General features: G+C 46.2%; 2 protein-coding genes and 2 long non-coding RNA genes across 27 annotated transcripts; 1 reads left to right on the top strand and 3 right to left on the bottom strand.

Moving 5' to 3' along the window:
- Positions 1-22,889: 22,889 nt before the first annotated feature.
- On the bottom strand, positions 22,890-30,582 carry LOC125526521 (uncharacterized). 24 transcript variants are annotated; one of them, XR_015599842.1, is made up of 10 exons: positions 30,051-30,576; positions 29,573-29,639; positions 29,431-29,478; positions 28,863-28,944; positions 28,599-28,748; positions 28,311-28,514; positions 28,083-28,186; positions 24,955-25,014; positions 24,371-24,486; positions 22,890-23,854 (listed from the first exon to the last, which is right to left on the bottom strand). It is a non-coding gene; the product is annotated as an uncharacterized LOC125526521 (long non-coding RNA). The 24 variants fall into 24 exon arrangements; XR_015599841.1 differs by lacking the exons at positions 28,863-28,944; positions 29,431-29,478 and having other exon boundaries at positions 22,890-23,243; positions 23,369-23,444; positions 23,805-23,854; positions 29,531-29,639; positions 30,051-30,574; XR_015599835.1 differs by having other exon boundaries at positions 28,863-29,478; positions 30,051-30,581.
- On the top strand, positions 25,728-27,586 carry LOC147990542 (uncharacterized). The gene has a single exon (XM_087516971.1). The coding sequence runs from the start codon at positions 25,735-25,737 to the stop codon at positions 27,556-27,558; it is 1,824 nt and encodes a 607-aa protein (XP_087373097.1). The 5' UTR covers positions 25,728-25,734; the 3' UTR covers positions 27,559-27,586.
- Positions 30,583-37,609: 7,027 nt separating the features above from the next.
- On the bottom strand, positions 37,610-38,591 carry LOC147990541 (uncharacterized). Its single transcript, XR_015609216.1, has 3 exons — positions 38,340-38,591; positions 38,101-38,167; positions 37,610-37,957 (listed from the first exon to the last, which is right to left on the bottom strand). It is a non-coding gene; the product is annotated as an uncharacterized LOC147990541 (long non-coding RNA).
- Positions 38,592-48,397: 9,806 nt separating this feature from the next.
- Positions 48,398-62,980, bottom strand: LOC125535164 (serine/threonine-protein phosphatase 7 long form homolog). Its single transcript, XM_087529570.1, has 9 exons — positions 62,685-62,980; positions 51,080-51,149; positions 50,369-50,989; positions 50,031-50,282; positions 49,731-49,951; positions 49,336-49,651; positions 49,155-49,256; positions 48,915-49,079; positions 48,398-48,831 (listed from the first exon to the last, which is right to left on the bottom strand). The coding sequence occupies exons 2-9, from the start codon at positions 51,146-51,148 to the stop codon at positions 48,550-48,552; spliced, it is 2,028 nt and encodes a 675-aa protein (XP_087385696.1). The 5' UTR covers position 51,149; positions 62,685-62,980; the 3' UTR covers positions 48,398-48,549.
- Between the last annotated feature and the right edge of the window lie 9,109 nt (positions 62,981-72,089).

The following is a 72,089-nucleotide window of genomic DNA, read 5'->3' as shown; positions in this document are numbered from 1 at the left end:
AACAAGGAACAAAGGTCGAGAGGGACACATGGATGGCATGGACGCATGAGGAGGGAGAGAGGGTGTGTTTGTGATAGAGAGATCCCGTCGAGATCGTGAGGGGACTATATGGGTGGGAGATCGAGGGAGTGCGTGCGCGATAGAAAGATGCCCCGAGAGAAACCGAGATAGACCATGCACATGTTTGTGATGGAGACTAAGATTAGCTAGACATATACATATAGGGGGGACTGGGTGTGCCTACAATTGAGTGAGAGACCATCATACTTGGCTAGCTGGGCATGAGATTGTGTGTGCGCACGTGTGAGATGGAGAGATAACGAGGGGGAGAGATAGAGTTTTAGATGGGCCTATCAAGTGCGAGTGAGATATGCATGTGTATGTGTGACCCAGGTGGATGGAGAGTTTGAGAGAGGGGGGAAGAGCTCCGAGACGACATAGTGGTGCGTGAGAGAGTTACAGGCAAAGAGCCAAGGAATATGTGTCCGTACGATGAGTGCACCCAAGATATCTAGCTTGGACTAGCTAGAGTATCATACATAGTGTGTGAGAGAGACCTATAGATGGTGTATATATGCATGCGAACTAGAAAGACCCCCCCACACACATAGAGAGAGAGAGAGATGGAGAGAAAGGGAGAGGGACGAACAAGGTTTTTGTGTCGGATGTGTGCGACAGAATTGAAGATTGTCGGCGAGAGAGAGAGAGAGAGAGAGAGAACAGGAGTCCGGGAGAGGGGGAGGTCGCGTTTTATGCACCAAAGACTAATATAAACCATGTTTCGATATAAACTTGCATTGAAATATTTAAATTGGAGAACATGTTGTCTACAATCCACACATGAACGGATATATGCGTATATCAAACAAGTTCATTAATTTGACTTTCAACATGTTCATGGAGTACTATAATACTGTACAACATGCTACTCGATTGAGGTGTTCAATTTTGGATTTAGTTCACTATTTTGACCTACTGAACGAGCTATTTCATTGAATCGAGATATTTCATTTTGGGTTTGATTCGCGTTTTTGAGTGGGTCAACTATTTTTCATATAATAAATCGCTAGCAACGAGCATGTAAAAACACATTACTCCTGAGCATCATCTCTCCATCTAAAAAAGAAGTGGCAAGCTAATATTTCAAAATTTGATCCGAATCGACTTGGTAAGGTAGACGTGGATGCTCGTTCTCCCAAAATTTGAACAAACCGTTAAACATCCTCTCTGCTCGGTGGAATTTGCCCGAGCAAATAAATGGGAGACGCAAAAATACCGTCCTATGTGGGACACGCATCAATTGGCCCGTTGTACATCGAGGGTAGGTTCATAACTTCATCCAAGCGCGCCTTCTCCTTGGCCGAAATGACATGTGCCGAATAATTCATAAACCATGGTCGACAAAACACGCTCTCCTCGCCCGAAATAGCTCGCGCCCACTATTTCAAAACACGCTCTCCTCGCCCGAAATCGCTCGCGCCCACTATAGTTCAAAACACGCCCTCCTCGCCCGAAATCGCTCCCGCCTAGAGAAGCAAAGTTACTCTACTATCCCCGACCCTCAGTACACAGACCCAAGCCGAGAAGCCTATAGGCAAGGGTAGAACTGTAACTCCCCCTCACATTTCAGACAAATGCGTCTGTAAGACATGGTTCCACTCCCCTCCCAATTTCCCCCGCCCGCCCCCATTCATACCTCGTGGGCGCCAAATCACCTTCTCCCCAGGAAGCTCCCTTCGCCTGAGCCGCGAAACCTCAGCCCCATCTCCATGGCGCCCCCCACCGCACCAATTTCACAGCCGCCCTCTTCCCTAATGTTGGAGACGCTGTCCATTTGCCGTCGTGCACTGGGTCGTGCGCCTCTTACTCCGTGCTGCTGGTGCTGCCTTGACGACGGCCGCGTGAACCGTACGGGATCCGATTCACCCCCGCCATTGTTCACGGCGCCGGAGCGGCTCCAACTTTGGATCCGTCTAGAGTCCTGGCGCTGCTTCGGCGTAGCCGTCGACCGTCGCGACATTGCTCTTTCCCTGCCGCCGGTCGCCACCGCAACCGCGCCAGCCTCACCGACTCGGCAGCTGGACCTGCCTACTTCACCATGCCGCCAGATAGGTCGCACCCTCATCTCGAATCACTTTATTTAGGCGTCAGTTGTCTGAATTTCTATTCTGGGCCAATCGATTTGTAATGGGAAGCAGCACCCCTCGAGGCGGCGGAGCTCCTAGGCTGTCGGTTGGCTGGTGTCTAACGTAAGGGTGCGGGACCGCAAAGTTCGCCGCGGAAGCAGCGCTTAGATGGCTATCTTTTAGAGTTGCGTGGGTTGAAGGTACTGCTGCCGCCGGATCTGGATGACGGGGAGTCTTTGTGGATTGGCCCGGGGGCGGCGCAACCACGGCAGTGCGGTGGGGCGGGGAGCGGGGTTTTGGCCGGGGCCACAGACGGCGGAGGCAGGCTGCTCTGCCGTTGGTCGCTGGCTCTTCGGGGAAGATTCCGAACAGTGTCAGTCGGGAGGCACAAGACGGCCAGCCATCCGGCGTAGATCGGACAGTACCAAAATAAAATAAAATCGTGTGACCCCAATTTAGTCTTCAATCAACAGACGGGTGACCACTCGCGTACCTTGCTGTTGATCTCTTAGTGTATTTCTTCAGATCAAAGAGATATGTCGTTCTTAACATTATGTGTTATCTGCATCTTCAGACACACCGTCTTCCGACTCACCGCAGCTGCTCCAACAAGGGAAGCATACACCAGAAGGGAGCTATAGTCCTCACTCAACAGTTCCCTGCGTCGAATGCGCGTGCCCGACATGCACAGCCACAACAACTGCAGGGCCATCCACAAGTCGGCACATGATGCTCACTCCTATGGATGGCAGCCAGATAGGTTGTACCCTCATCTTACTTGTGTGCAACATTTATGGCTTTGTTATTCATCTAAGCATGGAAAATAGATCATCAAATTTCACTGTATATTCATGCTGATCTCTTATGGGTCTTGTTCAGGAGTTAACGTTGTTCCATAGTTCAGCTAAGATACTTGTTCTTTAGGTAACATTGTTCCATAGTTATCATCCATCAGCCAATTCTATCCCACAGGCTGGTGATTATAGTATTATACCACTTCTAGTATTTCCTATGTTGTTCTTTAATACTTTTGTGTGCCATCTAGTTAATCTGGAGTACAAACGATACATATTATGTAGCTTTCATCTGTGTTCTCCCTTTAGTTTATGAGACCTATTGCTGCTAGTTAACCCCAGTCCTAATATTTATGTCGTCTCCTACAGGCACTCATTACATAAATCTAACTACTAGTTGTCTTCCATGCATGTCAGATATAATTGCACACACTGATATATCCACAAGAACCTCATGAAGCAATGTAAAGGCCAATAAACTTGATGTCAATGATACCCAATATGATGGAACATGTAAAGACAGTTCTTCAGAAGACTTGCAGAAAGATGATGAATCCTCTTCACCCCACAAGGTCCTTGCTCTAACTTGGCCTGTGATATGGGTACAACATGCATATAATGTCCTGGAGTGTATCTACTCTGTTCAAATGCCATGTGCTTAGCATGCTGATCATGCATGTAAATATGTCATGCCTTCCTGTTTTTCAGTACCTATTCCATTCATGATAACATGTTTTCAAATTTAAGTACTGTCATTCTACTCTATCGCAATGCCATCTGCTTAATTTGGACATCATGCTTCTGAATATCTTATGCATTGTTATTCATCAGTATGTACTTCATCTGTCTACCATACCATGTTTTTTTACATTGAAGTGTTGTTCTAGTGCTCTGTTGCAATGCCATCTTATTTTCCCAATCATACACGTGTATGTTGCCTTAGTTATTTTTGTATGTATTCTGCTAGCATACAGTTTTACATTCAACTAGTGTTTTTTTTGCTGTGTTGTCCTGTCGTATCCCTAGCTCTTACACCATACTCCCTCCGTCCGAATTACATGTTGCCGAAATGGATAAAAAGGATGTATGTAGAACTGAAATACGCCTGGAACCATCCATTTTTTCGGATGGAGGGAATACATGTCAATATGTCATGCCTTTCTATTCTTCAGTACCTATTCCATCTCTCTACTGCCGCATGTTTTATAATTAAAGCACCATTCTTCTATACAAGGCATGCAAGGGGAAGATGACTATGTTAGAATCTGAAGGGTACAAACAAGGCCTTTGCAAAAGATCTCAATCGCCAGGAGATAATAAACCAACTCCAGTTTTTAAAGATACTGCTCCAGCACAGAGAAACCCAACTCCTACTGATAATAAGTAGATTCCAGTGGCCAAAGAACTAGTCCGCTCAAGTCCAGCAAAAATATGTTAACTCAACTCTAAGAAGCGTGTGTGTATCCTTGCATCATGAAATTTTATAGCATGCTGATCATATTTTCTACATGTTTCTTGCCCATCTCTCTTTTAGAAAATAAGCTTAACAGATAGAAGAATTTCTGCACTGGTATCATCTGTGAGGAAAGATTCTTGCAGGAATTCTCTGTACTCCAATGCAGATGTAAGTACCTGTTGTATATCACTATATTTTTACATCAGCATGTATTTTGTTAATTGGCGTGAATCCAACCTTTATCTAATCTAAATTTAGTTGTAGCAAAATGTATGATTAAAGGCCACAGTGTTGATTTTTGTAAGGAAAACTGCCTGGTAGTTTTGCATCCTGAGCGGCATGAGTGTACTATCTCATATCAGTGGGTTTGATTACTTTGGTTCTGCAGTTGGTTTTCAGTGTTTTTTTACTGTGTTGTCCTATCGTATCCGTAGCTCTTACGTCATACTCCCTCCGCCCGGATTACATGTCGCAGAAATGGATAAAACTGGATGTATCTAGAACTGAAATACGCCTAGACCCATCCATTTATTTCCGGATGGAGGGAACACATGTCAATATGTCATGCCTTTCTATTCTTCAGTACCTATTCCATCTCTGCTATAGCATGTTTTATAATTGAAGCACCATTCTTCTATATAAGGCATGCAAGGGGAAGACGGCTATGTTAGAATCTGAAGGGTTACAAACCAGGTCTTTGCAAAAGATCCAAACGCCAGGAGATAATAAACCAACTCCATTTTTCATAGATATTGCTCCAGCACAGAGAAACCCAACTCCCACTGATAATAAGCAGATTCCAGTGGCCAAAGAACTAGTCCGCTCCAGTCCAGCAAAAGAATGTCAACTCCATTCTAAGAAGCGTGTGCGTATCCTCGCATCATGAAATTTTATAGCATTCTGATCATATTTTCTACATGTTTCTTACCCGTCTCTCTTTTATAAAATAAGGTTAAACAATATAAGAATTCCTCCATTGGGATCATATTCGAGGAAAATATCTTGCGAGAATTCTCTATGCTCCAGTGCTGATGTAAATACCTGTTGTATGTCACTATATTTTTACATCAGCATGTACTTTGTTAATCGGCCTGAATCTAACCTTTATCTGATCTAAAATTAGTTGTAGAAAAATGTTAAAGGCGCCAATGTTGATTTTTGTAAGGAAAACTGTCTGGTGGTTTTGCGTACTGAGCTGCATGAATGTGCTATCTCATATCACGCACATTACTGAATTGTAGTGCTTCTCTGGTTGCCCATTCATTCATGGTGTCAATGTTGCTTTCATATTACCTTACCTGGCTGATGATAGCTGTGCCATATTGTGTTAATTTGGTATAGTCTAGTTGCCCAAATGTTCGTTGTGTTAATGTTGCTTTCCTATTATCTGACTTGGACAATGATAGCAATGCTAGTGTGTTAATTTTGTGCAGGCTGTTGAAGATAAGAAGACAAACTCTGAAAATAGCAAGGCAACCCCATTGTTTCTTTCCAGTAAATCTAGGCCAGGTAATATGGCAATAACTCATGATTAATCTGTTTGGTTCCCATCCTAATTTATGTTATGATGCAGTGCTCAAGACACTCTCCACTATCAATAATACAAGCCTGCCAAAATCGCCATATGAATCTGTTCAGTATCCTCTGTCTCGAATGCGACGGAATAAATGTATGTTTGTGAACCAATTAATGGCTGAAGCAATGATGGAAATGGTGGATGAATCAGAGGTGCAGAGTCGTGCGACACAACAACTGATCAATGTTTTCAGAGACAGTGTGGCAAAGCAGCAAGAACTTGCCCACATGCTTATGGGCGTCATCTGTGCTAAGGTTGCAGATTGTGACGTTGTAGATGGTTAGGTTCTGCTCATTTATTTGCACTGGCATCAATCTTTGATTGCCCAGTGGATGTAATTTCCTGTAATATATTCTGGATGTGCAACGTTATTCCCTGTATGCCATACCTTTGCTCGTCGTAATGGGCTCAAATTATCTAATTTGGCCTAAAGACATGAACGAACTTTAGTGGGCCCATTAAGTTAATGGGTCGTTAATAGGCCGAAAGTTAATGGTCGGCCCTCTTACCTCCCGGGTCGTTAACAGGCCGACATCGAAGCGGGCAATAGGTGGCCCCAATTTATTTCACGGGCCGTTAATAGGTCGTTACTAAGTTTGGGCTACATATGGCCCAACTATACTGTAGGCCTTTAGCAGGCCGAAAGAGACAGCGGGCTTGTATTAGACCATGAAGAGCATGGGCCGCTAAGAGGCCGAAAGTCAGGTCGTATTGTAAACGGCCCAACTGTGTTGTGGGCCTTTAGCAGGCCGAAAGAGAAACAGGGCTGGTATTGGACCATGAAGGGCATGGGCCATTAAGAGGCCAAAACTAAGGTCCGACTACAAATGGCCCAACTCATTTATGGTCCGTTAACAGGCCAAAAGGCACACAGGGCCGGGAATTGGCCCAACACTTAAATGGGTCGCTAAAAGGCCAAAACTCAGGTCCGACTACAATTGGCCCAACTGATTTATGGGCCGTCAACAGGCTGAAAGTGACACCGGGCCAGAAATTGGCCCAACACTTAAATGGGCCGCTAAAAGGTCAAAACTCAGGTCCGACTACAAATGGCCCATCAGATTTATGGGCCGTCAATAGGCTGAAAGACACACCGGGCTGGAAATTAGCCCAACATTTAAATGGGTCACTAAAAGGCAGAAAGATGTACATCCTGAAAATTGGCCCATCCATTAAATGGGCCGTTAACAGGCCAAAATCTCATCGGGCCGATATTGAGCCCAAATATATAGCGGGCTGTTAACGGGCTCGAACTGACGATGGGCTGCAATGGTGTCAAATCTTTAACGGGCCGAATTGGCACATCTCGTATGGGCCATGGGCTTAAATGGACCTGACACAAGTAGGCCTTATATTGGCCGGCCTGCTAATTTTTACTGGGCCGGCCTTTTTCACCGGAATGGGCCACTGTTGGGTCGTGGCACGTGTCGACCTATCATAGGCGCCTCATGTCCAATGAGTGGATGACATCTGTCCCAACGATGAGCCGACACGTGTTTCCTCTAGCCAATGATGATTTTACACGTGGAAAATCCCCATTGGTCGGGGCTGTTAACGGGTTATCGAATCCAAAACCCGACCCGATAGCTTAACGGCGTTCCGTTACGGTGGATGCCACGTGTCGGTCACCCTTGACGAAAGCACTTCTGTGACATGTGATTTATCGTCATGGAAGTGGACACTTCCGTGATGATAATTTTGGTAATGTCATGGAACACTTCTACGACAGCACAGGTATGACTATCTTGATTCTGTCATAAATTTGTCATGGATGTACGTGCATGAGAAAAAGCGACCTACTGTGACAAACACGTATCATCATGGAAGTGTATTTTTTTTGTAGTGAATACTAGTGCATTATAGGGGGCGGCACATGTGCATTACACGTACAATGCAAAAATGCTGAAAACACACATCGGAGGGCAAAAAACTTCAACACAAGGGGATGCATCCCACACATCCAGGGGACATCTGAGCTGAAATTTATACTGGTGGTGCCAGAACGAACTAAAATTTTACATAGGCACTTCTCAATTACAAAGTATAAACTACCATCGACAGTGCAATGAACGTATCCAGCATGACATGCAAACTGCACAACACAAAAAAACACCATTTTTTCTACTGAAAATAGCAGTAGAAAAGAAAAGGCCCTATGTCCTCTACCGCCACCACCAAAGGACAAAACAAGCAAAAAAGCGAGCTGCTCGCCCGTGCTGCTGCAACCGGTAGCGGCTCACCGGCGAACTGCATGTGCACACCCCAGCCATACAAAATAGCCCTTTTTGTAATACAATAGCCCTCAAAATGAAAAGCATAAAAGCAATCGGGTCCATGGACTTCTGCACAGCAGACAGAACAGAGCCGGAGCCATCATCGGGGGCTGCACATCAACCGAATTTTTTGCACTGCACATAGAGAAGAAGAGAGCTGCACAAATGCCAGGACAGAGCTACAGGAAGTATTCGGGGCCACCAAAGGATTTCTAAGTGAGCTCCATCCTGGATCCTAGCAAAAAAACATGCCTCGAACTAAACTGCATGATTTGCAATCGGGCCCCTAACAGAGCTGCATCGCAAGAGAGTTCACCACAGGGAGGGGGTCAGGGGGTCGTCGGAGGGCGCGAGAGAGCACCACCATCGACGAAGTCGCTGACCTCGGCGGCGCCGCTCGCTGGCCAAATCGGCGGTGGAAGAGGGAGAGAGTCGTCAGCGAGGGAGGGAAGCCGTGGCCGCGGATGTTGTACCACAGATGGTGGCCATAGGTGGTGGGGATGGGATCCGATCGTGCGGGGGCATGAGGTTGCATCTGCCGCCGGCAGCAACCACTCGAGGCGCCGCACCCATCGGCTGTGTCCTGCGAGCGCTAGACAAAGGTGGAGGAGGGTGCGGGACAAGGAGCCGTCGGAGCCCCTCGTGGGAGAAGAGGCGAGCTCCAGGCCCTGGCCGCACTAGCCTCGGCGTCCCCACGGATGGACACAGCAATAGTGGTGGCGCTGCTCCACTGCGGCGGTGGAGGTTGCGTGACTAGCGGTGGGGAGGCGCGGCAAACTGCACGACGGAAGCCAGCGAACCTCCCTTGCTGCTTAACCGCACGGCTAAGTCAGGAGATCGATCCCGGTGGACGCCGGTGTGAGTCGGAGCACGATGAAAGTGGCTACGGAACCGTGAGAAGCAGGACAGCAGCAGTGGTTCGACGCCGTGGACGTTGCTGGCGTGGCCATTGTGGCAGTAGCGCGAGCGGCCTGGGCTGGATTTAGGCAGTAGCCATCGACTAGAGAGAGGCACAGATCTGGGCCTTGGCGTTTGGAGGCGGCCATCTGAAGGAAATATGCCCTAGAGGCAATAATAAAGTTATTATTTATTTCCTTATATCATGATAAATGTTTATTATTCATGCTAGAATTGTATTAACCGGAAACATAATACATGTGTGAATACATAGACAAACAGAGTGTCACTAGTATGCCTCTACTTGACTAGCTCGTTGATCAAAGATGGTTATGTTTCCTAATCATAGACATGAGTTGTCATTTGATTAACAGGATCACATCATTAGGAGAATGATGTGATTGACTTGACCCATTCCGTTAGCATAGCACTTGATCGTTTAGTTTGTTGCTATTGCTTTCTTCATGACTTATACATGTTCCTATGACTATGAGATTATGCAACTCCCATTTACCGGAGGAACACTTTGTGTGCCACCAAACATCACAATGTAACTGGGTGATTATAAAGGTGCTCTACATGTGTCTCCGAAGGTACTGTTGGGTTGGCGTATTTCAAGATTAGGATTTGTCACTCCGATTGTCGGAGAGGTATCTCTGGGACCTCTCGGTGATGCATATCACTTAAGCCTTGCAAGCATTGTAACTAATGAGTTAGTTGTAGGATGATGTATTACGGAACGAGAAAAGAGACTTGCCGGTAACGAGATTGAACTAGGTATTGAGATACCGACGATCGAATCTCGGGCAAGTAACATACCGATGACAAAGGGAACAACGTATGTTGTTATGCGGTCTGACCGATAAAGATCTTCGTAGAATATGTGGGAGCCAATATGAGCATCCAGGTTCCGCTATTGGTTATTGACCGGAGACGTGTCTCGGTCATGTCTAAATTGTTCTCGAACCCATAGGGTCCGCACGCTTAAGGTTTCGATGACAGTTATATTATGAGTTTATGAGTTTTGATGTACCGAAGGAGTTCGGAGTCCCGGATGAGATCGGGGACATGACGAGGAGTCTCGAAATGGTCGAGACGTAAAGATCGATATATTGGACGACTATATTCGGACATCGGAAAGGTTTTGAGTGATTCGGGTATTTTTTGGAGTACCGGAGAGTTACGGGAATACGTATTGGGCCTTATTGGGCCATACGGGAAAGAAGGAAAAGGGCCTCAAGGGTGGCCGCACCCCTCCCCTTGGTCTGGTCCGAATTGTACTAGGGAAGGGGGGCACCCCCTTCCTTCCTTCTCCTTTTCCCTTCCTCTTTCCCTATTCCATATGGGAGGTGGAATCCTACTAGGACTAGGGAGTCCTAGTAGGACTCCACACTTGGCGCGCCCCCTCCTAGGGCCGGCCTCCTCCTCCCTTGCTCCTTTATATACGGGTGCAGGGGGCACCCCAAAGACACAACAATTGATCATTGATCTCTTAGCCGTGTGCGGTGCCCCCTTCCACCATAATCCTCGATAATATTGTAGTGGTGCTTAGGCGAAGCCCTGCGACGGTAGAACATCAAGATCGTCACCACGCCGTCGTGCTGACGGAACTCTTCCCCGACATTCTGCTGGATTGGAGTCCGGGGATCGTCATCGAGTTGAACGTGTGCTAGAACTCGGAGGTGCCGTAGTTTCGGTGCTTGATCGGTCGGGCCATGAAGACGTACGACTACATCAACCGCGTTGTGCTAATGCTTCCGCTTTCAGTCTATGAGGGTATGTAGACAACACTCTCCCCTCTCGTTGCTATGCATCACCATGATTTTGCATGTGCGTAGGAAATTTTTGAAATTACTACGTTCCCCAACACCATCTCCGTTGGCGTCGGCGGGATCCGGTGCTAATCGGCCTGCCGGATGAGGAGGAAGGCGAGCGGGGCTAGGAGGGAGGTGGGGGCTTGTGTGGAGGAGGCGAGGCCGGATCCAGGTGGTCGTGGCTCCGGGGCTTGGCCACTAGAGGTAGTTATTCGGGCGTCGGGCCATGGCCTTGTGCGGTGCTGGTAGCTGGTGGTGCGCGGGGGAGGTGGGGGATGGGGCGTCGCGGTGGCCGCCGGTTGCAGGAGTGCTGGTGGGCGGGGGTAGGTGGGACACTGAGGCGGAAGGGGAGGGAGGTTGTGGACCTCGGGGGGAGTGGGGGTGGTGGGGGTAGGCAGGTGGTCGTCGTAGTAGGTGTGTTAGCAGAATAAGGCTCCGGTGTTAGCAGAATAAGATTCTTAAGGGTGTTATCATAATAGACCCACCCTATATATATAGGTACATAGTCAGTCTATTCTGCTAATATTAGCATAATAGTTATTCTTCTAACACTTACGAACTGCACGCTCAATGTGAGGGCACTGCACTTTCTGTAGCAAAGGTACTGCAATACAGAGACTAGTGAACCTCATGTCGTAAAAAACTGCACGCGGTGTTTTTTGGTACATATTTTGCTCTAGTTTTTAACTGTCTATCGGAACAAGGCGTGTAATATATGGTTGGAAAGCTATGTATTAGACACAACTTTGCCATGTTGAACATTTTTCGAGATTCATCATGGTTTAAGAGCAGTTTCAAAAATGGTACGACCCACGACTAGTGGCGGCGAGCGTATATTCGCGTTTTTAATATACACCGCTTGTCGGAATGAAGCAAATGATACGTTGTTGGAAAGATATCGTCGAGGCACAACTTTTTCATATGTATTATTTTCTCTAACTTGTTGTGGTTTAAGAGCAGTTTTAAATTTAGTAAATCGCGAAATTGTGTTTTTCAAAAAAAAATGAAATTTTCGGTATTGTTTTCCCTTTAGTTTTTTAACCGTTTGTCAAAATGAGGCGTGTGATATGCCCTTGGAAAGCTATGGACGAGGTGCAACTTTCATACGTAGAAATGTTTTTGAGATTTCTTACGGTTTTAAATTAATTTTTAAAATCATGCGATGGACGTCGAGTGACAGCGGCCGTCTTTCGTGAATTTTCAGAAACCGCTGGTGGAATGATTCAAATGATATGTCATTGGAAGGATTCGATGAGACGCAACTTTTTCATGTAGAACACTCTCTCTAATTCCTTACGGTTTAAGAGCAGTTTTGAAATTATCAAAATGCGGACACTCTGTTTTTCGCGACACCAAAATCGTCGTGTGACTGCATCAAATAGAAAACTGCACTGCTTCAGACTAAAAACCGCACTACATCGGACGGTCAAGCGAGCTGCATAATTTTCTTTGTCGGGCGTAAATTTTCTCACACAAGTTTTTACGAGTTCTTATCGTTTTTTCTACTTTTTTATGAAGGAGAGCGGACCGCAGAGATGAGTCACTTGACCCGTGACGTAAATCAAAGTGAGGCGCATTATTATTCTTTTGTTTCGGTAACATTCTTTTCACACTTTCATGTTGGGCGCAAGTGAACAGTATCACTCTCGAAACTGAACCACGTCCGAGGACCAAGCGCACTTCATGTGTTTGACCAAGCACACTTCATGTGTTTGACGGAATCGACTGAGTTTTGAGACACACAAGCACATCGTGCACTTCACAAAATCGACTGGGTTTTGAAACACACGAGCACATTGTGCACTTCACACATGAGCCCGTGCAAACCACAAGCAGTGCCCAGACGGACTACATCTACTTTACAAAAAATAAATACATTTGACTGAAGTGGACCACAGTACTCCTCGAAGTGGTCTGCATCAACCATTTTCTTCATGAAAAATAAACCTCTCCAACATATACCAAGCGGACTACACGTCGCGGCAAGCCGAGCCGCACGCCACCCTCTTCATCATCATCGCGCGTAGGTACAGCCAGCGGGCTGCACCAACGAGAGTGTTGTGATGCACACCGCTCGGGGTCGGACTACGTGTGCCAACGAGCCGCACGTCCATGGTCACCAGACCGCACAGGGCCCGGCGACGAACTGCAAGGTTTCAGAGAAGAGGAGCTTCATGTGGGTGTCGACGAACTGAAAGCATCCGCGAGCTGAATCGCCGGTCTACAGAGCCCTTCTTGCCAAACTGCTTCTACGCAGGGGGAAAGGAAGATTCTTGACAGTGAACTGCAATGCCCACCTAGTTTCTGTTCAACACACAAACAAAAATAAAATCAAGGTGCGGCCACAAGTGAACATACAACAACGCAATAGTTAACCTCTCCAAAACGCACGCGGCACTATGCCTTGGGGGTCACTGCACTGCACAGGGGCACACCTCGCTACTCCTGTGTGGATGGGAGGTGGAGAGGGAGGGGAGGGGCAGACGTCCAACTCACCGGTGGGAACTGTAAGGGCATATTTATCCCTAAGGTGTTTTGGTGATTGATGACAATACTTTTGCGGACTAATCGTGTGTCTTGAGTTTCCCAGACATTTCATCGCTAGGCACAAGACGGTTTGGTGTCCCTCGAAGACTATTGAAGACGGTGTTTTTCTACGTTTCTTTTTGGTGGATTTGAGTCGCAGGAAAGCCGTACTATTAAGAGAGGGTCCGCGTCGGAAAGGTTCGGGTGGAATCATCACATACACGTTTTCTTCCTTGTCCCCTCCTTTCCCCTGCACTTTGGAGCATCGTCCGTTTATCCTCTTTGCCTTGTCCTGGCTGCTGTTGATGGGCTTGCGGTAGTACTGCTCCCTGGAGAGCGGTAGTACCGCAGGCACCCAGTACCATACTACGGTGCGGTAGTACCACAGGTGCCCACGGTAGTACTGCTCCTCTGGAGTCATAGTACCGTGGCCCCCAAGCCAAGTACCGCTCCATCGCGGTAGTAGGGGCGGATGTAATTTTTTACATCCGCGCCACCGCGGTAGTACCGCATCCCTTGTGTGGTAGTACCGTGCGCGGCCTGGCTCAGCTGCCAGGTGGTAGTACCGCTCCTCTGCGGTACTACTGTGTCGGATTTTTGCTTCATCCATTTTCCAGCGGAAGTAGGCACGGATGTATTTTATCCAGACTCTTCCCAGGCTAGGGGTTTCCTGCCTTGCGGTAGTACCGCAAGGGGGAGCGGTAGTACCGCGCCTGCGGCAGTACCGTCCTCAGCCCTTGTGCTACAGGTCTTCCCTAGCTACTGCTGTTGTTGCGGTAGTACCGCGGTTCCTCACGGTAGTACCGCATGGCCTTGCGGTAGTACCGCTTGTCAGGAGCGGAAGTACCGCATGGCCTTGCGGTAGTACCGCTGGTCGGGGACGGTAGTACCGCTGGTCGCGGGCTGGTAGGTGGATAACGGTTGGGTTTTTGTCCTCAGCTATAAAAGGGGTGTCTTCTTCCTCTAGTTGACCACCTCTTCCAACCCTAAGCTCCATTGTTGCTCCAAGCTCCATTTTCACCCGATCTCACTCCCTAGCCAATCAAACTTGTTGATTTGCTCGGGAGTGGTTGAGAAGGCCCCGATCTACACTTCCACCAAGAGAAATTTGATTCCCCCCACTAATCCCTTGTGGATCTTGTTACTCTTGGGTGTTTGAGCACCCTAGACGATTGAGGTCACCGCGGAGCCATAGTCCATTGTGGTGAAGCTTCGTGGTGTCGCTGGGAGCCTCCAATTGAGTTGTGGAGTTTTCCCCAACCTTGTTTGTAAAGGTTTGGTCGCCGCCTCCAAGGGTACCAATAGTGGAATCATGGCATCTCGCATTGGGTGAGGGCGTGAGGAGAATACGGTGGCCCTAGTGGCTTCTTGGGGAGCATTGTGCCTCCACACCGCTCCAACGGAGACGTACTTCCCTTCAAAGGGAAGGAACTTCGGTAACGCATCCTCGTGTCCACCGGCTCCACTTTTGGTTATCTCATGCCTTTACTTGTGCAAGCTTATTTGTGATATATCTCTTGTTTGCTTGTGTACTTATCTTTGTTGCATCATATAGGTTGCTCACTTAGTTGCATATCTAGACAACCTACTTTGATGCAAAGTCTAAATTGTTAAAGAAAAGCTAAAAATTGTTAGTTGCCTATCCCCCGCCCCCTCTAGTCAACTTTATCGATCCTTTCAGGAACCCACGCAGGGCCGGCCCTGGAGTTTTGAGGGCCCCAGGCGGACGCCATGAGTGGGCCCAGGGGCTGTGATGGAGGAAAAAAATAAATTCTATAGTTTGATATTTTTTTTGAGGGAGTTCTATAGTTTGATATGCAAAATTCTTGTAAAGCCATAAACTATGATATATTTTTCTTTGTAAATAGTACTCTGTCCAAATTACTTGTCTTGGATTATGGATGTATCTAGACATGTTGACTAAGTACATTTGTATCTACACAACATGTCTAGGTACATCTGTATCCAGACAAATCTAAAACAAGTAATTTGGAATAGAGGTTCTGTCTGATAATAATAGGTTGTGGTGCTTCAATAATATTGACATCTAATTGCTTTAGATTGCCAATCCAAAAAATAAATTTATTCATAACCTCCTTCGAAAATTTAGTTAACTGATGTGCTCATTTTCTCATTTTTGTTTTCTCGGAACTAGATAAATGTTTTTAGGAAACATGTTTATGAAAACAAAAAAGAGCACTCGTCAACTTTGGAGTAAATTAGCAGCAATAATGTGTGCTCCAACGTTTGTGTATTCTGAAGCTATCCAAGTCCAAAACATTGAGACCAAGCGACCAAAACCAGCTATCTCCTCCAAGGCTGCAAGTGTTATAAAAACAATAATACAATTTAATTATCATCGACCAGATTAAAATTGTCGGCTAAAAGAATTCATAATTTTTTTACCTTTGTCGTTAGGCTGTTCCTGGCCCTAGCGCAGCCGGCAGCCTTTGCAACGCTCCGGCATGCGGCAGAGTTGCATGGCATTCACCCGCTCCGTCCTTCGTGTGTGACGGGAAAACGAAGCCATGGGCCTCGAGCTCGAGAGAGTAAAGATTTGCTAGATTGGGTTTGGAGAATTGAAGAAGAAATCAAAGTAACTGCCATGGAAAGGTCATTCCCTCAAACAAAAACAAAAAAACCAACAGCCACGGCTCCACACAAACAGGTACACACACGTACAGCAGATCCGTATTCTGGAACGAATTCAACTTTTTTATGACTTTTTTAGACTAGAACGAATTCAGCTATGTATGCGTTCTTTCGGCTTCTAATCTAGATATCACGGATGGGCCTCTCAGGCCTTTTGTGCTGTACCCAAGCCTTCCATACGTGTATATGGCCAGGGTCGGGGCCCGTAGTTTGGCTGGGCCACAGGCCGTCGCCCCTGCTGCCCTGGCCCAGGCCGGCCTTGAACCCACGGCTGGACGCCCGAGACACCCCAACTCCCACCCAACTACCTGGATCGGCCGGGACGACACCGACAAGCAAAAGATCAAGGGGGAGGAGTGGACGCTTGAGGCCGGCGGCTGCGGCGCCATGACCAACGATGAGGGAGGGCGCCAAACCGCGTTGCGTTCCGCCCTGACGCTGAACTTCCCGACGGCGGCTCGATCCAGATTGCGGACGAGGGCGGACCCGAGCGTGGGGGATGGGCAACGCCTGGCAGGGGCGGCACGAGCCCAGGCTGGCGACGGGGTCGGTCGACGGCCAGAAGGGAGGTACCGTGGGAGGTGGGAGGCGGCGCAAGCACGGCCCGGTGCCGGGTTGGCGTGGCGCACCGGTCGTAGGATGGTGAATTGAGAGGTGGGAGGCGGCACGAGCCTGGGTCGGCGACGTTTTGCTGGATCTAGCCCGGGGTGGTGGAGGCGAGCTCGCTGGATCCGGCCATTGGGCGGCCTTGGATGTGGGTGTTGAAGGCGGAGATCGACGCATCCCTCTGGATCCGGCATGTGGCGGCTTCAGTGCATGGTTGTGGGATGGGGCTCTGGCCCGGGGTAGAGAGGAGGCCGGTCGGCCGAGGGTGGGGTGGTTGTGGGGCGCCGGGGGTGGGGTGGTGGTGGGGCACCGGGGGTAGGGTGGAGGTGGGGCGCCGAGGTGGGAGGTGTGGGGAGAAGGAGAAGGTGGGGGTCGGGCGTAGTGGGCTGCCCGGGTCGGGTTGGTGGGTGCGCTTTTTTAGCGAAGGAGAGGTGTTAGCAGAATAAGGGAGAAGTGTCAGCAGAATAAGACTCTTAAGAGTGTCATTAGAATAAACCCACCCTATATATATACATAAACACTATTCTGATCACGGGATGAAAATAATATTCTAATCACAACCTGACCTGCCCGCAAGTAGTATGTTGAACTTCCCTCTGAACTAGGTTGAACTTCCGCCAACATTGCCCAAACGGGTCTTGCGATATACCGTTGGAAATCTATTGACACCAGTGTCATGACCCAACTTAAATTTTTATCAAAATGTAAGCGGTTTAAGAGCAGTTTTGAAAACCGTTTTTTCTTCACACAAAAAACGTGAATCGTATTTTCGATCGCATTTCTAAACCGTTTATCGGAATGAGGCAAATAATATGGCGTTGGAAAGCTGCTGCAAAACCTCTCCTTCCACATGTTGAAAGTTTGCTCTAATTCCCTGTGGTTAAAGAGTAATTTAAAAAAACATAAAATTTCGCAAACCGAACAACCGAGTTCATATTTTTATGTCATTTCTAAACGGCTAATCCAAATGAGACAAATGATATGGCGTTGGAAAGCTTATGAAAATGCGCTACTTTTTCATGTTGAAAGTTTTTTCTAATTTTGAATGGTTTAAGAGTCATTTAGAGAACGGTACAAGTCCTACCGAGTTCGTATTTTCGAGATCATTTTTTAACCGTGCGTCCGAATGCAACAAATGATATGGCGTTAGAAAGCTTGAACAAATGCAAAACTTTTTGGTATGTATTGTTTCTCCAAATTCTTTACGGTTTTAAATCAATTTCAAAAATGGTGAAAAAATTATTTTCTTCGTAATTTCTAACAACTTTATCGGAATGGGGCAAATAATATACCGTTGAAAAGCTACGGAAAATGCAAAACTTTTTCATGTTGACGATTTTCTCTAATTCCTAGACGTTTTCAAGTAATTTCGAAAATGCCGAGATCATTCGTTCTGCCTTTATCACAAAACAGATAACAGATTCGTCGAAAATGCATCGCGTGAAGAACTTGAACTTCTCGGCGTGTGTACTTGAACTTCACTCTGTTTTTCATGTGCTTTTTTTTGCTCGCAGCTTTCCATCCACTCACTAGAATTGAGCAAGTGATATACCGATGGAAAGCTGCTGTAAACACGCAACTTTCCGGTGTTGATCATTTTTCATATTCGCGACGGTTTTAAAAGTTTTTCATCTGAAATTCATTCAGTGTAGTATTTGAACTTCCTGCTGTTTTCACGTTGAACTTCTGTGACGTATTTTCGTTTGTAATTTTCTCATCTATTCATTAGTGTTACGCAAATAATATTCCTTTTGTACAAATCTCTCTCACAATAATTTTTTAAACTTTCACGGACCGAGGACTTGAACTTATAACAACATAAAATTTGGACCTTGCCTTTTAATTCATTTTTCTCATATTAAACACACACCATGTAGTACATGAACTTTTCTGTTTTTATAATTTGAATTTTTTATTTTCTTTTTGAAATCAAATTGCTCCCAAATAATAACTTAACTTCTTTGTGGATTGAGAGAATTATTTTAAAACGCAAAAAACAATTTTTTTGTGTTTTTGAACATGGAAATATAAGGTGAATCTCTCTCGCAAGAATTTTTGAACAGCCACGCACAGAGCACTTGAACTTCTAGCAGCAAAACTTGTATCCTTTTCTTTTTCGTTCTTTTTTCATACAAATGCACACCGCGTAGTACGTAAACTTTTGGGAGTTATCAATCTGAACTTCTCTCAGTTACGTGAAAATATCTGAGTTTATTTATATACATTGAACCACTCTACATTTTTTATTTGAACTTCATTGTGTATTTTTATAAATGTGAAAAATAGGAGGGTTTTTTAGAAACATCGAACTTCTTCATTATTTGAAATTGAACTTATTGATTTTATTCTTTAGTAACTAGAAAAATATGATTTTTCAAATAGATATCAAACTGCTCCGCTTTTTCAAATTGAACTTCCGGGCGTTATTCTCGATTGATGAGAGAACCTGAGTTTATTATATACATTGAACTACTCCATTTTTTAATTGAACTTCTTGATTTTAATCTTTACTATTGGGGAAAATCTGAGTTTTTATAAACATCAAACAACTTCATTTTTCTTATTATGAATTCTTGGTTTTATTCATTAGTAGCATGAACAGTCCTAGTTATGTAATAAATATCAAACCGTTTAATTACTTAAATTTGAACTTCCGGGTCTCTTTTGAAAAGAGGGAAAATCTGTTTTTATAAACTTTTTGAGTTGCTCAGTTTTTTAATTTGACCTTGTTGGTATTGTAAAAAAACATTGAACTTCTCCGTTATTTAAATTTGAACCTCTAGCCTTTTTGTAGAAACGAGGGAAATATATTTTCTCTATAAATTTTGAGCTGCTCTATTTATTTTAATTTGAACTTCTTCGTTTTATAATTAGAGTAACAGGAAAAATATCTGAACTTCTCATTTTCTTGTTTTTGAACTTTATTTCTTTAAAAACATGGAATATACGGGAAAGAAATGCCTTCACCAACCTCTCTGGACTTCGCATAGGAATAAACAATCTCTATAGAAATCCTTTTGTCCCCAACCTCTCTACACTTTCTATATTTTTTTCCCATAACTTTCTTTGGGGTATTGAATTGTTGTACTACTGAAAACACACAATTTTTGAGAGTGAAGAAAATAGTGGTACATCTTGTGAGGACGTGAACTTGCGGGGCAATAATATTTGAACTTCTTTGTATAGATTGTCTCTGTCAACATGCACACACTTTTTTGGTTTTTATTATTGTCGACTTTGAGTTGCATTTTTTTTATATTTGAACTTCTGCATTCTTTTTTTATAAACCAAAAAGGTAGAGAAATTCCAGACTACATATTTTACCCGTTCTTTTTTCATGTACTTTTCTAGTTTTTGCTAGCGAACGTCCAAAATTCGGATTTGATGGACTCGTTTCTTTCTCGTGAATCCCCACATGTGTTTTATGTCTTACGTTTTCTTAACTGCAAAACTTGAGGGTGGGTGTACCAAGTTTGGTTTTGGATATGCGTGTAGTGCTGAAAATACCCTTGCACACACACTCTTTAAGAGAGAGAAAATAGGCATGCATCATTTTACGAAGTATATAAAACATGAACCGGCTGGGCAATAATTCTTGAACTTCTTCGTACAGATTTGTCTTTCGCCAAAATGTATACTTTTTTCAATAATTTTTTTATTGAATTCCTTTTTTGTGCAATAAGAACATTAAAAACATGATTTTTGAAACTTTTATATATTTTGTCTCCTTATTTGGCATGTAGTACCATCTAAAACAGAAAAATGGCTTATCACAACCAGTACAACAAGCACATAGAGAGCGCCCATTTTTCAACCAGAAAACATAAAATTTATAGTTTTTCTGGCACAAACTATGAAGTACTATGAAGTACATCAGCAGGATATATCCTCGTTTAACTACTGTTTGCACCACGAACACATGATAGGAATATATAACTTTGCCCACATATATGTGAATTTTTAAGTATCCAAGTGCATTGCGAAGAACCCAAAAGGACAGAATCCAACAACTCATTCAACTAAAAATTCTGCGGTGCTGAACATCTCATTGAACTGAAAATGGCTCATACTGTCTTACAAACTCTCCCTTGACCTGAAATCTGTGCTAAACTTGAACTATACACTGATTAGAAAGGTTTCTACAAAGCATAACACCAAACATTTTTATACGTTCCACACACACCAACAGCAGCTAGCAAGGAGCCGCGGCGTCAAGCAACTGCAGTGTGCAGTAGCAGCCAACAACATGGAGGAAGGAGATGCACCAGTATATAGCTTCAGAATTTTTTTCGTGGAACATCATAAATGGACGCCCCACTAAAAGAAACAAGGAGAAGTAGAGAACCAAGGAAATACGTTGCAAATAAAACACTCCAAGAATTTCTCGGAAGAATAAAAAACAGAGGACCACACGTACTTGTTGAAACTGACGGAAGTAGTATTCTTGTTCGTGGTGGCATTTTAGCAAACACAGGATATGCGCCCCATATAGATATATGCAGAGAGTCAACACTTAGCTCTTCACAGCCATTTGTCGAGCACTACACTGCTCCTCAAGAACGACATCAGGAGTTCAGGACTGGCGGGTGATGGCCGTGAGTTATGGTCCTCTATCCTCCCGCTGCTTCCTCTCTGACGGGTGTACCACCTAGCTCCAGGCCGAGGCCTCCTCTACTGCAGGCCAAGGAATCCTCTAGCTGCAGGTGGTTGCGAGGTAGCCATGGTGGACGGGAACGGGGTGCGCCGGTGAGCTGCAGGTCGAGGCCTCCTGTAGCTGCAGGCCGAGGCCTCCTCTAGCTGCAGGTGGTGGCGAAGTAGGCATGGGGGACAGGGAAGGTGTGCGCCGGTGGGAAGCACGGGGCAGGCGGCAGGGTGAGCCGGTGGGGAACGCGAGGCGGACTGCGAATCATGCCGGAGTGGAGTGCGGGGTCTCCGTCGATGGGTGGCTGTGGCTCGGGCGAATGTCTATGGCGGTGGTGCTTAGATCGCAGGGCGGCGAGGTTGCCAGCAGTGGCATGGGTGTCGGGCGGCAAACCAATCCAGCGACGGGAGCCGGTGGTGCTTGAGGGAGGTGGTGGTGGACCAGCGCAATGGAAGGTTGGGGTGGAGCGGCGCAATGGCAGAAACCAGGGGCGACGGCGGCCCGACAGCCGGATTCGGGTACGAGGGCGGCGACGTGGATGGATCCGGGGCCGAGGGCGGCGCAGTGGACGGATCCGGGGACGAGGGCAGTGCGGCGGCTGGGTCTGGGGGCAGGGTGGCGCGCGGTGAGCTTGTGGCGGCGGGGAAATCGGGGTAGAGGAAGAAGATGCGGGAGACTGGGCAGTTCGGGAACTCGGGAACATCTAATCGGCGCTATATAGTGCGCACCATGATCCAAATAACTATTTTGATTCTGAAATCAGGATAGTGTCATTCTATATATAGAGAGTAACATTATTGTAGAATAGTTTATTCTACAGCCCTTGTAAAGATATATACAAAATTTAGTAAAACAATGTTTAAATTGTAGTAATTCTGGAAAAAAAATTACTATCCAACTTTGTAATTTACTACATTTTTTGAAAAATTACTATATTTTATATATCGCGTTACTATATTTTGTATTACTGGGGTGTAGAATAAATTATTCTACACTCATGCTTACACCCCTAGTAATGCTCTATAGAAAACATGGTAACGCAACATACAAATATAGTAATTTTTCTGACAATGTAGGAAATTAAAAACTTGGATAGTAAAAAAATATTTCCAAATTACTATATTTTAGTGTTTTACTATACTAGTTGACCTGTTGCGCCAAATGGCGCAGAAACCCGCTAAAGCCATATTATCGATGAAAATAATTTCATTTTGCAAGGACCTTTACGATATCAATAGTTGAAAGCTCATTTTTTAAACCATGGTATATTTATTTTTGTACGTGGAGAAGAGTTGGGTAAATGTAGGCGAGTATAGGTTGATACTTCTAGCCTTTTTTAGTTGTTTTCGTCATCTTCAGTGGAGGAAATATCAATTACTCTTTGGGAGCTTTGCCTTTTCCATGCTCTAATGCACCTGCATCTTGGTTGGTTGTCTGAAAGTTCAGAATTTATGCTTGAGCTCACTTGACGGATGGATGGTAAATTAATCTAGCTTTTGTGTTGCGGAAGAAAGACAGGGCGCAAGCTGTTTTAAGTTAGGTGAACATTGCACACCACCACAAGTTTGGTCACTTATGGTAACAAGTATTTAGGTTCACATTTAAAACGTCTTAGCAGGAACAGATGTCACTGAAGCAACTTGAAAATTATTCGATACAGCCAAAAGTTTTGCAAAATCAGACACTTTCCAAACAAAGAAGCGCCTTTTCAGCACAGGTTCTGAAGACTACATGTAACAGGAAGTGTTCCATCCTGCATTAGCAAGTAGGAGAAAATGTCAAGGGCTGAAAAAAGAAGAATGGGATATTTAACTGTGAATCTGAATCGGAGAAGAAGCGAGTCGACTGCCATACAAAACTTCCTTCTCTAAGACTTGATATCTACAATGCAAGCGGAAAATCAGTTCAATCCAGGAAAACTATAGTGAATACAATAGTAAAAAGTGTATGAAGAAGTCCTAAGAAAAAAATCAAAATCTTTCATGCTTTTTTTTGCAGGATAAAACCTTTCATATTACAATGTGCTGAAGATTTTCCCAACAATTAGATCAGCCATATACGCAAGAGTCAATTGCCCATTCACTGGTCACCAAAGAACAACAATTTAAGGAGCATAAGTCGACTAATTACAACTGCATATAAGTTGACTACAAACCTTCCTGGCTATTACTATAGTAAGCAATCGGCAACTCTAAGTACGGTAACAAAGCAAGTCTCCTGATTCTAATAACAACAGCACTAAGTTGTAAAGTCTTGTGTTACATCAATTTATCCCATTGTGCGCATGAAAAAATGAACTACTAGATATATGTTTCCAATCGACTATCGTATGAATTCTTCAACTTTTATCTTAACCAGTCAGCTTCTATAGGGAATGCAAATACTCATGGAATAAAAAAAATAGAGCACATCTTTGCAGAAATAAGGTACAGGTTTCCTTACCTGTAGGCAAAATGCAACATACTATTTTATTTCTTGCAGCCCTTAGCATCCTGTCAAAATTAATAAGAAGTCATGTCAGATGGTCTGTGAAAGCGGATACATGAATGGTACTAACATGATATATTTTCTGCTTGCTAGCAAGTTATTAAGCAAGATCATCAAATATTTCTTTATAGACCACATGTGAGTTTTGCCAGCGTTTTCAGGAGAGTTATTTTCAAATTTGTAATCTGAGGACTGACCAAGAGATACTCACATCAGTCAAAATAGGAATCCTAGGCGCTAAATTTGAGATGTCCATAATTACTCCAATGTAGTAACCAACCCATACTCTGTAAACTGAGCTTTTTAAATACTTCAAAAAGAAGTATACAGGCAAGAATGTGTCTTCCATAGGTATGTTTACTTTTTCTAAAAGTGTATTCAAATGGGAGTAGTATGTAAAAAAGGTGAAGACTAATAATGTGGTATGCATATATCATAATTATTATGAATACACTGGTAGGTGTAAAAAAGGCTGAATTGAAATGGCCGCAAATTTCCTCCAGCCATGAATGTAGCCATACCCATGGTGTCCAAAGAGCACCTTCTGGTTCTTGGTGAATACCTTGCGCATGGTGGGGCACAATCACTCTAGAAGAGAGTGGCAGCTAGGCGAGGCAGGGTAAGACCTGAGCGAGGGCTGCAAAGTGAAAGCCAGAGCAGAGTGGTGATTGTAGACTGATGATTATGAATAAAAACATACAAATCTAATAGATTTGAGATTTGTTATACTTATCCAATTTGTACATTTTGTAATATAATTCAGCACTAATGCCATTACACCATCTAGCATCATCTAGGATTTTAGCATCTCTAGCTCTAGTAGTCTAACAAAGCATAGAACTGAAAATAAACACTCAATTCAGGAAGTTTTTATGAACTGTACGCCACATAAGCAATGCCCTATGTGCTTGAAATCCGACAGCCAAGTGATTTTCCATTCTTCCAACCGCCGGCACATCATTTTCACATAAAACTTGCACGCCCAGGCATTTTTTTTGTACAACTACGAAATGAGCAGTAAATTAGGAATGTGTCGCCAATCAAAATGAAGTCCACTTCCCATAATGTTTGTAAAGAAATCAACATCATAAAGCTCTTGGACTACCTTCCATTCAAGCTGACCATGAAGTTTTGCTGCTGGAATCCTCTTTGGAGATGTAACAACCTGTAGAAAATAAATAACTTATATGACTGGCACAGCAAAAACATATTATCATGCAAAATATAGTTATGTACATTCAACAAGATATAGATGACAACATTCTATGAGAAGAAATCACACTGTCCTATAGAGCACAATCAAACTATTCCCAGTTCAGTTTAGTATAAAAGTACTAAATTACTAAAGGAGAGCTAGTTCTCACATAGGAATAAAATAAGATCAATCACACAGGGTCTGACATTCATATAGATACAAAAATATCTATGTAACATCACGACACTTGCAAGGTACTCCCTCCGTCCCAAAATAAGTGACTCAATTTTGTACTGAAGCTAGTACAAAGTTGAGTTGTTATGGCCGGCCGGCTTAGGCCCGCAAGTTATCTTAGTTTTTATTTTCAGATTAGGCAAGTTATCTTAGGCAAGTTATCTTAGGTTGATTCTTCTACAAGTTATCTAGGATATAAATATAGGTTGTAAGACTCTTTTTGAAGGCAAGCAATAAGAAGAATATTATCTCCTATTGCCCGGCTCCCTGAGGAGCCGGAACCCTAGCCGCCAACAGCCCTAGCCGCCGCCCTTCTCCTAGCCGCGACGGCGCCCTGCCGCCGGCGCGCCCGATCCTCGCCACGTCTCCCTCCATCCTTCCCTTACCACCTACGCCCTAGACCTGGTAGAGTACTTGATCCTACCAATTTGGTATCAGAGTAACCGGGTTTCGACCATGTCTCCGCCAATTCCACCGCCACCACCACCGCTGCCCGCCAACTCCTCCACCACCGCCGCCTCTGCGCCGGGCGTCACGGCCTCGCTCTCGGCGGGCACCACTGCGTCGCTCTCAGCGCCAGTCCTAACGGCACCCGGCACCACGCCGGGCCAAGGGCAGCCACAGGCCCCCGTCCAACACTCGCCGCCGCCATCACCTCCCCCGCAGCCGCAACAGTTCACGCCGGAGGCCATGGCGGACGTCCTCAACGACCTCGTCACCGCGGTTCAAGGGATCCGCCTCTACCTGGCAGGTCCGTACGGGCCGCCCCCACCACTCCATCCAGCCATGGCCGCGGGTCAGCAGGCGCTTCCATGGTACTCGGCACCGGGGGCCATCACCGGACTCCATCCAGCCATGGCCGCGGGTCAGCAGGTGCTTCCGTGGTACTCGGCACCGGGGGCCGTCACCGGAGGCTACCCGGCGCTCCCCGCCCCAACGGCCGCACCGCCGCCTTGGGCGCAGTGGCCGCCGCAGATCGCGCCAGCAGCCCCGCCACTTCTCGCCACCACGGGGCCGCAGTGGCCCACCTGGACCGCGCCGGCCGTGCCATCCTCCGTCGCGCCCTACCTTCCAGCGGCCTCGGAGCAGGGTCCTCCACCGGCCCCGCCCAGCCCTAACCTGGGCACCGGCGCCTCGGAGCAGGGCCAGACCCAGCAGCTTCTTCCGGCGTCACCGCCAGCCCCCACGCCGCAGGCGCCGGTGCAGCTCCACCAGGCGCCGCCGCCATCGACAGTACCACCACCCGCGCCTAGGGCTACGGGTCGGCCCCTGCACCAGGTGCAGTTTCCACCGTCACCATCGCCGATCCCCGCTTGGGCGACCGGCTCGTCTTCGGGGCCGGTCTACTCCACGGCGCCGGAACACCCGACGCCCTCCCTGCGGTTTGATCACCCCTCCAGCTCGGCGAACTACGCCCCGGCGCTTCCCGACCCAGCATACGCGCCGGCGGCAACTACGGCCGCCCTCGGGCACGGCGGGCCGACACCCCCTCGCTTCGCCAAACTGGACTTCGCCACCTACGAGGACACGGAGGACCCCCTCAACTGGCTCAACCAGTGCGAGCAGTTCTTTCGAGGGCAGCGGACGCTCGCTTCGGATCGCACCTGGCTCGCGTCCTATCATCTTCGAGGCGCAGCGCAGACCTGGTACTACGCCCTCGAGCAGGACGAGGGCGGCATGCCACCATGGGAGCGCTTCCGGGAGCTCTGTCTCCTCCGGTTCGGGCCTCCTATCCGCGGGAGCCGACTGGCGGCCCTCGGCCGCTTACCTTTCACATCCACGGTGCAGGACTACGCCGACCGCTTCCAGGCCCTGGCGTGCCACGCGCCGGGCGTCACCGCCACTCAGCGCGCCGAGTTATTTGTGGGCGGTCTACCGGACCATATCCGCATGGACGTGGAGCTTTGGGGACCCCAGGATCTCCAGTCGGCCATGTATTACGCCCGCACGTTCGAGTGCCGCGCGGTGGCCATCCAGCAGGAATCACCGTCCCAGACTACTGGGTCGCTACCCGGACCGGATTCCGCGCAGGGTCGGCCTGTGCAGGCTTCTGCGGCACCCCTCGCCGCGACCGCGGGGCGCCCGTTCCGCCGGCTCACCCCAGCTGAGATACTCGAGCGTCGCCGCCAAGGGTTGTGCTTCAACTGCGACGAACCCTACAAGCCCGGCCACGCCTGCCCGCGACTCTTCTACCTGGAGGTGGCAGACTACATTCCGGAGGACGTCGTCGCCGCTGACCTGGCCGCCCCAGATGTCGAGAAGGTGTTTGACGCTGGTTGATTACCTCGAAGAGTTCAAGCAAGCGCTTCCCCACCTTGCAGCTCGAGGACGAGCTGTTTGTGCAGGCGGGGAGAAGTGTTATGGCCGGCCGGCTTAGGCCCGCAAGTTATCTTAGTTTTTATTTTCAGATTAGGCAAGTTATCTTAGGCAAGTTATCTTAGGTTGATTCTTCTACAAGTTATCTAGGATATAAATATAGGTTGTAAGACTCTTTTTGAAGGCAAGCAATAAGAAGAATATTATCTCCTATTGCCCGGCTCCCTGAGGAGCCGGAACCCTAGCCGCCAACAGCCCTAGCCGCCGCCCTTCTCCTAGCCGCGACGGCGCCCTGCCGCCGGCGCGCCCGATCCTCGCCACGTCTCCCTCCATCCTTCCCTTACCACCTACGCCCTAGACCTGGTAGAGTACTTGATCCTACCATGAGTCACTTATTTTGGGACGGAGGGAGTAACTGTAAAGCATGCACATTCCACCCAAATCTGAGAACTTGTTGTAAATATGTTACAACATTCAACGAAGATTGCCTGTTTTGTTGGGCGCCTGTTCACGTAGGCCTCAAGTTTTGTGGGGCGCCTGTTCACGTTCTTGCTTGTTACTCCTTCTGAACCTGGAGCACCAATGCCTGCAGCTGTTTTTCCTCACACTAAATTAGGAACCACATAAAAACTATTTGCCAATTGTAGCACTCACTGATAGAAATGGTTAAGTAGAAAAATTCAAAACAAAAAACGGAACAACAAAAGGAAGCTCACCAAGCTAACTCCTAGTTGAGCTTCATGTTGTCGCACTGATGGATCACGTCCATTGTCCGGGGGGCAATGGGAGATCTACATGTGGGGCAAGTATGTTGGCGCTCTCGCCATGACCTCAGACAATGCACATGGAACAAGTGCCCACAAAGCAGCTTCTTTGCTGTTGTCGTCTCTTCACGACAGATAATACATGTAACATCACTCCTGAATCCATAAATATATCTAAATCATAAACAAGAACCATAGTTGAATAAACTGAAACAGTGCCAGTGAAATTAAATAACTCACACATTAAGCTCATCTGCTGTAGCATCTGGAAAGCGTCCATTCATGGTGGAAGTTATCTTTCTGCGGTGCACATAATCTGAAACATGAATTTTGAAGTTGCGCAAGGTCTCATACAGCTCACGGATCAAGTGTAGTGGGACACCATGGTTCCTGATATGGTATAAAATCAGATATAGGGAAAGATCTTCATAAGAGAACCGACAGGAAGATATCTATGAAGAAGAGCATATATAAAGATAAGTGCGCAAGGTCACAGATAAGCACCAAATAAAATGTATACACTGCCTTTTTCTCCCATTGACCTTCCGTTAGAAATAGCTTATTTTTAAAGCCAAACCTCAAACATCTAGCACAAGAGGACACAATATAAATTTTTAGAGGATGAATCATCACACCAACAAAATGTATACAGTTAGGCCAACAACATAGTGGTGAATACACCTGATAAAAATATAAAGGCTGGGCACTGGATACCCTTATACCCATTGCTAACATGACCCACCATGCAAACGGTTACCAACAGAACTGAATATCAAGATAACCAGGGAAAACAAATTACTAACAGAACTATGTATGTTGTGTAGCTAATCAAACATCTCTCTAAAACAGACCAGTGAAGATAATTTGCTCACAGAATCATATATGCTTATGCAAGAAATGAAATATCTATATTAAACAGCCAGTGAAAAAACATTTATAAAGAACAGATCAAAGAAAGTAATTTCCTCGCAGAATCATGTATGTATGTATGTCTGTGCAACTAATTACACATTTGTATAAGCAATTACAGAAAAAAATGGTCCCAAAAGATTATCAACACTGGAGCACACACGAGAGAAGAATTGGTGCAAGAAAAAGGCCATCGGGCTTCAATGCCAATCTACACTGCCATCAAAGGACAAACAATTAACATAGTTCAGATGTTTTAGTACCTGATAACTTAATGCTTCTAGTGTTTAAAATAAAATACTTGCATGTATCATTGCTCCAGGTAGATCATTTGTCCAATGAAGCCCAAGGCAGCTTATTAAATCCTGGGAGCTTCAGAAATCAAGAGCCACATCAATAGAGGAGTAGACAATGCAAGATCACAATTTATCTTGTCCATTATACTTTTAAATTTGACAATTAGCTGCTCAAACCTAAAATCTGTTGACCACTCAAGCATAAGAAAGCATACTACAAATTGACAGTAAAATGGGGGGCCAAATACATTAGTTTTCAAGGGAGCTGGAGAAAGTATGTGGATCCAGTGCAGTTTACTCTAATTATATGCAAATGAAACCAACAAAAACACTGAAAGTATATTTACTTTTCTTTGATAGGAATCAACTAATAACTTTCACACATACTGCCCTCCTCTGAGCAGTTCTCCTTGAGCATTTTTACAAACAGCTAGTGCTCGCATTTGCATCCTCAAAGGAAAAATGAATGAGATGGTTGGGGACTCACCTGCGCACCTGAAGACCGTGAAGACGCGAGCTAATCGAGCACGCACCCAGGATGCGAGGTCATGCACCAGCTGCGGCTACCGTCACCCACCCGCTGAGGCCGCCGTCCGCTGCGCCACTAAACGAGCCGCCTACGGTGCTAGGTTCAAGACGCGAAGGACCACGTCGAGCCAAGACGACTCCCTGGCTGGCATCCTCTCCTCTTGGGTTGAGCTCCTCCTCCCGCAGCTCCCTCGCGACGAGGTCTCCTCCTCCCCCGGCTTCCTCGCGACCTGAGCAGATGAGCACGTCGGGAGGCCATGGATCTCCTCGACAGGGACAACGAAGCTCCTGGGGCTGTGGCTGTGGTGAATGAGGGAGAAGAGCGAACGGAGGAGAGAGAGGTGCGGCGGCTGCAGTGGAGCGAGGGAGGAGTGGGTGTGTGCCGGCAGAGGATTGGAGGCTAGGGTTCGTGCAGTGCGTGGTGTGTGCGCGGCGCGTGGGGCGAGCAGGTTGGGCAATTCTTTCGCACGTGAGCGCAGCTCACCCAGCCAATCCATACGACGGACAAGCCCATCAGTCATAGGCCAGAGAAAACCACTACGTGGTGAAAATAAAATTTACTAAAGGTGAAGATCCAATGGCACAAACAAGTCAAAGGCCAGATCGGACGGCCAGAACTACACAAAATCGGGGAAGCTCCGTGGATAAACTATTGTACATTCACGCTTAGAATAGTGTTACTCTATATACTACTTTATTATTCTATATATGTTTATATACTATATATATAAGATAATTCAAAGTGAATTACATGAAAAAATTACAAGTTGGCATTAGGTTTTTATTATACTAGATAAATGCCCCGCGCGTTGCTGCGGGATGTTATTGTGTAAAACTTTAAAAATTCATTATGTCTATTCTAAAGGGTAAATAAAGAGATAAGAAAGAAAATTAATTTGATCACTTGGATGGGATATTTTTGAGCTCACGTAAACCACCGTTACAAAATATATAAGAAGTTACTGTCATACTTAATGAAATTACAGGAAGCGTTACAAACCGGTGAAACAACTATAGTAAGATATTCAATCTGCAAAGCTTCATTACAATATTCCAACAATAATTAGATGTATGGTTATGGACAATAATTAACATTGAGATGATGAGGATATTTTGGCATACCTTTAATATACATTTATATAAATAATGGAATCAATTTAAGTAAACCTGTCATATTGTACGAAGATAGATGCATACCCAGAAGCAAATTAGCTTCTCTTGTAGTGATGTTTAGTTGATTCTAGTACAAACACGTGCAAAAAAACAGGATGGCGAAATTTAAGTAAACTGAATGGATAACCAGATTCCTTATTTACAAATCAATTTACTATGCATAATTTGTTGCACAGAGGGGTATCCAGATTTTCTCATATAGGTATATCTAGAACAGATGACCGGAACCATGAAAAAAAGATACTTTCCTGAGACAACGTGTACGTAGCAAAAAATATGGCATGGTTGGCAACTCTATATGCACGCTTAAATCTTTGTTCCGGCAGTTTGAGCATCACATGTATATGCTACTATTTAATTAGGAGATATAGGGTATCTAGTATGCAAAATAGAGATGACCATGGTAGATGAATCTAAGAAGAATAACCATATAGATTAACGGGAATAAGACTGGGTATAAGACACTTGGTCGCGTGCCAATAGATTTAGCGCTGGTAAATAATAATGTCAGGTGACAACTTATTATATAGACTTATATTGCTTCAGCAAGAAGCGCTCACCTATTTTGATTTTCAACAAACAACTTATTGCTAGACATTACAAAAGAATCTGTAGAGAGGAAATGTCACGTGTAGTAATAATTGAAGCATAGATCAAAGCTTCTCTCGATACTTATCGTTTGATCCTAACTTATGATGGATATTGTTTCGAAATCAAGTAAAAATTCCATCAATAATCAAAATGACCTGCAGACTCAAAAAATAAAATGGATCAAGAAACTGGGAATTAATAGAAACCATGAATTTTGGATCTGTACTTACCTCCCAAGAAGAGTATGAGTATAGCATATATCATACGTATCAAGAAGAGACACCGGTAACTATTCATATGGTGATAGGTAGATAACTGATATCCATAAGAAAAACTTATATTGAACTTCCTTTTGTTCCGAAATTGCAAAACATGAGACTACTACATGAAAGAAACTTGTTATCATTGACTACATTAAAGATTAAGGGACATACTGAGTAGATGGTGGATCATAAAGATTACCCAGATTTATTTTTAACCGTTGTCTGCTTCCCATTCATCGAAGTCCTTGGATTAAAACAACTACACAGGCAAACATGATAACGATTGAGGGTTTAAATTGTCAAGGTATTGTAGCCCGAGATGTTGTCACATGTAGTTGTTGTAGATATAGTTTTACAGTGTAGAAATAATGTCGAGTTTTGCGGAAGAATTGGGGACACCTGAATTATTTTATAATTCATGATGTGTCAGCTGTTCACCTGAGCCTATTTTGTCCATCGGGCGCTCAACCTGATGTATGTAATGTGCGATGCGGTAAACGTCTTGGCTTTCCTGGCCAGACGTGTTGCGTGTTAAATAGCTGGTTTGCGAGCCCGGATACGCGTACAGGTTGTTGGGATACATCTCTTGGAGAGAAAGAATATAGAGATAAGAAAGATAAAGATTACATAGTATTCTAGCTAACTAACTGTTCCACGGGATGATCTTGTACCGGCACAACTCCTTGACATACACGCAATATCTCATGTTTGACACCCTCCCTTAATCACAACTTCATTAAGTTGAGATTATGCTTGAAGTCTTCAAAGCTTCTTGTGAGTAGAGCTTTAGTGAAACCATCCGCAACTTGGTCTTGAGAGTGAATAAACCGAATATCCAAAAGTTTATTTGCAACTCTTTCTCGAACAAAGTGAAAATCTATCTCAATGTGTTTAGTTCTATCATGAAAAACTGGATTTGCTGATAAATAGGTAGCACCTAAATTATCACACCACAAACAAGGAGCTCTAGTGCTTTTCATACCTAGTTCCTTTAAAATTGACTGCACCCATATGATCTCTGCTGTTGCATTTGCCAATGCTTTGTATTCTGCCTCTGTACTAGATCTTGAAATTGTGGCTTGCTTCCTAGCACTCCAAGATATCAGATTTGGTCCAAAGAAAACTGCAAAGCCACCTGTTGAACGTCTGTCATCTAGACAACCAGCCCAATCAGAGTCAGAGAAGGCACTGATAAGTGTAGAAGATGACTTGCTGAAATTTAGGCCAACATTCAGCGTATTTTTCACATATCTTACTATACGCTTTGCAGCAGTCATATGAACAGTGGTAGGTGCATGAAGAAACTGACACACTTTGTTAACAACAAAGGAAATGTCTGGTCTAGTCAGTGTTAGGTATTGAAGTGCACCTACCAAACTTCTGTACTTTGTACCATTTTCTGAACTCAAGGGCTCTCCTTCAACAAGAGATAATTTTTCTATGCTGGATAAAGGACTGGGCGCAGGCTTACAACTTTGTAAACCAGCCTTTTTTACCAAGTCTGTTGCATATTTTTCTTGAGAGAGGTGAAGACCATCCTTGTGTTGCTTTACATCAATACCAAGAAAATAATGCAGATCTCCTAGATCCTTGAGGGCAAATTCTGTACTCAAATCTTTCAACAGTGCAGTTATAGCTTCATCAGATGAGCTTGTCACAATTATATCATCAACATATATGAGAACAAATATGGATATACTTGATTTGTTATAAATGAACAATGACGTGTCAGACTTTGAGGGAACAAAACCAAGTGCTTGCATCTTCTTACTGAGACGAGAATACCATGCTCTTGGTGCCTGCTTTAGTCCATACAACACCTTGTCAAGTTTGCACACATGAAGTGGTGCATGTGTGTTTACAAACCCAGGTGGTTGTTTCATGTAAACCTCTTCTTCCAGAACACCATGGAGGAACGCGTTCTGAACATCTAGCTGACGTAGACTCCATCCCCTGGACACAGCAATGGACAAAACAAGACGAATAGTAGCAGCCTTTACAACTGGACTAAACGTGTCCTCATAGTCAATACCATACCGTTGTTTAAAACCCTTTGCAACGAGTCTAGCTTTGTAACGGTCAATGGTTCCATTAGCTTTCCTTTTAATCCTAAAACCCACTTGCAGTCAATAAGATTTTTACCTCGTTGTGAAGGAACCAAGTGCCATGTTCTATTTTTCTTAAGTGCTATGATTTCATCATGCATTGCTTTTCTCCAATTTGCTTCACCCAAAGCTTCCTCAAGTGTATTGGGTTCTCCTGGTTCACCTGTAGAACATATCAGCCCATATTTTGTAACGTGTTTATAATCAACAGGTTTAATTACCCCTTGTTGTAGTCGCGTTCGACGTGGAGGAGTAGGAGCAGGCGCTTCTGTAGAGAGATCCGGCGCAGAGGATCCCAGGTCTGGATCGAACTGATCCTCACCCGATCCCGAGGAGGATCCGCGCGGGCCTCCAAAAACAACAGCGTCACCAGGCGATGTTGAAGCGGGATCTTCTGTGGTCGTGGGTCGTGGTGTGGAAGCCAATATCACCGCAGAAGATCTGGGCCTGGAGGCGTCATCATGGCCCAATGATTGCCTGGGCCCCGGGCTGAGCAAATTTGCCCCCGCGTCCGCCTGACGAGTAGCGGCACGACGTGTGTACACACGCAGTTGGGCCTGACTCTGAACGCGGCCCGAGCCAGTACCGGACCGCCGCTCGTCAGGCGCGGAGTCGCATGCACGAGGGGGAGCGCTGCCGCCCGCCAGGTTCTGGCGCGTGGCTGGTGCAGATTCGGCGGAGCGCCCGCCTGCTCCTGTTTCGGCTGGCGCGGCAGAATCACTGCCAGGCGCGGGATCCGAGGAAGATCTGCTGCCTGGCTGCAGCACCTGCGCTGATCCCGAGGTGGATATGTCCCCTGAGCCAGGACACATGAAATAAGGGTCTGCGGCGCCATTTTCTTCATTATTTTCTATGATTTTTGCACTGTTTTCTTCTGCATCATCACAAAGCTCATGGAGACCATTAGTAGGGTTAGTCAACATATGATCATCACAATTTGTAATACCCCCTTGATCATAGCCGGAGAGATGAGAGGGTAAAAGCAAGATTTCCTTGCGGAGTAGGGCACCGGCATTGGGATGAAGATCCGCAAAGGGAAATTTTGTGTCATCAAAAACAACATCACGTGAGATATATACCCTACCAGTGGAGATGTCAAGACACTTGACACCTTTGTGTTGGGCGCTATAGCCAAGAAAAGCACACTGTTTTGAGCGAAACATGAGCTTGCGTTGATTGTAAGGCCGAAGATTTGGCCAACACGCACACCCAAAAACACGAAGAGAGGTGTAATCAGGTTTCGTGTGGAGGAGACGTTCCATAGGTGTTTCATTATTTATGACACGATTAGGAAGCATATTGATGATGTGAAAAGCTGTTAGAAAGGCCTCATCCCAAAACTTGAGAGGCATGGAGGCTCCTGCGAGGAGGGCCAAGCCAACCTCAACAATGTGCCTATGCTTGCGTTCGGCTGACCCGTTTTGTTGGTGAGCGTGTGGGCATGATACTTGGTGAGATATGCCTATATTTTGGAAGAAGGAATTGAGTTTCTCGTATTCCCCTCCCCAATCGGATTGGACAACAATGATCTTACTGTCAAACTTTCTTTCAATGAGTGCTTGAAAGTTGTGAAAAACTTGAAACACATCAGATCTTTTTTTGAGAAGATAGATCCATGAGAATTTGCTGTAGTCATCGATAAAACTAACATAGTACGTGTGTCTACCAACAGAGGAGGGGGCCGGTCCGCACACATCAGAAAAGATCAATTGCAAGGGTTTAGTGGAGATACTAGTAGATATGGGATATGGTAATTGATGACTTTTAGCACACTGACATGAATCACAAATAGTTTCAACATTGCGCTCACCAACAAACGGGAGCTTATTTTTCCTAAGTAATTTTTCAACCAAAGAAAACGAGGCATGTCCTAAACGATCATGCCATCGTGTGGACGAAAGCTTGATAGCACCACAAGCTTATTTATTAAATCTTCTAAACTCCGGAATCAACGGGTAGAGCCCTCGAACACATCTACCTCGATAGAGAACTTTCCTCGTGGCCTGATCCTTGATCAAAAAGAAGAAAGGATGAAATTCAAGAAAAACATGATTATCAATAGTAATTCTATGAACGGAGAGAAGATTCTTATGAGCACTAGGAACATGCAGGATTCTTTTGAGATGAATTTTACGACTAGGGGTATTAAAAATTGAGTGGCCAATGTGACTTATACCCATACCTTCACCACTGGTCGTATGAATTTGATCTTTGCCACGATATTTCTCCTTCATGGTGACTTTCTCGAGTTCATTGGTGATGTGGTTGGTGGCACCACTGTCAACATACCAGTTTGTGTCAATTCCATAGGAGCCATCAGTCGCCGCAGCAACTTTCTCTTCATCTTGTGAGGAGTCACCGTCATCTTCTTCGTAGCGGTACCAGCAGTCCTTTGCCGTATGGCTAGGCTTGCCACAAATTTGGCAGCGAGGCAAGTCCGGACGGGACCGGTTGGAACCACCACTGCCACCACCACGGCGCCCTTTGGAGTTACCGGGGCGCCCGCCACCGCGTGAATTGTTGGAGTAGTTGTTGGAGTAGCCACTTCCGCTGGAGCCGAACCTCCCCTTGCCACGGGAAGATGAACGCGGGCGAGAGCCACCACCGCGGCCTCTGGATGCAGAGTTGGCCGATGATTTGAAGCCACCACCGGGACCATGATACTGTGCCATGCGTTGATCAAAGTTACTGAGCATGGCAAAAAGTTCATCGAGAGTTACCGGAGTGACACGGGCATCTAGTGCGGAGACGAGGGGCTGATAGTCTTGGTCCAGCCCGTGGATGATGTAGGAGATCAACTCGTCGTCCTGGATGGGTTTTCCCGCCGCGGCGAGTTCATCGGCGAGACCCCTCATGGCGGCGAAGAAGGTGGCCACCGATTGATTGCCCTTCTGCGCATTGATCAGCGCTGTCCGGATGTTGTTGACGCGGCTGAGCGACTGTGACGAAAACATGTTCGCCAGTGCCACCCAAAGAGCGCGCACCGTGGTGATCGTGGTCACCGTGATGAGCACTTCCTTGGAGAGGTGTTGGAGAAGATAGCCGAGGACCTGCTGATCCTCCTTCACCCAGAGCGGATGAAGGGGATTCGGCTCAGTGGTCTCCTTGCCGGCGGCGTCCTTGGTGGTGAGGACTTCGGCCGGCTCCGTTGCCGTGCCATCAACATAGTGGAAGAGGCCGGCACCCCATAGCTGTGGCATGATCTGAGTCCGCCACAAAACATAGTTGCTGTGGGTTAGCTTCTTCGGGGCTCCACCGCCGAGGGCCGACTGGAAGGAGGCGGAGGAGGAAGACATGGTTGCGCGCACTTGATGGAGATGGATAAGCTAGGGTTTCTGGTGGAAGAAGGAGGCTCTGTATACCATGTGCGATGCAGTAAACGTCTTGGCTTTCCTGGCCAGACGTGTTGCGTGTTAAATAGCTGGGTTGCGAGCCCGGATACGCGTACAGGTTGTTGGGATACATCTCTTGGAGAGAAAGAATACTAGAGATAAGAAAGATAAAGATTACATAGTATTCTAGCTAACTAACTACTCCACGGGATGATCTTGTACCGGCGCAACTCCTTGACATACACGCAATATCTCATGTTTGACATGTAACTCAAGGGAGCGTTGTTTATCGTTCGGCTTCAGGCACTGGTATGTATTTCTTCAGTTTCTTGTAATGTCTGGAGTTGGTGTTTGTTATAACCAAGGGGTCCAGATTTTGAACTGGTGAGTTTTCTGTTCTCTCTGAAAGCAGAGGCTCGAGAATGAGAATGATGATCAAAAATATATCCCGACCTTTGCAAGCAAGTAGTTGAATAAAATAGGAGAGGATAAAAATACAACAGGGTTACAAATATTATGCCCCAAACATTGAGCTTCATGCCTACCGATTGGAATCTCTTGCCCCCAAACGTTGAGCTTCATGCCTACTGATTGGAATCTCTTGCCCAAAAACTGCAGCCACATAATGAACTAGTGATGCAAAATCAAAGACGATAAAAAAACAGGATGCGTAAGATGGCAAATATATGTTTAAATTGACCAAAATAATAATGTGAATCCTGGAATGCAAATAAGATCGAAAACATTTAGGACTGAGATGGAAGATAAATCCCGTTGTAGGCACCCGAGTGGTCACAAATGTCGCAATGTATAGCCAGTGTTCCAGCCGATGCTAGTCGATGCCGCCGGCGGCATGGTGGTAGAACTCACCCTACGTCTCGCGTCCGTCACCGTTATGGTCCTCTGGTGGATGCTATTTTCCAGGAAGATGGTGATTCTGCTGATTACTTCTTCCAAGAAAGATGACATGGAGGTACTGCGGAGCATGGTGAACCACATGATCCTGTTGGTGGTGATCTACATACATGCTGAACAAATCTCACGAGCGGTCATGAAAGCTGCCAGATGGTCGTCCAAGGCACAGAGTCATGGCATAGGAGAATAAATAGGTAGCCGGTCATTTACCTCGGCAGCCCGATGGTCGCCTGCCTCACCGTTTCCTTAATTATGGGCTGCATGCACCTAGTGCCGAGAGGAGAGGAAGGGACAAACCTGCATGTTGGAGGGTGGTCCTCTGTGTGACGTCCGCATAATTAAGCTACAATAACCCTCTACAAATGATGTCACGTCATTATGATTACTGTCGTTAATCCCGCGTTGATTCAAACCTGATTCAAATTCAAATTTAGAATAAAGACAAATTATTATTTCTTCAAATGGTAAAACAAAAATGTTCGGTGGGTTGCAAATATTCACTAACAATTTTTCATGAAAGAATTAACATTCTTTCCAAATTATAAAATTTCCCCTGGATATTAAAACAGTCGACCAACAACACCTTTTTATCCCATTTAAATATAAACTCAAACTTAATAAATTATTTTGAACCCAACTTAATTTTTGTGGAAGTGCAAAATAATGCATAGTAATTATATGGAAAGGTTTTACATTTTACAAAAGTATTTTAATACAAAAGAAAGTACAAAACATTAGCTAAATAATTAAATAGAAAAGGAAATGGAAAAAGTAGTAAAAGAAAAAAGGACCTAAGCTACTGGACCCCTGGCCCATTTAGCTAAAATAGGCCCAGCCCACCCCCACTTGTCCTCTTCCTCTCGTTACAGGAGACGGGGGGGGGGGGGGGGGGGGCGTGGCGGCCATCCGCCGGTCGTGGTCGTGTGTGGCGGCCCCCTCGATCCCCATCGTTCCCCTTCCTCTGTGGGCCAAATCGAGCTTGTGAGATCCCACAGTGACCGCTGCCCCGTCGTCGTTGTCACGACCACTGGCGTCTCCGGCATGCGGGAGGGCGTTAAGGAGCTCCACCGCGCTCGACTTAATCGGTCCCGGGCGTCGCCTCAAGCCGAGGCACTGGGTTGCCGACGCCATCGTCGTCTTCTCCGTGCTCGGCCACCACGACCTTACTGTCGATCCGTTACCTCCGGTCCACCCCGGCCTCGTCGAACTCGCCTACGACCTCCGCTGTGAGCGCCTCTCCTCGTCCCCCCTGTCTGATGGGTTGTCGCGTGCTCGTCCACCATGGCTGATGCTTCCTGTAAGCTCAGTTCAGTACGTGCCCACGCCCCCCTGCTTATGCTATTCCCATTTCCTTGTTGCGCGCCCCCGTCGCTAGTGCCGCCGCTGCACCCCCGCTTGTGCCCGCGCGTGCCCTTCCGGCCGCTGCTGCTGCGCTTTGTTGTTTCCTCTGCTCTCTGCTGCCGCTTCTTACTGCTGCTGCTTGCGGCCTCGCCCAGGGGCGCACCCTGTGTGGCCCTGCCCACCCCCGCATAGCCTCGCGCCATCGCTGCCTTCCGCTACGCCCAGCGCTGCAGCCGTCCCGGGGAGCCGCTGCTAGCTTTGGCCGCCGGTGCTCCTCTGTGAGGCCGCGCGCGCGAGGCCGGCCAAAGCCGGTTGGCTCCCTGCCAATGGGGCTCGCCCCCCCCCCCTGTGTAATTAAGGTTAATCCCTATTAGCCCCAAAACCCCCCTGTTTAGATTATTAAGTTTAATTAATTTGTTAGTCTAGACCCTATGACATGTGGGCCCCGTTGTAAATTGTAATAATAAGATAAATAAAAATGCCTAAGTCTATGACACGCGGGACCCGTGCACTATTCACTGGTTGACCCAGTCAACAGTTGACTGTGCTGTTGACTTTAACCTGGCCCCACATGTCATTGACTGTGGCTGGCACATCACTAGGTGACAAAAGTATTTCACTGTTTATTATATAAATTTAATAATTCCATAATATTGTTTAAACTTTGAAAAATCATAGAAAATAAATCATAGCTCGGATGAAAATACTTTGTACATGAAAGTTGCTCAGAACGACGAGACGAATCCGGATACGCAGCCCGTTTGTCCGCCACGCATCCCTAGCATAGCGAACACACAACTTTCCCTCTCCAATTCATCTGTCCGAAAACACGAAACCCCGGGGATATTTTTCCGGATGTTTCCCCCCTTCGCCGGTACCACCTCATACCGCGTTAGGGCACCCCTAGCACCGTGTATTATCATGTTATGCCTCGTGATGCTTTGATTGCACTATTATTTATTGTGTTCCCCTCCGCTACTTCTTTACGGTAGACCCTAAGACCGCTGCCGGTACCCCTGTTGTCGACTACGGTGTTGACGACCTTTCTTGCCAGAGCAACCAGGCAAGCCCCCCCCCTTGATCACCAGATATCGCCTACTCTCCTCTATACTGCTTGCATTAGAGTAGTGTAGCATGTTACTGCTTTCCGTTAATCCTATTCTGATGCATAGCCTGTCATTGTTGCTATAACTGTTGATACCTTACCTGCAATCCTAAATGCTTAGTATAGGATGCTAGTTTATCATCAGTGGCCCTACACTCTTATCCGTCTGCCATGCTATACTACTGGGCTGTGATCACTTCGGGAGGTGATCACGGGCATATACTATATACTTTACACTGTTACATTACCGGTGATACTGTTCGGAGATGGGGCCTGAAGGGGCAGGTGGCTCCATCCAGGTAGTGGTGGGCCTGAGTTCCCGACGGCCCCTGATTGTTACTTTGAGGCGGAGCAACAGGGTAGGTTGAGACCACCTAGGAGAGAGGTGGGCATGGCCCTGGTCGGCGTTCGCGGTTATTTCAAGATAACACGTTTAACGAGATCTCGGTATTTGATCTGAGTCTGGCCCCTGGCCTATACGCACTAACCATCTACGCAGGGACAGTTATGGGCACTCGACGTCGTGGTATCAGTCGAAGCCTTCGTGACGTCAGCGACTGAGCGGCGCGCGCCGGGTTGGACCGCGTAACGCAACTTCCTTTGTAATGGAGGTTGCTAGGTCTGCTCTCCGGCCGCGTTCGCAACGTGCAGGTGTGCAAAGGGCGATGGGCCAGACCCCTGCGCCATAGGATTTAGACCGGCGTGCTGACCTCTCTGTTGTGCCTAGGTAGGGCTGCGACGTGTTGATCTTTCGAGGCCGGGCATGACCCAAGAAAATGTGTCCGGCCAAATGGGATCGAGCGTGTTGGGTTATGTGGTGCACCCCTGCAGGGAAGTTGATCTATTCGAATAGCCGTGTCCCTCGGTAAAAGGATGACCCGAAATTTTACCTTGACCTTATGACAACTAGAACTGAATACTTAATAAAACACACCCTTCCAAGTGCCAGATACAACCGGTGATCGCTCTCTCACAGGGCGACGAGGAGAGGATCATCGGTTAGTATTATGCTACACGATGCTACTTGGTGGACTTACCATCTAATCTCTTCTACATGCTGCAAGATGGAGGTGGCCAGAAGCGTAGTCTTCGACAAGACTAGCTATCCCCCTCTTATTTCGGCATTCTGCAGTTCAGTCCACATATGATAATCCTTTTCCATTTGATACCAATGAATACATATGTAGTGTAGCTCCTTGCTTGCGAGTATTTTGGATGAGTACTCACGGTTGCTTTTCTCCCCCTTCCTATACCCGATTGCTGCGACCAGGCGTTGGAGTCCAGGAGCCAGACGCCACCGTTGATGACGACTACTACTACTCGGGAGGTGCCTACTACTACGTGCAGCCCGCTGACGACGACCAGGAGTAGTTTAGGAGGATCCCAGTCAGGAGGCCTGTGCCTCTTTCGATCTGTATCCCAGTTTGTGCTAGCCTTCTTAAGGCAAACTTGTTTAACTTATGTCTGTATTCAGATATTTTTGCTTCCATGGACTCATCTATGATCGAGCTCTTGTATTCGAGCCCTCGAGGCCCCTGGCTTGTAATATGATGCTTGTATGACTTATTTTATTTGTAGAGTTGTGTTGTGATATCTTCCCGTGAGTCCCTGATCTTGATCGTACACGTTTGCATGTATGATTAGTGTATAGTTAAATCGGGGGCGCCACACTCTGCCCACTTGCCTCAGTAGCCGACTGGTCGTCTGCTTCGCCGGTTTGTGTACATGCATCTAGTGATGTGAGAGAGGAAATGTCAAATATGTGTACATGCATCTAGCTCGTGGAACTTTTGGCGTCCCATGAAATTTGTGTGGGTCTGTGGCCTGCCACTGTTTTTCTTGGTCCTATCCTTCTCTCACTCTAGCAAATCAGCCACGATGACCCATTTTTCCTCCGCTCCATACTCGATCCCTTTCTTTCCCAGTTGCCAAATCCAGCCAGAAGGACCCCGTTTCTCCCCTTCTTTCTCCTCCTTGCCAGGCAATTTTGACTATTTTGACCTGTGGACGAAATCAATTCACAAAATGAACTGCCCGTGAAACTATTTCACAGCACTGACCCTTTTGTGTAGCGCCCGCCACGCAGGCGCCACACCCTACGGTGCAGCGCCTAGCTCGGGGGCGTTGCACCTCAGTCCACCGTGGCGGCAGCCCCTGGGCCCGCACCCAGCAGTGCAGCGCCTCCTAGCTAGGCGCCACACATGTAATGTGCAGCGCCTAGCGTTCGGGCGCTGCACTGTGACTTATCCAGCGGTTGGGCCCCCCTCCCCCACTCCCCCCACCCCACACACCCCAACCCGAGCTTTGCCCCCTCTCCCACTCTCTCCCCCTCTCAAATCCTCTCCCAAAACTTGCAAATTTGAAGAATTTGTCCGTGGATTTCGAAGTCATACCCTCCCTCAAGGTAATCTTCTCCGATCCCTTGTTTTGATCCAAGTAATGCTAGTTTGGGAAACCCTAGTTTTGTTTGGATCTAGAGATTTGCATGGAGATGTGAGATCTTTGTTTGCCAATTTCCTATGATTAGGCTTTGTTAGTATGTTCGGGTTATTCTTATGGGTGTTCTTATGTTGGTGCTAGGGTTATGGTTAGGGTTATTGTTAGGGTTATGGTTAGGGTTAGGGTTATGGTTATGGTTAGGGTTATGGTTATGGTTAGGGTTAGGGTTAGGGTTGTTGTTTGATATATATGTATTAGGGTTCGTATTCCGTGTTAGTCCTTAAATTAGTACTCATGGAAGCAATGTTACGTTGTGTTGTTTGAATGCTTATAGGGATGGGAAGAACATGTGTGTTTGTTCATCATGGGGACAAATACGCCTTCTTGAAAGGCAATATTGAACCGGATCCGGATGAGGTAGATATGTTGTTTGATAGTAGTCCTAGCTATGCGGAGCTCTTGCAACAAGTGAGGAAAGATTTGAGTTGGATGGACCCTAGTGATATCGTTGAGTTGGAGGGAAGGCATAATGTAGGTTTTGGAATGCACATCCGTTGGAAGACAATGCGTATCAACTCAGAGCAACGTTGGGTTGCATACAAGGAAACGGTGGCCGATTCACTTGACAAGGCTCTTGAGTTATTTGCAACGAAGAAGGTTGATTCAAATTTGCATTTGGACTTGAACCGGAAACCCTCCCCTTTGGTTGCTAGTAGCCCCCCACCCTTGAAGCGAGATGAAATTGTTGAACCTCTTTTGACCCAAGAAGTGAGGCCAACATTGAGCCCGTTTACAAACAACCAAGATGAAGCTTTGCAAGAGGACAATGAAGAGTATGCAGACGATGACAATGAAGTTGATCTCCATGACAACAATGTGGGTGATCTTGACAAATATCATTTGCAAGAGACAATGGACCATTCCATCCCTTTTTCCCGTGCATATGCATCGGATTCGGATGACGAAGGTCCCGATGAACAAGTTGATGAGGAGGGGTTCACGGTGAAGGAGGCCGAAGCTTTCGAGAAGGTATTCGGTCGGGATCACAAGACACCATTGTTCAAGGATGTTAGTCTCGCGGATGAAGCCGTTGTGGATGGTGGCAAATCTATATCTCTTGGGGTTAGGCCAAGCTCTCACTATGATTTGGGAGACAACAAGAACCGGATTGGTAAAGGGTGTAAGTTCGAAACCTTCTTGGAATTGAAGATGTGGCTCGACAACTACTCGGTTACGCATTATCGTCCACACAAGGTGGTGCATTCGGACGTCAATGTGCGCTACACGGTTGCATGTGCATGTGAAGATGAAATATGTCCGTGGATTGTGCGTGCAAGACCATGGAAAGGAGGTCCCGCTTGGCACGTAGTGAGTTGTGTGCCACCTCACATGTGCCGAGGCAAAAGGGTGGATGGCAAGATTGTGTCCCAAGACCACAGACAACTCACGTCTGAGTTCATCGCTTACAGGCTCTCCAACTCAATATCCACACTTCCAACAATGAGCGTCCAACATGTCATTGACCTTGTGAAAGCCATCTTTCATTACAAGGTGAAGTACGGCAAGGCATGGAAGGCGAAGCAAGCCGCATTTAAGATGTTGTATGGTACTTGGGAGGAAGCATACAACCGAATCCCTAGGTTGTTGTTAGCCATGGCCGCCACAAACCCGGGCATGGTTCATGTTGTCGAGCCTCATGGGCACCAAACAACGGTTTATGAAGGAAAGAAAGTCTGAGTATTTGGCCGTGCATTTTGGGCGTTCGAGCAATGCGTGAGGGCTTTCGAACACTGTAGGCCGGTCATCTCCATTGATGGCACGTTCTTGACCGGACAATACAAGGGCACCTTGTTGGTTGCGATAGCAAGTGATGCCAATAACCGGGTGTTGCCATTGGCATTTGCTTTGGTTGAGGCGGAGAACAATGACAACTGGGAGTGGTTTATGCGTCTTTTGAGGACGAAGGTGTTACCCGCTCAAAGGAAAATTTGTGTCATATCGGATCGGCATGCAGGAATTCTTAACACAGTGGAGATTGACATTCCCGGGCATGCTCCGTTGCACCATCGATGGTGCATGAGGCACTTTTGTTCGAACTTCTATAGGGCATGTGGCCTTAAGGAGTTGGCCGATGATCTTCAAGATTGTTGTCTTGCTTTCTCTGAGAAGCGGTTCGCCACTTTGTTGAACAAATTGCTCGCACACAAAAAACTTGATCACGGGGGTCAAGACTTTATGAATAGGCACATTCCCCACCGGAACAAGTGGGCACGTGCTTTTGATGAAGATGGCCAAAGATACGGTCAAATGACAAGCAATATGGCCGAATGCTTCAATAGGGTGCTCAAAGGTGCACGTGGATTACCTGTGACGGCAATAGTTCAATACACATTTGACAAGATGAATGCGTACTTTCTAAAGTACTCAATGGAAACTTATGCACAGATAGCGGGTGAGAACCCGCGCAAGTACAAGTACAAGTTTCCACCCAAGGTTGATGAATGGTTAGAATTTCAATCACGAAAGGCTGACTCAGAAGAAGCTATATTATATGACAACGAAGAGTGGAAGTATGAAGTGAAAGAGCCAGGAGGAACCACAAACGATGGCCGGCAACATGGAGGTCGGGCTTTCAAGGTGTCGTTAACACAATGTGATTGCTCTTGCGGGAGGCCATTGTTGCTTCATCTCCCATGCTCACATTTGTATACCGCCGGTCGCGTTAGAAATGTGGACATCAATCACCCACGCACCGTGAGGGAGTTGGAGTTCTCAATCATGACGGTCAAGAAAACATGGGCTCCCCGCTTTCACCCATACTTTGACCAATCACAATGGCCGGAGTACCATGGAGTTCAACTATGACCGGATCCGGAGTTGAAGGTTGTTAAATGTGGTAGACGTAAAACAAAGCGTTTTAGAGGCGACATGGATGGATGGGGCCATGGTGGCCGCCGCGAAGCGGGAAACGATCAATTCCAAGAGCCTCGTGAGAGCTCCCGTTGTGGGGAATGCAAAGGTCATGGCCACAACAAAAGAAAATGTACGAAACCAAGGAAAAGGTCCAAGAAAAATGATGCAAGCACTAGCCAACAAGGAGCTACACAAGGGAGCCAACCAAGTGGTAGCCAACAAGTGCCAAGCCAACCAAGAGGTAGCCAACAAGTGCGAAGGCAACAACGTGGTAGCCAACAAGTGCCAAGGCAACCAAGTGGGAGCCAACCTAGTGGTAGCCAACAAGTGCCAAGGCAACCAAGTGGGAGCCAACCTAGTGGTAGCCAACAAGTGCCTAGCCAACCAAGTGGTAGCCAACAAGTGCCAAGCCAACCAAGTGTTAGTCAAAGAGGATCTAGGCAACAAAGAGGTCGGTAACTAGGACTTACAAGAGGCCGTGGTGGTGGTAGTCTAGGCCGTGGTGGTGGTAGAGCTCGTGGTGGTGGTGTTGGCCGTGGTGATGGTCTTGGCCTTGGTGATGGACTTGGCCGTGGTGATGGACAAGGGCAAGGTCGTTATAGAGGAATGTTTGGATACATCGATGGACCATTTCCGTATGTTGCTCACTAACTATAATGTTTCAAATGTTCTTGTTTTCCATATGTTATTTTTTTTCATATGTTCCATTTGTTTGTATTGTCTTTACTAACCATTATGTTTCACTCATTGTAGGTATGGCGGCTTCCCAACCCAACAAACCAACAATGAAGGAGGATGGCGAAGATGAGATGGCGGGATGGTGGGAGAAGGCTGCGAAGAAGCTTAGAGAGGAGGATGCAGCCAAGCTAAAGAAGAAAAAGGAAGAGGAGCTTGAGGAGAAGAGGAAGGAAGAAGAGAGAGCGTCAAATGCGATGCGCGCTAGGGAGCAAGCATTGGTGAGGAAATGTGAGGAGGCACAGAAGAAGCGTCAAAAGGATTTTGAAGAAGGAACCATGAAGCTTTGGGCAATTGCAGCTGAAAAAAAAGAGAGGGAGGAAAAGATATTCATGGAGAGGGTGGTTAAGGAGGCCCACCTCATAAGGAAAAGGGAGGAGGAAGAGGAAGAAGAGAAGAAGAAGAAGAAGAAGGGAAAGGGGCCTTGCTCTACGCAATAGAGCTATGTCATGAACTACTATCTCTCCTCTTCGATTTGGTTGTGAACTACTATGTGTCATGAACTACTATCTCTCCTCTTCGATTTGGTTGTGAACTACTATGTGTCATGAACTACTATCTCTCCTCTTCGATTTGGTTGTGATCTACTATGTGTCATGAAGTACTATGTATTATGAATTAGTATGTGTCGTGAACTACTATGTGTCACAGTTCTTTGCTTGCTATGTGTCGTGAGCTACTATCTCTCCTCATCGGAATATGTGTGCGTGTGCCAAAAATTTGCTAAGTACAGGTGCAACGCCTAGCTATTGGGCGTTGCACTGTACAGTGTGGCGCCTCAGCACTAGGCGTCACACTGTATAGTGCAGCGCCTAGATCTGAGGCGTTGCACGCATGGACTGAGCTAAACAGAGAGCAAACTTTCTGTTTGTAAGCTACAGCCACTGCAGCGCCTAGCACAGAGGCGCCACACTGTACAGGTGCAACGCCTAGCTATTGGGCGTTGCACTGTACAGTGTGGTGCCTCAGCACTAGGCGTCACACTGTATAGTGCAGCGCCTAGATCTGAGGCGTTGCACGCATGGACTGAGCTAAACAGAGAGCAAACTTTCTGTTTGTAAGCTACAGCCACTGCAGCGCCTAGCACCGAGGCGCCACACTGTACAGTGCAACGCCCAGTAGCTAGGCGTTGCACTGTAGAGTGTGGCGCCTCGGTGCTAGGCGCTACAGTGGCTGTAGCTTGCAACCAGAATCATTATCAGGTAGAGATGAGGAAGGGAGAGGGGGACTTGGTGCACCCAGAGGGTGATTGTCATGGTTCAGAGTTCAATGTGGTTGAGCAGGGAGTTGAGGTCACCCTCGAGGATCCAGACCAGTTCAAACATGTCGAGACTACCAATGTGAATGATCAAGATGAGGGCTTTAATGGTGAAGCTAATGAAGATCAAGTTCAACATTATTAAGACAACAAGTGCAACATAGAGGACCAAGTTTAACATTGCTAAGACGTCAACTCCAAGTTCAACATAACTAAGACATACAAAGAGGATCAAGTTCAACATAGAGCTACCACAAATAAAGGACTATGGCTGGTTCCTAAGAAGAGCTAGTTCCTTGAGCGCTTTTTGGCTGCTCCCCCCCTCTTGCTGGCTAACTTCTTGACCTTCCTAGGAAGAGGAACACGCTCCCGCTCCGGCTCCGGTTCCTCCACGTCATCGACATTGTCATCCAAATAGTCATCCAAAGCCGCCATCCGCGAGGTGCCGATCGTCCTTTTGCCTCTTTCAGTGAAGTCTTCAGGTGTGTACTTGTTGATTCCCTTTCTAGGCTTTAGTATGTATGCAGACCTAACCTGGTACGCCCCCAAGGTCATATCATCATCAGCAACCTATGCATCAACAAAAGATATGGAAAGACCGTGTGTGAGGTTAGCAATGCATCAACAATTGGATATATATGCTCATGCCATACCTCTTGGGTGACCACACCCACATCCTCATCCTCCAAATGATCACCATGGCTCTGGCCCGAAGCGGGATCTGATGGTGTCGCCGACCTAGACCGTTCTGGTGATACATACTCGGGGTCACGACAACCAAAAAGGTTTGATAGCCGCCTTAACTTTTGGCCCTGGCACTGCAACATGTACAAGTGAATGAGACATCGAACGTAGCAACACATGTTAAGTGCTAGTTTGAAGGAGATGTGAACCTTGATGAATGCTCGAAGTGCACCTTCTCCATCGCTTTTGCCAGCCGGGGTTGTTTCAAGAATAGTCTCGGTCTCATCAGCTGCTTTCTTGATCTGGGCACGCTATGAACAGAAATGGTATTAACGTGTTAGGCAAGCGAAGATGTGAATAGTGTGAATGAAAAGCAAAGAGGGAAAATACCACAAAGTTCATCATTGGAGCTGAAGGGATCACTGAGTTGCCTTTCCTGACTAATGCGTTGTACTGGTGTTGGGCTACCTCATCAAAAACAGTGGGTTCTTCCAAAATCTCCTCAGCATACGCCGGCTTGCATACCTCCACACGGGTACTTGCAAGAAACCATGTGAGATAGTTGTTGAACGCTACAGGGCAGTGCTCACGAAGCTGGACTCCTTTTCCAGCCCTAGCTTGCTCCACACTAAGCGCAAACTGTACGACATACTTTCTGTGATGCTTGGCCCAATCCTTAATCTTCCGCTGCCTTTTCCTATCGAACCTGCAAGTTAGAAACATAATATTAGTAGCATTGAAACCGCCGAGAAGCTGCTAAGTACTCAAGGTTAATTATATCTTACACGTGTAGCAACTTGTCCGTGTCCTCCCACTCCGGCGGATGTGCCTGGAACAAACCAAACTGACGGCGCACTCGATGTGGGAGGTGAAGCTCAACCGCCCAGTTGCATATGAGTGGGCACCGCATACGCCAGAGACCCCTATCCCTAGTGCACATCGGATTCAGCCTGAACTCTAAAGGGTCACCAAAACTATCTCCTGTTCCATACGGCTCCCATATCACCTGCAAAATGGGATAGAATGCAAAATTGATATCGAGTTGCAATAGAAGCATCATAATCACTTATGCCATGTCAATTCACCTGCTCAGGCGTGATCGCGTCAAGCTCACTCTGGTACAACTTGTACATGACCGAGGGATCATCTGTCATCTCATTTATCACATCCCACTTGTAAGCCCAAGTGGGTAGCCGTAGTAGGTCGCCTTTGTCGTCCCAATCATCGTACTTCACCTTCTTCGGACGTCCAACCGGCAAACGCTCCCAGCTCCATATGGAAAGTGCGAGCAAACAACCACCAATACCTCCAGATGACCTACAACAGGCTTCGTCCAACTGCACATAAAAGAGAACATGGTTCCATTAAGAGCAAGATCGCATTCATAATGTAGCAATGAAGTGAAAAAGAAACAACTTCATACCTGTCTATACAAGTAAGCCAGTGTCGCCGAACCCCAACTCCATTTGCTATCGAAGACGGTCAACGCCTTCAGCCACATCCATGGAGCATTCTTGCCTGTGCCATCAGCAAACATAGTCCTGGATATCACATACCACATGTAGACACGAGCATATATCTTGACCGTGTCCTCATCAGCTTCCGGTGGGCAAGTACCAAAGTGCTCAGTAATCCACGTGAAAGTAGCACCGGCTGCGACTCTTTCCTTCTTCTTGTTTTCTGCTGCTGGTTCCGGAGGCTCCGGAGGAACCATACTGATAAGGGCATGCATCTGCGCGCGCCACCCATCGGAGTCGGTGCTCATACATAGAGGATTCCCATCGATAGGAAAACCGGTGATCATAGCAATATCCTGGAGCGTCACTGTCATCTCCCCGGTCCGTAGATGGAAACTATGTGTCTCCGGCCGCCAATGATCAATAAGCGCGGTGAGTGCTGGAGCATTGTTGGGTGGCGTCGACCGTCTGACCATATGAATGAAAGGGAGAAGTCCTGTCTCCCTTACATACGGTGTATATCGCTCATCATAGCGCATCCACCCAAGGGTGACCCCGTGAGAACGAAGCTTCAAAGGTGCAAGCGCCTACAAACAAACAATTCATAACATTACATATGGGGCATTTGTGTTTGAAATAAATACGAAATTCATAAAACAGGCCACTTTCATTATTACCCGCTGCTCCACCGCCATAGCGTACGACCGGTATTGTTTGTCCCAGTGATCATCGAGAAGCCAAACCATCCTAACAATTTTGAAAGAAAGCTTTCTTGTCAACACGATTATCTTTTCAATACAAATAAACTAAAGTACGCCTACTAGATGCAAAATACAAAGCATATGTATCCAAACCATTCTTGCCAATACAAATGTAATTTCAATAAACTAAACTAAGCCTACCTCATGCAAGATTCAATACAAATATCTTTTCCATATAAATAAAATGTCAACCTATGTATCCAAACTATATAAATAACATGTCAACCTATGTATCCAAACCACATTCTAGTCTAACAAGGGTTCCCCAAATCTAATACATGCAAGATTCAAACAAAAATTCCCTAAATCTAATACACACAAGATTCAAACAAGGGTTCCTCAAATCTCCGAAATAGCATACATTCTATGGATAGAAAGAAGGGGATCGGAGAAAAGTACCTTCTAGGATGGATTGGTGAAGGAATCCACGTGCCAAATCGTCAGATTTGAAGATTTTTTAAGAGGGGATTGAGAGGGGGAGAGGAGGAAGCCGCCGGCCGCCTGTTCTGTAACTCCTCTGGAACGAATGGGTGGGGTGGGGGGGCAGCGGGCGGCTGGCATCTAAGTCACAGTGCAGCGCCTGCGGGGCGGGCGCTGCACATTACGGTGCAGCGCCTAGCTCTGAGGCGCTGCACTGCTGGGTGCGGGCCCAGGGGCTGCCACGGTGGACTGAGGTGCAACGCCCCCGAACTAGGCGTTGCACCGTAGGGTGTGGCGCCTGCGTGGCGGGCGCTACACAAAAGGGTCAGTGCTGTGAAATAGTTTCACGGGCAGTTCATTTTGTGAATTGATTTCGTCCACAGGTCAAAATAGTCAAAATTGCCTCCTTGCCACCACAGTCCACAGCTGTTCTGCCCCTCATGTCCCATCCACTCCCCCGATCTGGAGTAGCAGCAGTGCCACGAGCACCATGTCGTCGACCTGCTCGTCTCTTTCCGTCCTCTGGTCGCCCGAGCCAAGGCCGACGGCGAGCTGCAGGAGGTTCACGAGCCCATCGAGCAAGCGCTGGAGCGAGGACTCCCCTGCTCCCATTCCTTTTCCTCACCTCGTTCATGGTCGCTGGCGGAAAAAAATTATATAAGACCAGGTCTCACGGTTAGCAGGTGAGACTCGCTTTGATGGATGACACGTGGCATTCACAAATCCCAAAGCATCTAATCTTTCCTTCCCCCCTGATTTCAAGTAGGGATAGGGTAGATGCTTTGTAATTTGTGAATGCCACGTGTCATCTATTAGGATGGGTCTCACGTGAGATTTGGTCTCATAGAATTCTTTTCCGTCACTGGCCGCTACACGCTCTAGCTGATCTCCTCCCTTTATCTGCATGATACTTGTGCGTGGACGGGTATGTAGTAATTCTCCCCACAGATAGACTCGGGTTCAGCTTGCTGAAAAAATCCCCCCTTATTTGTTTCCTTTCCTACCAGATTCAGATCGGTTCGGCTCCTCTGCAGTACTGCTATAACTGCAGGGGTACTGTAGAAACAGGTATCCGCCGTCCATTTCAATCTCACGGCTCTCATTTTTCGGATTCAATTATGTTTTTATTAAATGGAGATTCTTTCTGCGGCAACGGCGGCGCCAGGGCCGGCAACTCCCCGACGGCGAGCGGCCAGGTCGCCGGGGCGAAGGAAGCGGGTGGCGCGGCAAGGTCGACGGCAGTTCGGGTGCGCAGCCTGGGGAGGCCGTCATGCGGCGGGAGGCCGCCGAGGCAGGAAACGGGCATCCTGGCCTGAGAAAGACGAAGGCGTCGGGTGGTGTCCGTCGAGGTCAACATCGTCGGGTGGCGCAGCCTGGGAAGGCGGGTGCGGCAGGGCTGCTCAGCTGTTTCGTCGACGACGTAGGCAGGTGAGGCCAACAGACGGCATCCTGCCACGAATCCTGGTTAGGCCAGGACATTGCCGCGGCGCATGGAAGTCCTGCCGCCGCACCATCGACCGGGGAGGTAGCAGGCTTGGCTGGAGAGACTAATCCTTGGCGGCGGAGAGTTCATCTGCTCGCTCCTCCCTACCTCTATCTCTCCACTCTCCGGCCAAGAGTTCAGTATGTGTGCGGCGAGCAGCGAGCTGGTTCGTTCTCCTTTTTTTCTTGACGGTAACGAGCTGTTTCTTATGGGCGTTGGATTGGCCAGGGACGGCTGATGTTGTTGCTACAGTACATGTGCAGTAACACTAGAACTGCAGAGGAGCCGAACCCGCTAGATCAGATCTAGCTACATGGAGGCCGTCAAGGCGTCAACATGTGTGGTGTGAACGAATCCACAACCGCTGTTTCCCCTCCCATCAGGTGTGATTCTTGTGCCTTTGCACTGAGTTTTACTCTACTGGGAGTTGACTAATTAATATGCGATGGACATATTGAGCTCATTTTTGGTTCTTGGCTGATTCACTTTTTTCTACACAAGACAATGTTAAAGCACTTAAGTGAAACATTGAAGAAATTGTTATCTGAATCAACGCACAAGCATTTAGTTGTACCCATATATGTTCTCTGAATAAAAACTTATCTGATACTCCTACTTCACAAACCATTGGTATTAAATTTCATCAACGACATTTTCAGCTAATAGTTTCAGTCTTGGTTTCAGAAATTTAACTGTGTGCCATGGCCAGGGCCTGGGTTCAGAATTTTTTAATGCAACTATGATTCCCTGGTCCTGCTACCGGACGACGAGGGGGGGAGAACGCCACACTGCGCAACGCTCGGTCAGAGAGGCTGAGACTGCATTTTCCTCTTTTGTAAGAATCCACGAGCACTGATGAACACCATTCGGCTGGCTCGGGGTACCCTTGAATCGAAAAAAAAGCATAGCTGACCAGTGTTTCAGGCTCGGAGAGCACGCGAACACAAACATGTTGCTGCTGGCCTTATTTTGAACGGCACACGGACATACATAATTTATTATTCCTTGGCTGGGCTACTACCAAACTGGAATGTTATGAACATCCATCGAACGCTACCTATACCTGTATGATGCTTAGTCCCTCCGTCCGAAAATACTTGTCATCAAAATGAATAAAAAGAGATGTATCTAGAACTAAAATACATCTAGATACATCCTCATTTATCCATTTTGATAATAAGTATTTCCGGACGGAGAGAGTATGAGTATAAAAGTGTAGGCGTAGCTAGTTACGTTGAACACACATGCAACTCAACTAGTGAGATCTCAGGTTTTTTTTTGTCGGAGTCAGATCTTAGTTGAGATAACAATAAGGCTGGATTTAACGGACGCGGTGTTCTCACTCCTAGGTGCATATGCATCCATTGTCTAAATACACATTTTGAAAAGTTGGAAATTCGGAACAAAAATCCCACAGATATATCCGAACATTCTGTGTGCATGCACAAAGTCTTGGTGAAAAACGATGTTTTTTGTGGCTTGTATAAAAAAGATAAAAAAAAATGCAAAATGAATAGTTGTAATGAAGCATCAGAAAATGTCTTTTTTACACAAGCCACAAAAAACCTCGTTTTTCACCGAAAACTTTGTGCACATAAAATGTCCGAATATATACGAGGAATTTTTGTTCGAAATTTTTCAACTTTTCAAAATGTGTATTTAGACAGTGGATACATATGCACCTAGGAGCCATTGTCAATTTCCGTGGATTTAACCCACTATACTCTACTTTTCAAACAACTATTCTAAACTGTGGAGAGAGTCGTTTTTTACTTATATAATAAGTGTTTTTAACAACTAGAAATTTTTGATGTAATAAGCTCCAAAATGAATATTCTTTTGTACGAATAATTGTATTACCAGTGTTTAGATCCTGACTCACCACTCTTAACACTAACCATTGACCATGGTTAGCTAAAGTGAAAATACCAAACCCTCCTAAAATATGACCCCAATCTTCGACGTCTAATGCACACAATTGTCTTAAGAACCGTCATGCCTACGTTCTAAACCGCCGCCGTGGCAAAAAACTTTTTGATTTTTTTGGAAGATGAAATTGAGAAACATTTTTTGGTAGATGAAAGTGAGACCTATTTTTTCTTTTGAGAAATGTTTTTATCCAAACGGACGCAGGTGGATAAAATTGGTCACCCCATTGAAGTTGCTCTTAAAAAATTAAAGTGTGAGCGAATTTTGAATTTTTTTTGAACAAAAGGTATCTAGAATTCTCAAAAATTAAAAATCGGGTACATATGTTTGGAAGGACCGTGTCAAACTTTACATGCCACGAGTTCTAAAGTTAAGGGGTACCGTAGTGCAATGTTTTTGAGAAACAAGTTACTTTTTTTTGAGACAAGAAAAACAAGTCACTAATCGCAACAGTACGACCTCATGGAAAAAGGCTACACCTAGACGTGTGAGTACGCTGCACAGAGGATGGGGATGGGTGGTTCATGGGTGAAGGATTTTTTCTTTCGAAAGGGAGGCATAAGATTTGTTTCATCTATTAAATAAGGAGAGAATAGAGTTTTGAGAATTACAACACACCCACACTTTCGGCATGACAATTACTCGTCCAGAAAAATATTCCCTAATTTCTTTGCGTCCGCGGCCATCCAAAGCTTGGCCTCATCGACGATGGCGGTGAGAAGGATGGTCGGTGGTGCACTTTTGTGGCGGAACACCCGAGCATTTCTTTCATTCCAAATGGTCCACGAGACGAGCATGGTGAGGGATGCCATCGCTTGCTGGTTAGGGTTGCGGTTGTCGGTTCTCTTGTCCCACCACTGGTAGACGGAGTCGTTCATGAGCCACTCGGATGTATCCATGTGCGCAAGACCTAACTTCTCAATAAGAGACTTCCATAGTCGAATCGTGTAGCGGCACTTGAAGAAAAGGTGGGCTCCCGATTCTTGCTCCCTATTGCAAAGCTTGCAAAGGCCACAATTTGGCCAACCTCGACGCCCCAAGCGATCGGCGGTTCAAATCCTATCTTGCAACGCCAACCAAGCAAAAAAACTTAACCTTTGGAGGTGCCCATGCCTTCCAAATCATGTGATCCAAGGGGGAGAGAGTCATGCCTAGGAATTGAGCCTTGTATGCAGTGGCCGCCATGTAGATCCAATCATTCGCATGCTTCCAAACGATGACGTCTTCAGTTTGCTCATGAAGGTGGACGTCATTAAGGAGCATCCAAAGAGTGAAGAACTCCCTAATGTGGGCGATGGAGACAACCGTGTCCATGTCATGATTGATCTTGAAGATCCAAGCGTTCCCCGCGAGGGCCTCACGGACCTTCCAATTCTTTCTTCTCGAGGCCGCAAACAAGAGTGACGCGATATCCTTGGGTTTGCGACCAAGAAGCCACGGGGAGCCCCAAAAAGATGTTTTGGCGCCATCCCCTACAGTGATAGTCGTAGAGGCATAGAAAAACTCGAGGTCCTCCTCCGTGCACGGGTTTCCAAGGCCAACCCATAATCTGCGGGGCTCAGTCCATTCATACCATAGCCATCGGAGCTGCAAAGCACGTGCAAACTTGTCGGTGTCGAGCACCCCGAGGCCACCATATTCTTTTGGTCTACAAACCACCTTCCAGTTGACCTTACATTTGGCTCCCGTTGTCTTGTCTGTAACACCCCGGATGTAATTTACCTTATTTGTATTCCAACTCTTGCCGTTTCCGGCACTAAGTTATTTTATTTCATCGTTGTCGGGTTTTTGTCTCCGAGTGTTTTGTCTTTGTCATGCGTCTCATATCATGTCATCATGTGCATTGCATTTGCATACGTGTTCGTCTCATGCATCCGAGCATTTTCCCCGTTGTCCGTTTTGCATTCCGTCGCTCCTATGTCCTCCGGTGTCCCTTTCTACCTCTTTTCATGTGTGGGCGTTAAACGTTTTCGGATTGGACCGATACTTGCCAAGCGGCCTTGGTTTACTACCGGTAGACCGCATGTCAAGTTTCGTGCCATTTGGACTTCGTTTGATACTCCAACGGTTAACCGAGGGACCGAAAAGGCCTCGTGTGTGTTGCAGCCCAACACCCCTCCAAACTGACCCAAAACCCACCTAAACCCTCTCTATCATCTAGAGCATTCGATCACAATCGCGTGGCCGTAAACCGCACCTCATTTGGAGCTTCCTAACTCCTCCTACCTATAAAACTATGTCTCCCCCGAAATTTTCGGGTCTTCCCTACCCTAAACCTAGCTCCTCTCCCTCTCGCCGCGCCGGACACGTCCGGTCCGGCCGGACGAAACCGCCGCCGCCACCCGCAGCCAACCGGGGGCCGCCACCTGTCCCACGCTGGCCCTCCTCCGCCGCCAGCCCGCGAGGCTCAGGGAGGGCCCTCGCGCGTCGCCTCCCGGGCCGAGACCCCGCGCGCCCGCGCCGCCTTCTTCCAACCCTCCGGCGTCCGGCGCTGCCATCGACCTCGCCGGCCACCGCCGACGTGCCTCGCCACCGGCAACCTCGGCGCCCGCGCCCCTTGCGCCCGAGGCCGGTCACCGCCCACGCCGTCCTCCGGTGAGCCCTCGACTCCCTCCGGCGAGCTCTCCCCAAGACCGACAAGTCCCGCTTCGGCAAGCTACAGTAACTCCGGCGAACAGTTGAACGGCGGCGAACCTCGTAATCCACGCCAGATCTAGATCTGAGCATCTCGGGGTTGACTTTTTTTGTCCTTAACCCTAAATTTTATGCATACTTTGACATGCCATAACTCTGCATCTGTAGCTCCGATTCGTGCGTGTAGCATATCAAAATGTTCGTCTCGACGAGTACATCATTTCATCTCTTTGCATAATTTTCATTTGATCTCATCTTGATGCCCGAAATGCTATTGGAAGAGGGCTATGTGAGGAATATTTCAGATCTGTTTCAGCAAATGGTCTTTTGTCATGATTAATGTGTGCATGCTATGATCCTGAGCTCTACATGTGTTTTGTTAAATATCATGCCATCTTTACAGGGGTGTATGCCCTGTATTTTTGTGATCTTCGTGGTGACTAGCACCAGCATGCAAAGTAGCTTACTCAATGATGTTGATTTCAGGGACTTAAAATTTCACTAAGTCATTGTCCTACTATAATTTTTATGCCATATGTTCATGTTGTTTCCTAGTGATCCGTGCCTCTTTTGAGGATGATCAGTAAGGATGTTTTGTTAATATTGTGGTGCTCTATCTATCCATGTCTTTGTTTGCAATTATGGAGCATCATAGCTTGAGTCAATCAAGCTCTACTTTTGCTATAAATTTTTCCTGGCAGATTGTTAACATGTTTATCGATTTTGCCGAGGGTGTTGCTATTGATCCGTGCATGCTATGTTGTTGTTCCTGCCATGTCTAACTTCTATTACATGTCTTCTTGATGAGTGCATGCTTAGTTTGCCATGCAATTCCTCGTAGTGAGTGCATCGAGCTCGTAAACATGTCTACTTGTTAATCTGTTTTGCATGCTCCAGTTTTTCACTAAGTCTGAATCTGTTTATGTTTTTGCTATGTTCACATGCTTGCAATTGTATTTTCTGATCCCTTTTGACTCAAGGTCACTAAGGGACTTTTGTTATATGCTTTGAGTAGCTTCATGCCATGCCTTACTTTGCCATGATATGCTCCTGTAGCATATAGTTATCATGCTCTAAAGATTGCTTCCTGGTGATAAATTCCTGATTTGTTATTTCACTAAGTCTGAAACCAGTAATCTTTTGCTTTTTTGCCATGCTTGTTTGAATCTGTTAATGAGTGAATTAGCCGTAGCTCAGTGTTCATCTTTTGTCAAGCATCATGAGTGGATCCTTGCCATGTATTTGTTTGCCATGTTTGAGTGCTGTAGCATATTTATCTTGATGCATTTAGATGGCTACTTGCTGTTTATTGCAGACCGGTGCCATATTTGTTTTGCTTGCCATTTCCAAACCGTGCATCCGATTCCGATAATCTTTATATCGATTTCAACCGAAATCGCCTCACCTTTCCAGTGGCACTCTTGGATTTACAAGTTGAGGCCAGGTTCAATCTTTCCTTTCCAAATCATGCATATGCATCACATACCGCATCCCGCATATCATACCATGTTTGCATCATGTTGTTTGAGCATTGCACGTGGTTGATTGTGTTCCTTGTGCTTGTTGTTCTTGCTTGGGTAGAGCTGGGAGACGAGCAAGTGAACGAGGAGCCCGTTGAGTACGCTTACGAGGATCAAGGCAACTCTAAGAACTTTGCAAGCAAGATGACCATACCCTCCAAATCACTTCTATCTTTGCTTGCTAGATGCTCGCTCTTTTGCTATGCCTATGCTACGATACCTACCACTTGCTTATCACGCCTCCCAAAATTGCCATGTCAAACCTCTAACCTACCTTGTCCTAGCAAACCGTTGTTTGGCTATGTTACCACTTTGCTCAGTCCCTCTTATAGCGTTGCTACTTGCAGGTGAGGATTGGAGATCGTTCCTTGTTGGAACTTGTTTATTGTTGGGATATCACCATATTATCTTGTTTATCTTAATGCACCTATATACTTGGTAAAGGGTGGAAGGCTCGGCCTTATGCCTGGTGTTTTGTTCCACTCTTGCCGCCCTAGTTTCCGTCATATCGGTGTTATGTTTCCAGATTTTGCGTTCCTTACACGGTTGGGTTATAATGGGAACCCCTTGACAGTTTGCCTTGAATAAAACTCCTCCAGCAATGCCCAACCTTGGTCTTACCATTTGCCACCTAGCCTCTTTTTCCCTTGGGTTTCCGGAGCCCAAGGGTCATCTTTATTTAACCCCCCGGGCCAGTGCTCCTCTGAGTGTTGGTCCACCTTGTCAGCCGCCGGTGGCCACCAGGGGCAACTCTGGGCTGGCCTACCGGAAGTTTGGACAATTTGAGTGTGCCCTGAGAACGAGATATGTGCAGCTCCTATCGGGATTTGTCGGCACATTCGGGCGGTGTTGCTGGACTTGTTTTACCATTGTCGAGGATGTCTTGTAACCGGGATGCCGAGTCTGATCGGAATGTCTTGGGAGAAGGAATATCCTTCATTGACTGTGAGAGCTTGTGATGGGCTAAGTTGGGACTCCCCTGCAGGGATTTGAACTTTCGAAAGCCGTGCCCGCGGTTATGGGCAGATGGGAATTTGTTAATGTCCGGTTGTAGATAACCTGAAACTTAACTTAATTAAAATGCACCAACCGCGTGTGTAACCGTGATGGTCTCTTCTCGGCGGAGTTCAGGAAGTGAACACAGTGTTGGAGTAATGCTTGACGTAGGTTGTTATAGGATCACTTCTTGATCATAGTTGTTCGACCGTGCTTTGCCTTCCCTTCTCGCTCTCATTTGCGTATGTTAGCCACCATATATGCTAGTCGCTTGCTACAGCTCCACATCATACCTTTACCTTACCTATAAGCTTAAATAGTCTTGATCGCGAGGGTGCGGGATTGCTGAGTCCCCGTGGCTCACAGATTACTTCCAAACCAGATGCAGGGACCGATGATACCGTTCCAGATGATATGACCGAGCTCAAGTGGGAGTTCGATAAAGACTCTCGTCGTTACTACGTGTCTTTCCCAGATGATCAGTAGTGGTGCCCAGCTGGGGCGATCGGGGACTATGTTGCATTTGGGGTTTATCTTCATTTTGGTTCTGTAGTCGGACCTTGAGTGTATTTGGATGAATGTAATGTTATTTATGTATTTGTGTGACATGGCGAGTGTAAGCCAACTATGTACCTTTCCCCTTTATTTATTTACATGGGTTGTTGTGAAGATTATCTCACTTGCGACATTGCTTTCAATGCGGTTATGCCTCTAAGTCGTGCTTCGACACGTGGGAGATATAGCCGCATCGAGGGCGTTACATTGTCCGAGCCGGACCAAAGGAAAGCTCTCTCAATTTTGTTAAGGCTATGGAGAGAGCTCTGAGGCACGATGAGGGGCGTGATGGAGAATACTGCTTGGGAGGTAATGACCGACCTAACAAGTGTCGTATGACCGATGGTAGTGATGTTTTGGCCCTCCCAAGTGACCAATTTGCCGGCCGCTTTGTCCTCAAGGTATTGGAAATCCACCTTCTTCAGTTGCTAAATGGAGAGTGGTAGTCCTAGGTATTTGACCGGAAAAGAGGCACGTGCTGCCGGCATGCTCTGAAGAATTTGCTCAAGGTCAAGGTGGTTGCAGCGAATAGGCACAACCGAGCTTTTTTGAAAGTTGGAACAAAGGCCTGTGATGTCCCCAAAGCCTCTCAGAATAGAGGCAAGATTGTCGATGTCCCGCTTGATGGGGGCCACAAAGACCGCCGCATCATCCGCATAGAGGGAGGTGCGCACCATGACACCCCGACCACGGATCTTATGAAGGAGCCCTTTTCGCGTCGCTAAGTCTAGGATCTTATGCAAGGGGTCAATTGCCAGGACGAAGAGGAGTGGAGAGATGGGCCCCCCTGCCTGAATCCACGGCCATGCTTGACAGGAGGGCCGGGTAGCCCGTTTAGCATTATCCGAGATGAAGAAGAGGATAGAAGCGCATCAATCCAAGCTCGAAATTTTGGAGGGAAGCCCAACCGTTGGAGCAGCTCAAGAATGTATCCCCACTCTGAGTCGAAAGCCAAGCAAAAATCAAAGAGTTTCCGAGATGTGGTTCTTGGCAAGTGCAGTCACGTGGAGACGATGACAGAGAGAGATTCTCAGCAGACTAGAAAAGTACAAACACTTCCTTTCCTTTGTCTCTCCTCCATCTCACCCCTTTTCCTTCTCTCTGCCTCATCCTGCGTCTCTCTCTCCTTTTTCACTTTATCGCCTAAGAACCGTCCCGGCCCCACCAGGAGCTCTCCTCATCTTCGATCTCCGCCCCCTCTCCCCACCCTATCCAGTCACTCCATCCCTCACCACGAGGTCCTCCTCCTCAAGCTCCCCTGCCCGATCTTCTAGAGGTCACCCCCTCCCTCACTACGAACTCCTCCTGAAGCTCACGCCGTCGCCAGAGCCCGAAGCTGCTACCTCGCGGAGTCAAGCTGGCCTGCCACGAGCCCCACCACGCCGACTGAGTGCCTCGTCGTCGTCAGCCGCAAGAAGATGATCTGCCCTTGGTCACCAATGGATTTCCACCACCTTACAGTGGTAGATCCACCTCCCGCCCCTCACCCCAGCCAGTGGCGGAGCTAGCATTTGATAACAGGGTGGGCCACCCCAAAATTCTTCAGTTTGCTCTTCGGCCACATCTGCAGTCCTCTGCACACGCGACTCCTTCATATTTCCTCCGTTCCAAATTACTCGTCGCAGAAATGGATGTATCTATAACTAAAATACATCTAGATACATCCATACCTGCGACAAGTAATTCGGAACGGAGGGAGTACTAGCTATCTTCCTAGCATGTCTCTCAAAAACAGAAGAGATGTTTCCGGTCCTCTTCATTTAATAATTCTGCAATAACATGGTTATGATTTCTTTAGTTCACCTATTTATGTGCTGCATCTAATCAAATTCATCTACATCTAAAGTACATAATTCATCCATGTAATATATAAACATTGCATCTCTCTTTCCATTCCCTCTCAGAGTCAGAATAACCAAGAACTTTACTGAAATCGGTCAAAGGGGATGTTTTTTGCGAGAAAAGGGGGATTTGAGGTCAGTACCTCTCTCTCCCTCTCTGTGCGCCTGAGTGGACTGAGCGCCGTGGCCCGTGGGCGACTCGCCGGCTCCGGCAAGCACTAGCAAGGTCAGGGCAGCCGGGTGACGCGCGGAGCAGGCAGGGCCAATGCCCACGTGTGTGAGGGCGGTTCCTCCTGGTGGCCAGCGAGGCGATGCCGCAACGGGAAAGCAGGAAGCAGCGGGCGAATCGGAATCTAGAGAGACAAGGGTTGTGCGCTGTAGGTGCGCTGCGTGTGCTGTGCGTTCAGCCTTCTTTCTCCTCGGCTGCTCTTTCTGCCTTGCTGGGCTTCTTTCCCCCTGGCCCGTGTATTAACAATCCTATCCTATACACAGGCCGACGCAAAATCCCAAGGTGGGCCGCGGCCCATCCTGTCCATCCTGTGGCTCCGCCACTGACCCCAGCGCCAGTCTTTGAGGATGGAATCGATGAAGTCCTCGTTGCCGTCTTCCCTGATCTCTCTCTCATCAATTTGGTCCCGTCCTGGTTGAATTAACTTGTCTGTATAAACCGAACACATTCTGGCAGTTTATGGCCACGTTTGAAGGAACCGTCCTGCATTTGGGGGAGAACCGTCAGCGTGCAATTTAAATGAGCGAAAAACGGAGCGATCATCAATAGACGGAGTTATACGATTTTTTGTTTCAACAAACGGAGTTTGTAACGGGGTGTCAGCGACACTTGGTACCGAATCGTGGATAAAACCAAACAAGCAGGAACAATACGAGGGGCTCCCGTGACACAGCCAACGTCAGATGGCAGTGTTAGGCCCAGTATGATATAGCTGGCCAAACGGGCCGTGCTAACTGGGCCGGCCCGGTAGCACGCAGGAACGGCCTGGGCTAAACGGGCCAGGCATGGCACACGGCACGCCATGGGCCGTGCATGGGCCTAGAGGCTGGGCACGTGGGCCGGCATGGCACGACCCGTTTAACTTTTTTTGAAATATATAAATAAATATGTCCTATATAAATACCTAGTACTCTAACATGTTCAATAATTTTGTAGTGCATGCGTACATTTGTAGTGCTCTAATATATTTCTTTCTATTTTTTTAATCTTTTAGTATTTCTAGAGCATAGCTTGTACTCTTTTACTTTTTTGGGACGGAAGATTTTAATGAGGCAAGCGCTAATAAAACTCTAGATTTATCCCAGATAATACTCTACATTTTTTTGCATTTTTCTACAATTTTTGGAAAAAAAATTGCTGTACAGAGGGAAAAAACGCCCCAGCCGAGGTAAATATGCACCAGGCGGCCCATCGTGCGATAACGGGCCGGCGTCCCTGGGCGTGCCGCGTGCCGGCCCAGATAGGCTGCGTGCCGTGCCTGGGATGCAAGCTCCCGCCCATGGGCCGGCACGGCACGGCCCGGCTAATAATCGTGCCGTGCCATGCACGATTGCCGCGTGCCGGGCCGTGCCAGCCCATTTGGCCAGGTATACAGTATGACCAGAACCTTACGCAAACTGTGTCAGGTGTGTGTTAGTAGTAATGCGTGAAATAATACAGCAAAGGAGAGAGAAAATAATCGGCGGAAGCAAAAGGTTCTAATCTTGAGGCACGCAGCTACGGTTCTGATAGTTCTGACTCGGGTACATTTTGATAGAGAATCTCTCTCTATATATATATATATAGGAAAATGGTTGTGTATTCCTGGGAGTACGTACTCCCGCTCCTCATATACCACATAGATAAATCTTTTATATCTCTATATTATTTTTAAAATATTTCACTAGTAATTATTAGATACCCCAAAATAAGCTTTATGAAGAAATTCATGTGAGTCACAGATGATATATACTGATGTGTTTGTACGTGAAAAAGGTATATTACAAAAAGTACGTCACAGATGATATTTTTTCAGCAAAATTCGTATTGGGGTATCTTAGAATATTAAATGAAGTATATTGAGAACAATAAAGAGGTATAATTAATGTGTATATGAGATGTATTGAGGGTGGGAGTACATACTCCCAGGAGTACAGAAGAGGAGTCCTATTTGGGCTATTCTGTTTCGCGTGACAAAATATTCGAGTGGTTGAACTGATGAATATTATATGAACTGATGAATTCGAGTGGTTAAACTCATGAATTCGAGTGGTTGAACTGATACTTTCATTTTCCGTTGACAATCGTCTTCTTTAGTTCAACTTTTTTTGCAATTTTTTTGTCGAACGGGGCGTGTAATATGTCGTTGGAAAACTTTTGACATCTACATTATAATCATATAAATTATTTTTGCAAAAAAATTATGGTTTAAGAGCACTTTTGAAAAATCTATTTTTTCAAAAACCGAAAACGTGAATCGTATTTTGGACATAATTTTCAAACAAATGGGATGGCGTTGGAAAGCTGGTGAAAATCCGCTTCTTCCATATATCTAATGTTTTTTAAAATTATATGTGATTTAAAAGTAATTTGAAAAATGGTGAAATTCTAGGCGAAACGTATTTTCGCTTGTTTTGGCAAACGGTTTGTCGGATTGACGCAAATTATACGGCGTTGGAAAGCGATGGAAAATGCGCAACTTTTTCATGTAGAATGTTTTTCTAATTCCTTACGGTTTAAACTCAAATTCAAATACGGTCAAATTTGATTTCAAACACGATTTTTTCAAAGTTTGTCGAAATGGGGCAAATAATATACCGTTGGAAAGCTATCGAAAATGCAAACTTAGTCACGCTGAACATTTTCTCAAATTCACAACCGTTTAGGAGTAATTTTGAATACGGCAAGATGAATCATGTTGTTTCCCGTCTGAAAAACAGAGTACTCGTACTGATTTATATGTGTGTTTGTACTCAGTATTTTTCATAGAATAATTTTGAGTGGTTTCGAAAAAAATTGAACGGATGTTCGTATGGGTTTGTATTGAACGTGTTCTCATAGACTAGACTTCACATGTTTTTCCGGTATGGTTTTCCTCGTAACTTCTCAACGGTTTACGGTATCGGCGTCCCAAACTTGCATGGTTTATATCGCTGAACTAAATGATATTTTTTACAAAAAGAAAATGTTGTGCGTTTATTTTCTTTTTTTGAACTCAACTTTGTTTTGCGATGATGTTGTGGACTTCTCTTATTTTACCACTTGAACTTTTACCTTTTTGAATATCTGTATTTTTTTAGCATTTTTCCAAAGCCAATGTAGGACCTCGTGTTTTTGTACTTATATGCCAATAATAATAGAACTTTTTCCATACAATTCTTTGTCCATTTGTGGACATGAACCAAAATAGGCAGGAGAGAGCACTATCGAACTGATCATTGTTTTTGACTAAACTATGTATGTGTTCTTCTTTTCTAAGAACTGATCCTGTAATACATGCTGAACGGCCACACATGTATGATATGATGAACTATAGGGCCTTAAAAGTGTAATGACAGTAAATCTATAAAGCTCCACAAGATCACATGAAACCTCTGCCAAATGAAGTATACAAAATACTGACAAAAAATCACACTTTTGCACAAAGGGCATACTTCTGAACATGCTCGACGACACCCACTGAACTTGCGCAACTGACTGGTGGGAGCAAGCATCAACTTTGAAGTATGCAAAGGCATCTTGTTTTTCCAGAAAAACAGCAGGAGCGCATCTACATAGTTATTCATCTCCATATCAATAATACTTGGCCACCAAAAATCCAACAATTTTTTTCCTGAAAACACAACACAGTTTTGGAATGCATCAGTACATGCTGGCATTTTGAGTTTTCGGAAGCAATCAAACTTGCTAATTAGTACTCGGTGTACTTACTGGGACCACACATATCCTAAAATTTTAATCATGTACTTACGGGTGCAGATCAAATTTGCCACTTGGGAAATTATGCTCTCCAAAACATACTAAATTCTCCTTTCAACCGATTTCAGTTTACATGTGCAGCATGAAAGGAAAACATAACTGACTTTGAATAGCACTCAAGCAAAAACTTTCTAGGGTGTTCAGCGGTATATTATTCAACATAATAAATTGAACATTAAACATTTACTATCACCGCACTAGAACTGAACTTCAGATAGAAAATAGAGGTAACAACATCTATGGACTGAGGAAAGAATACACAGTGAAATAACATTTACCAGTACTAGTCTTGCGAAAACAAGAGCTCGCATGCCAAGCAAGGAGTTCCTGTGTTAGGTTTGAACTGATGACCTACCTATAAGTAAACCAAGGATCTCATAATATTTTATTTTGTGCATCATGCCCGGATGTACATAATATAGTATAACACCTTAGCTTCATTTTAACAAAAGAGAAACATGAAAAGAAAACACGTTAAGTTGTTGTAGGCATTTCAGTAAACACCATGAGGGCAACAAAATAACAATAATAGAGAACATGTTTTTTCTTTCCTTATGTTCTGCAACTTCTCTGAAATAAAAACCCTCTCCATGTTCATTTTGGATCATTTTTTCCCGAACTCTCAAATTCCAGAATTACCGGATGTTCTGGGTTCTTTTATGAACTTTTTTATTATATTTTTTTGAACTTGAAACGAATATATACAATACACACATGTACTACACAAGAATGTACATCTATACTGTCCAGAACAACAAATTAACCAAAAGGAAACTAATTTACGAAGGAAACAATTCCTGAAATTTGGTTTGAGCTTGGTTTGTTGAGATTTTTGAACTCCTGCAACAGTAATACCTGAACTTGCATGACACACTCTTTATTCAGTTGAGAGCGTCTCATATTTTGTAGAATATGCTACATGTAAAGAGGAAGGGGGAAGGCCAGACCTCGTCGTTGCGTCGTTGAACGGCCTCGGCTGTCGGCAATGAACGGACTGTGGTGCAGCGGTGAACGGCCTGTCCGGGAATGGGGGATGGGGCACGGCCTGCAGAAGCAGGAGGCGGTGACCTGCAGAAGGAAGAGGCTGCGACCTGACGGCAGAAGAGAATTGAAGAAATAAATATTGGGGCCTGCTCATATATCCACAAATTCAAACACCAAAACTAAAAGAAAGTAATAGAACAGAAATAAGAGAATGTTAAATTTGACGTCTCAGTTTTAGCATCACTTTCTAAACCTTTTGTTTTTTCACTCCTATCTAATCTTCAACAAATTCTCTAGTGGACTATCATTCTTTTCAAAAGTAATCAACATGAATGATCTCTACCAGTTACCAATTTACTCAAACCATTCACACTCATATGAGCTTTCCATTCAAGATTTCCTGTCCTATCTTCTTCTAAACAATTTGAGAACTTGAACCACATTTTATTTGGAAGCTATACTGATATGCTAGCACATATACTACTTTACATCAAGTAGCTTTTGAACAAAACATAATTGAAAGTTGCAAGCATTTGAATAGGAGGAAGTCCAACTCAGCTGCAAGCATAAGGTCAACCAGAGCATCAGAATAAGTACACTCAGCTGCAAGCATAAGGTCAACCAGAGCAAACTACACTGCTGCAAATCTGGACAGTCAAGTAGTTATTTTACTTCTTATAATTTATCGAACTGAAAAGTAAAATATGGAACTAAACTGAGTGTGCGATCGCACATCAGCAGCAGCGGACCAATAGCGACACACATCAGCAGCAGCAGTACTGGTGGCAAGAGCCAACGCGCGCATCAGCAGCAGTAGCACCACGTCTAAATGCCAGAAAGCAGCATTAGTTGGGGCGACACACAGGGATTCAGCAACCGTACACCATCAAGGGTGCCGATGCTTGTGTGGCTGCAACAGCCGCATGTCAGAGAAGATCTATTAGAGAGAGAAATCCCAGCCCAAATTTATCACTGCAATCCACTTGTATTCACACACCTTTTTTCTAGTAGAAGAATTAAGCTGATGTTAGCTGGCAGAGAAGTAGGAGGAAGCAAGACAACCAATTGGAGGAACGTGCCCGTCGGTGAGAAGGCGGCCAGGAGTACGCTCACCTTCGACCATAGGGTGGAACTGACGGACACGCCATCGAGGACCTTCCCACTCATGCGAGATCGAACTGAACCAGTTTGTGATGCCAAGGCCGAATCGTCGCTCGTGTCTTGGATGAAGGCACTCACTCATTCCTGCAAAATTGAATCGTAGACACTTTAATACTAACTACAAAAAAACATGGAATCAACACTGAAGTACTAGTATGACTGGACAAGAAGCTCAAAATTGTAGCCGCACACGCACTAAACTTACACATTTTTTTACTTTTAACTTATTTTAGGTGATATATCTAACCTTACAGGATTTAAAAACGTGGAATGACTACAACAAAAAAATACAAGGGGTACGGCAAAAGTCTCATCCAGCCCCAACAAAATTCTGTAGCATCACATGTGCTATACATGTTTAGGTAAATGGAGATGCCAGCTTCATCTTTTTAGGTACTACTAGCTCCCAGCAAAATTCAGTAAAGGAAGGCAGATAGGTCTAGCTACTCTATTCTGAAGCTCATGTTCAAACATGAGAGAGGGATGGAAACGGAACAGCAGCAACAACAGTCAAGATACTGCTGCTCCTTCCTCATCCATACCCCGCTCTTGCTAATTCTGACCCTTCTCGTGTAGTCATGTTGCTCGGCCTGTTCATCACAACAAGCGAGCACCGACAGCGAGCAACGCCTTCATAGACCATGGTAGGCAGATTATGTACTTTGTGTACTTCACAACCCATGACGAGTATCTGCTTTTTCCCGTGAACTATTCTGAACTAACAGCACATCACTCTGTCTATATATCCCCGTCTCCTTGTCTGAGCTTCAGTTTAGAACATAGTTCCTCAACTTACTAATTAGTATAACATGTTCTGACGCCGGTGCGCAATGTGTACGGAGTAGCTCTATTCTTTCTGTGTGAGTGTTTAAGAGGAAAATCAACCTTGAATTGCAGGAGAGAAGAGAAGTCTATGGCCGCGGGGATACCCCTTCCGCGCCGGCATCCAGCAGGGGAGCCTCCCATGGTAGTAACACACATTGATCTTTTTTCTGTGATTATTCATGAACTGATGATAAAATCCGTAGTGAACTGTGACACCTAGTGTATGTTTTCTTTTTTGTACAGGCCATGATTGAACTAGTACTAAGTTTTTTTTTTTGACGAAAAGGCAGGGCCACTACTTTTCATTGTGTATAGAAGAAAAAAACAGTTACAAACACAAGATTAGAGAAGGAGGATTGGGGTTAGAGATACATCAGAAGTACATCAGTCTGGTTCTAGGGGGCGCTCTACAAGAGCCATTGCACGCTCACGCCCAGCGTCAACCCAGTCCTTTGCTTCGACCTGAATCTTCAGAAACAGTTGTGTGGGGTGACAAGAAATATTTCTGAATGTTCTATCATTTCTTTCTTTCCAGAAGTTCCACCAAACCAGGGCCAAAATTGATCTCCAAGATTTCGCTCTTTCCTTTCCCATGGAAGCATTTGTTCGCTGCCACCAGCTAACTAGGGAATCGTCATGTACTGCCGCCATAGCCGGGGTCATGTTCAGCTTGCAGAGTGTCAGGTGCCAAACTTCCTTCGCAAAAGAGCAAGAAGTAAGCAGGTGGGCAACAGTTTCAGGCTCTTGTAGACATAGCAGACACAACGGATTATGGGGCCACCCTCGCTTAGCAAGGTTATCCGCCGTTAGACATCGATCTTGAGCAGCCAGCCAGACGAAGAACTGACATTTGGGAGGGGCATCCGAGCTCCAGGCCAGCTTCGCGTAAGGTGGCCTAATGTTGGCAGTAAGAGTGGCAGTGTACGCCGAGCTGGAGGAAAGCTGACCATCGTTTGTCCATCTCCAAGTTAGTGAATCATCTTGAGCCTGAGTGAGTTGGATCGACCGCAACTCATTCCAAAGGTTCATGAATTGCGCGATGGCCTCTTGAGTTAAGTTTCCCTTGAAGTGCCTCTTCCACTTTCCATCAGCAAGAGCACACCTAACGGATATTGCTTTGATCATGCATTGGTTGTAAAGATCCGGGAACCTCCTGGAAAAGCTCTCTCTTTGATGCCAAGGGTCGGTCCAGAATTTTGTGTTGGAGCCGTTTCCAATGTTAATCTGCACCGACGCCTCAAAGAGGGATCTAACTGAGGTGTTGATTGGTAAAGGCAAGCCGTGCCATGGTCGACTAGGTTCCATCCATGATAGCCAAAGCCATCTACATCTCAATGCCTCACTTTTTGGGTTAGACAGGGGATACCAAGCCCTCCAAGCTTCTTGGGCAAGCAAACTTGTTTCCAATTGACTAAACATTTGCCACCAGTAGCCTCATCTTTATTAGCCCAACTAGTACTAAGTAACCAGTGTAGGGATTAGCAGAGCAGTGTATGTTAATCTCAATGTTCTTTGAACTTGTGACGTTGCTTACCTCTGCATGTTTCAATAAATCCAGAAAACGTATGTGGAAAAGGAGAGTCGTTGAACGGCCACGAGTGTTGACGGTGAACGGCCTGTGGTGCCAGTGGTGAACGCCCTGTGTGCCATGCTGACGGCCGGAGACGAAGGCCTACCGGAGGACAGGGGACTGCCAGCTCGGGGACGGGAGGCCTGGCTGTTCGAAGGACGATGCGCGGCAGTTTGAGTTAGCACCGGAGAACCTGGTGGAGCATCTCTGTAACACCCACGATGCGGCTATATCTCCCACATGTCGGAGCACGACTTAGAGGCATAACCGCATTGTAGGCATGTCGCAAGAGGGGTAATCTTTACACATCCCATATACTGAATAAGAAAAAGGTACAGAGTTGGCTTACAATCGCCACTTCACACAATACATAAATATAGCATTACATCATCCAGATACAATCAAGGTCCAGCTACGGAACCAAAATAAAGACAACCCCAAATGCATAAGATCCTCGATCGCCCCAACTGGGCTCCACTACTGATCATCTGGAAAGGAAACGTAGTAACGTCCTGAGTCCTCATCGAACTCCCACTTGAGTTCAGTAGCATCGCCTGGAATGGTATCATCGGCACCTGCATCTGGTTTTTGAAGTAATCTGTGAGTCACGGGGACTCAACAATCTCACACCCTCGCGATCAAGACTATTTAAGCTTATGGGTAGGTAAAAGGTATGAGGTGGAGCTGCAACAAGCACTAGCATATATGGTGGCTAACTTATGCAAATGAGAGCGAGAAGAGAAGGCAAAGCACGTTCGAGAAACTATGATCAAGAAGTGATCCTATAACTACTTACGTTCAAGCATAACACGAGACCATGTTCTCTTCCTGGACTCCGCCGAAAAGAGACCATCACGGCTACACACGCGGTTGATCCATTTTAATTAAGTTAAGTTTCAAGTTCTCTACAACCGGACATTAACAAATTCTCATCTGCCCATAACCGCGGGCACGGCTTTCGAAAGTTCAAAACCCTGCAGGGGTGTTCCAACTTAGCCCATCACAAGCTCTCACGGTCAACGAAGGATATTCCTTCTCCCA

The sequence above is a fragment of the Triticum urartu genome, chromosome 1A (assembly GCF_056163025.1).
Source record: "Triticum urartu cultivar PI428250 chromosome 1A, HENAU_Tu73, whole genome shotgun sequence".
Lineage (NCBI taxonomy): Eukaryota > Viridiplantae > Streptophyta > Magnoliopsida > Poales > Poaceae > Triticum > Triticum urartu.
Note: the sequence above shows the minus strand (reverse complement) of the source record. Positions and strands in the feature narration are given on the sequence as shown.

Excerpts from the sequence above, each read along its gene's own strand:
- LOC147990542 (XM_087516971.1), top strand. The coding sequence starts at position 25,735 with ATGTCTCCGCCAATTCCACCGCCACCACCACCGCTGCCCGCCAACTCC.
- LOC125535164 (XM_087529570.1), bottom strand. The coding sequence starts at position 51,148 with ATGGTTTGGCTTCTCGATGATCACTGGGACAAACAATACCGGTCGTAC. Across the intron at positions 50,990-51,079 it reads CTATGGCGGTGGAGCAGCGG|GCGCTTGCACCTTTGAAGCT; the intron begins GTAATAATGAAA and ends GTTTGTTTGTAG. Across the intron at positions 49,080-49,154 it reads CACTTCGAGCATTCATCAAG|TGCCAGGGCCAAAAGTTAAG; the intron begins GTTCACATCTCC and ends TACATGTTGCAG.